Genomic DNA, 72,089 nt, shown 5'->3' with positions numbered 1-72,089 from the left:
TCGATTAGATTCCAATTTCAAGCTTTAAATCGCTTTTTGGAAATTTATACGCAAACTGGTGCGTAAACGCAGTCAGTATAACGCGACAAACATTCCGGAATAGTGACATAGGCTTAACATACCTTAAATAACCTCCACATAACTTAGAAATAAGTTTTGGATGGTTTGGTATGTTAAAATCAACTTTGTTCGATCGCAAGGACTATTTGTGTCAAACTGCGAAACTATACCGATTGGTGTAGTAACGAACACTCCGGAACTTGATCATAAGTTAAACATACCCTAAATATCCTTTACATAGCTTAGAAATAGGCTTTGAGGGGTTCGGTATGCTAAAATAAACTTTATGCTCATTTAGGAACTAAAAGCGTCAAAAAGTGCATAAGTTTGCATTTTCGCGCATAACTTACGTTCTGAATACATCCGGACATCTAAAAATTTATGTAAGCATTAAAATATATTATTTTAGTGTTTGGCATGATAAAATTCCATTCGTCGCTTAATTTGGATCGTTTTTGCGTTCGTTACGACTTCCGTCGTAATTAAGCGAATAACGCAACCGTACGACCAAACGAACTGACATCCGAGATGTTTTTGAGCGTATTTTAAGTTACCTATACTTTAACTTTATTTTAGATCCTTGAAATGGGGTTAACGGGGCTTAAAAGTGCCAAAAAATCAAGTTTTATAAGTGTAGGGACCATTTTTGAAATTTCTGGCAGATTCAATGAACCTAGTCCATTTTGAAGTGTTGATGGTTTTCACCCATGGTTTTGCAAAACCATGGGCTGGTATTCAATGAACATAGTCCACATTAGGGGCTCCCATGGTTTTAGAAAACCATGGGCACACATGTAAGGTCTAGATCAAAGCTCAGTTTTCGAGGAACGATCTTAACGGTTCTAGAAATCCTATATATACCCCATCCATTTCAGTTCAAAACCCACAATTTGAAATCTGATTTATGCTCTCTAAGTGGAAGTATATGCTTCCTACCTGAGAGAAAAATCGGAATCAAATCTTGCGGGGACCTTCTGTAAGCGTTCTTTCGTTCTTTTCATTCGTTTTAGCGTTAAAGTCAAACTGCGTTTGACTTTCTGCATTGACCAGTTTATGGTCAATGTGAAGTTCGTTTGAACTTCATAACGTGAGTGTAATCACGATGGTTATAGTCCCTAGTGACTATACCTACTGATTACCACGTTATCTAGGCTCAGTGACGAGTCGTACTTTCGGCCAAAATGCGTTTTCTCGCGTATTTTGTAACCAAACTACTCTAGGATATCAAAACCGTTTGTTTTGATATCAAAACCTATTTTCTAACTTAACTAAACATGTTCTAGCATGTTTAGCTCGTCACTTTTTAGATTAGTGCTTGTGTAGAGTCGTAAGTCAAGCGGACTAAATACCCGCTTAGACTTTCGAACACGACCCATTTGGTCGATCATTAGGATCCGACCAAACATACTTAGTGACCATAGTTGTATAGGGAATAACCTTCCGAGGTTATACCTTATGGTCAGTTAGGTTTAATTAGTCGCATGATAAGTAGTTTATATGCCTTAGGTAAATTACCAAAATACCCTTTTCATACATAATTGGTGATTAAGCGTATGTAACCTAAACTTTTGTCACGTAACTAATTATGTAACATATTTAAACATGTATAGGCATATAATACTTGTCATAGGACTAGTTAGACGCCTCAAACGCGTTTTACGCGAACGACGCGTTAAAGTTACCTTAATGGGTCACAATGGGTCGAAAGCACTTAGGTTAGGTTTCAATTTAGGATGTAGGCTTTGTTAAACCATATCACATGAGTTCCAACACTCATTTGGTTTACAAGACCTCATTCTGTCCGATCGTCCGATTTAGGCGTCTATTGTTTGACTAGTGGTTCGATTACTAGGTGCTACATGATTTCTCTGGTTTGCTTGAGTTTGCTTGAGTTCTATTGATTGAGGACACTTTGCACTTCATGTGAGTACATAGTTCCCTTATTTTACTGTTTTCAATTGTTTTGGGGTGATTCATATGTACGAAATGTTTTCAAAGTTTAAACGATGATTTCAAAAACGATTAAAATGATTTTTACTAAACTAATAACGAATTCAATAATGTGAACAAAACTTATTGGTTGTAGTTACATAACAAATGACATTCATTAGCATTGATCAAGCCAACCAGTATTAGGTTATGGTACCATAGGATCTGACAAATCCCGTTGCTTTACTACACCCATGGTTATGTGTGGGGGTTGTGGGTAGCGACTGAATCTGATGTTTGTTAACTTACCATTTGGTGGTTTGTTAATTCGAGAAGCGAGAAGCGAGGTGATCGAGTCACGAAGGTTTGAATGTTGTTAGCGAGATGACCATAAATAGTTTGTCACAAATTAAAACGAGGATGATTTAAACGATTTTAAACGAGTTAACGATTTGAAACGATTTCAACGAGTTAAACGATTTGGGTAAACGATTGTTTTTTTGGTTAGTGTTTAGATAACGGGACGGGTGTAATGTGATAAAAGCATGGTGGATACGCCGCTGGTACTTCCTATATATAAGTGTTTTCATCATATTACATATCGTGGCGTTATTTAGTTCACTTGGGTAAACGATTTTGAAACGATGTCACACAACGATGTTTTTCTAAGAGATATAAACTATACGAATTTTTAACAAGTTTTTACAAGATGTTTTACAAGTTGGTTTTCTAAAACAAATGTTTTTGGGTTAAGAAGCATGGCTACGAGATTTTATAAAACTATAATCAACTTAATTTGAGTTGGTTAACTATGTTGCCATACATTTTTCAAAACAAGGTTTGTATTTTGACTCTTGTAGTCTAATAAAGTACTGCAACATATAAACGAGCCATGATTTCGATACTCTTATAAAACCTATGTACTCGCCAGCATTTCTTTGCTGACTAAGTTTTTACATATGTTTCAGGTGTTGATGCTTGATTGATTTCTAGGATGCATGCGTCACATAGGATCTGGACGAGGCCTTAGTGACATAATAATAGTGATAGACGATGTAAAACTTGTTTATTCTATGTTAAGACAATGTAATGTTTAAATTATTCAATAAAACGAAACTATTTTGTATCCATGGTTGTGAAACAATAGCTTCTGTTACAACACTCCCCGACGTTTCTGCCACGGTTTGTTGTCCTACGTGGTCGGGGTGTGACATCACACACTCTATGATGGACAACGAATGATGGTGGTGGATGATGGTGTTGTGATTGTGATTGTGGTGGGTGAAGTGTGAGAGAGGTGGTGTGCCAAGGGATGAGTTGCAAGAGCTCCAAGCACTCCTATTTATAGGCTGAACAGAAGCTCGGGCACAGCCCCATGTCCATTGGGCACGGCCCCGTGTCCATCCTCCTCTCTTTCTTCATTAAATGCAGTTTGTCTACATTAGTTGACCACGCCCCTGTGTCCGCTGGGCACGATCCCGTGTGCAGAAGCATATCTGTACTATCAAGATTTGCCTGGATTCCGCGAATCTTATAGTTGACCACGGCCCCGTGTCCGCTGAGCACGGCCCCGTGGTGGGCGATGGAAGCTTCTATCACTTTGTCTTTTCTGCTGACACTTGGGCACGCCCCCGTGCTCATTGAGCACAGGGCGTGTTCATCCTTCTGTTCTCCTGTTATGCTTGGGAAGATGCTGTCGGGAGGCCGGGCATGCCACGTTAGTTTCTTTTCTTGTATTTTTGTTAGATTTAGCTGCCTTTTTGCTTCTTTTGTTTATTTGAGCTCATTTAATCCTGAAAATACAAAAGGAAGACAAAAGCACACTTTTTCCAACATTAGTACTAAAAAAGGGTTAGTTTTATGCCAAAATTGATGTAATTTACATGTTGCATTTTATGCACATCAAATACTCCCACACTTGAATCTTTGCTTGTCCTCAAGCAAAACTCTTTATAATGTGGCTTTTTCACTCCCAAATGGAATGGGTAGAAGAGAAGGTTTTTGGGCTTGTCATAGAGTGTCGAGATTTACAAGATTCTTTATTAAGTATTTATTTTTATTTATTGACAATCCTATTCGTCATGATTTATTAAAAATGTTTCATAAGATAAATTACTTATTAGGGCATAACATGCCTCTTTAAAATTCCATTTATATACAAGTTCACATACCTCACGGGGGATAACTCAACGCTCGGCCGAAGGTGTATTTTTAGTGAATCTCTCGAGAGCGGCATGGAACTTACTCCTACCATAAGCTTGTCAAGCAATCAATCCTCATCCTTTTTAACTATATACCTTTGTAAATATCAAGAGGACTTTTTGGGTGAAGGGTTAGGCTTGGGCTAAAGGTGGGTGGTTGGGTTAGTGGTTAGTAAAAGGGCGAAAAGCGTAAAAAGCGTCGGTTTTTGAAAGACTTTTCATTTTTGACAATTTATTTTATTTTGATGAACCATTTCTTTCAAACAAAGTTATTTTTGATAAACTTGTTTGTTTATTTGGTTTCATCATCATTTTTTTTAGTTCAAAGTCATAGGAAAAAGCGAGCTTTGTTACTAAAAGAAAGGGTTAGAATAAAAAAGGGTTTAGGTGGGTAAAAAGGGTGTTTGTTTTGGGCTAAGAAATGAAAAGGTTTAGGCTCAAAGGGGTTAACTAGGGGGATTTTGGGTAGGTGGAAAAAAAGAAAAAATAATGGTGTAGAAAGAAAAAGGGTTAGTCCTAATGCCTCCATCATTTACTTACTCGGGTTTAAGTTGGTAAGGACCGGGAATGCATTGTCGTGGCAAGTTCTAGAGTCGTAAGAACCAAGCGGCTATTCACACAAGAAACGAAAAATGAGCATTTAGTGTAAAGATATGTATTTGTATGCTCAATAAAGGCTCAAAACTCACTTTTGTGGGAATGGGTTTTTATGTGATCAAGTATATATAATCAAGTTTTAACTAAGCTTGTCATGCCATTTCATAATTTTCTTATGTTGGTTCTTTTTATCACGATGCTATCGGTTGTAAATTTGTAAAAATATAACCTTGTTAGAACTTGAAATTCCCAAATTAAACCTAGACAAGTAAAAAGAAAATGAAGATTTTTGAAAAAATTTGGGGTGATTAACGGTTCCAATAGAGTTTTGTGTAAGGCTTGTTAATTAGGACTTGCAAGATTCAAAGTTTTAGCATCCCCCCCCCCACACTTAAATTACACATTGTCCTCAATGTGTCCCAAAAATAAGTTTTTAGGTTGATTGAATGTGTAAAAGGGTGTTAAAAAGCAAACTTTTATGTTACTGGTACTCTGGACACGGCCCCGTGGTGTCCGGCACGGCCCCGTGTTCAAGTGCCAGTAACAGAAGTTTGTAAAAAGAAACAGAAGTCTGGACACAGGGGCGTGTTCAGTGAACACGGCTCGTGTCCAGTTACCTGAACTGGGCATTTTCTGCAGATTATGCAGCACGGGGCCGTGTTGGGTGGACACAGCCCATGCTGAACTTGCTGTAATGAAGAAATTTTTGTCGGATGGCCCTGTTTTCGTGCATGGGGTGCTGTTTCTCATTTCCCTTGTTATCCTTCACCATCCCGAGTGTGTTTTATTCATGACAACATCATCCAAACACTAAAACCATCATTTCATTAAAGTCATAGAGAGAATTACATAATCCTAGAAAGTTAAAAACAAAGAAGAAAAATAAAAGTTAAAAGTCCTAAACTAGATAGGTCAAGTGATACATAAAATTATCATTAGGAGTTCTACTTTTTCATTAAGAACCAAAATCCCAAAAATAGTTTTCCGGTATTGAGAAGTGTAGTAGGACTCTCGGCCGAGGGTTATTTCCTAGATGTTGTTAAAGCCATTCTTCTATCTCTCTTGGGAGGAAGAAGGCGGCTTCATTCTCCTCAACATCTTGAGGAGGAGGAGAAACACCAACCGGGACCCCTTGTAATATATCGCGAGAAGGTCCCGGGTGCATGGTGTACCACTCGGCCGGTATGATGACTTCAGGCACCACGTTCCATGCCCTTTGGGTTACTATCGGTACCAAAGGAGGAGAGGCGAGAATGTTCAACCTCTGGTGCAAGAGGTTGACCTCCCGGAGACACCCTTCCAGTCCCACCGTTAAGTGATTGATACGGTCGACCAATGCTTCTTCCACCCCCGTCATTTCATCAATAGCCTCTCTTAAGGTGTAAACATAGTTTACAAGAGAGTCTTCCACCGTTGATGACCTCCTCCCCTGTCGGTTGTTCCTTGAGTGCGATGAAGACGTTCCGCTTGTTCTGCTCGCCATTCTGGGAAAACAGACCGAAAAGAGCTCAATTTATATGAAACAGTACCTCGGACACGGCCCCGTGTCCAATTGTCTGCAGGTTTTTAAAGCAAGGAATCTTGGAGTTTTAAATTATTTTTTCAATTTGTAGGTTAATTTTAAGCATAAATAATTCAAAACAAAGTTGTATAACTTATTTTAAGCAAGATTCCTTGAATAATAACCTTACAAACATCACAATAAAGGTTGGAATCATGAAGCTCCCAAGCTTTAATGGAGGTAGTGATTGGAAATTGAAGAAGAAGATAATGAACAAAAGTGGAAAAGACAAGATGGTTATTGAGAACCTTCTTTTAGAACATACCTAGGATGGTATGAGTGAAGATCCCAGAAATCTCTGTCTTTTGGAGTGGTCCAAATGAGCAGGAATCTTGCTGCATTTATAGAAAATGACAGCACGCTGGACACGGCCCCGTGTTGGCTGGACATGGCCCCGTGTGCAGACAGAGTCCTGACACATTTTGTCCGTATTCTGATGAAATCAGAAGAGAATCTTTTTGGTGGACACGAGGGCGTGTTGACCTGGGCACGGCCCCGTGTCTGGAAGCTGTCTTATGGAGTTTGTCTATTTTCAAGGAACTTATCCTGGTCGGGCGGTTCCTTACTGGATGGAACAACCCCAAAGTGCCTAAGATATCTTAATTGCTCTAGACTAAGACAAGAACACAAGAGGTTGACAGTGAGGGTGATTCCTATGCTAAATGTAGGTGGACAAGTCCAACCCTTTCCCGGACTCTCGTTAAAGAAGGTGTATGCCGAATCGCTCAGGTCTATGTATGCACCGAACGAAGTCGATGGAGAGTCCTTCACGGCACAATCGGCACAAGGACGACTATCGATCAAGTCCTTGCTAGAGTTGGGGTTATCATCGGGATTATTAGAGTTATTTGAATGCGATCCCAACAATTCTTCTTTGATATCGTCTTGAGACGAGTCAATAAAATCCATCTCAAGTTCTTTTAACCAATTAAGAATTAGATCTTCTAGTTGAAATAGTTCATCAAGAAGCATTTCTCCTAAAATGTCCGGTTGGGTGCATTCGAGGGAGAGATAGGAATTATTTTTACTTTCGCCCCTCATAAGGATACAGGGAAACAATGGGTCTATATAGTGGGGCTTATAATTCAGAAAAAAGCAACTCAATTCTTCATGAGAGCCTCCACATATTTGACACCACGTACCATAAGAGTGCCGAAATTAAAAAGCATCAGTATCACTCATGTTTGTGTCAGAATTTACCAACCGTCGGGATATTACGGTTCTGTTTTCAGCAACTGAATCTTGGGCACGGGGGCGTGTTGAGTGGGCACGACCCCATGTTCAGCTTACTGTCTGACTTAAAACAGGATTGCCAGTTACAATGATTGGGCACGGGGCGTGTTCAGCGGGCACGGCCCGTGCTTAGTTCTGCATAAGCTGAAAAATTAAGAAAATCCTAAAAAAATAAAAAAAAATAAAAAAAAATGATTAGGCCGCTGATTCCTAACTTTCTAAAAATCCTTGTGTCCCCGGCAACGGCGCCAAAAACTTGATGCATGTCGGTGTGTATATGTTTTAGGTGTATATTTTAAGCCCTTTTAACACTTTTTAGCCAAGTTTTAAATTTATAAACACGATATTTACTAACACTAAACACACATATGGGCAAGTGCACCCATCATGGACGTAGTATAGTGTTGGTAAGATACCGAGGTCGTCTAAGGACACAAGAGCTTTTAATACCGGTTTATCCTCAACGTCTAATCAAATCAAAAAGTTAGAAAAAGATTTTTAAACTAGAAAAATGAAACTAACTAAAATGCTGAAAAGTAAAATAAAAGTAAAAACAGATATACAAGATGAATCACTTGGATCCGACTCGTGCGTAGTGTAACCTTTGATTATTTCCGCACTTTTGCACTTGTTTAAGAGATTATCTTAGTTATTGTAGTAGGCCCCTCTTTTGAAGGCGACGTTACCCTCAACCCAGTAGTTTAAGTCAGTAAGGATACAATCCTAAAGGGTCGGATTATAGAAAGATAATTAATTAAGTTATTAATGCATAATGTGGTAGGCCCCTCTTTTGAAGGCGACGTTACCCTCGGCTAAGTAGTCTGAGTCAGCAAGGATACAGTCCTAAGTAGCCGGGTTAAAGTTTTAATAGTAGTTTAACTTATGAGGGGGTCAAAGAGTTTGGACCCCCGCCATCCAATACCGTTGGGTATTGAAGGAGGTCCTACTAAATTTGACCCAGGTCCTTTGTAGGATCTATACACTTAACAATGGCAAGACTCTTACCAAACCGTTCCCTTAACCCCCGACCAGTTAGCCAACATACCTCCATATAGACCGTGGAGATATGAATAGTGAAAAACTTTTATTTTATATAGACAGTAAAATAATGCCAAGACACCACGGACAAACGATAAGAAGGAATCACCTTCCACATAAGAAACTAGTTATTAAAGTCATTAATACATAACCAATTAAAAAGTGGAAAAGATTAAAAATAAAAAGTATTACACTAAACATTTATCTTCCCCAAGTGATGTAAGAGACTTAGGCAAACATGGCCTTTGATTGTCAAGAACTCTTACGATCAATCTTGGATCCCGAGACGACTCACACACTCTATGATGGACAATGGATGATGGTGGTGGATGATGGTATTGTGATGGTGGTGGGTGGTGGGTGGTGGGTGAAGTGTGAGAGAGGTGGTGTGCCAAGGGATGAGTTGCAAGAGCTCCAAGCACTCCTATTTATAGGCTGAACAGAAGCTCGGGCACGGCCTCGTGTCCATTGGGCACGGCCCCGTGTCCATCCTCCTCTCTTTCTTCATTAAATGCAGTTTGTCTGCATTAGTTGACCACGCCCCCGTGTCCGCTGGGCACGATCCCGTGTGCAGAAGAATATCTGTACTATCAAGATTTGCCTGGATTCCGCGAATCTTATAGTTGACCACGGCCCCATGTCCGCTGAGCACGGCCCCGTGGTGGGCGATCGAAGCTTCTATCACTTTGTCTTTTCTGCTGACACTTGGGCACGCCCCCGTGCTCATTGAGCACGGGGCGTGTTCATCCTTCTGTTCTCCTGTTTTGCTTGGGAAGATGCTGTCGGGAGGCCGGGCATGCCACGTTTGTTCCTTTTCTTGTATTTTTGTTAGATTTAGCTGCCTTTTTGCTTCTTTTGTTTATTTGAGCTCATTTAATCCTGAAAATACAAAAAGAAGACAAAAGCACACTTTTCCAACATTAGTACTAAAACAGGGTTAGTTTTATGCCACAATTGATGTAATTTATATGTTGCATTTTGTGCACATCAGCTCCAAAGTGGACTGCAACTTTCTGTTTTCACTTAAACTTTGCTAAACTTAGTTAAACTTGAGTTATCTCATCTCAAACCTATGTCCTTATGCTCATAATCAATTGAATGCTTAGTTGGGCTTAAAAACAAGGTTGAGACATGTAAAATCAGTGGATAAAACCTCACAAACTTTCTTTTTTGATTAGGGTTTAACCCACAAGTAGTGTTCAAGCTTGAAGCTTGATGATTGTGTGATTATGGAACAAGCTCGGGCCATTCCACTTGAAAATCCACACACTATTTGATGTTTTTCCATAGATTAGTTGTGCTTATTCATTTCAAACTTGTAAGTTCATGACCCTCATTGAATGTTCATAACATCAAGTGTAGTGGTGAACACCAAAAGGTACCTAAATGGAAGACTTGTTCTTCCTACTTCCTACATGACTTCCATGATAAACAAAGAGGTTCTTAAATGAGGGATTCATCCTCCTACCCCACGCTTGACCTATATGACTATATGAACATTATATAATACTATTATCTTATACAAATAATCGAACCTTTGATGATGAATTAGTGTTCATATGTCAAGGTACTAGATTATATCATCTTTGACTTTGATAACTTGTCACGATTCTAATGGAACCTTGTTCCATGAAAACATTTAAACTCCCTAGAGTTTCCGAGTGTCAAGAACAAGTATCATATGCACTAGATGATTATTTTTGTGACAACTGGCACAAAACCGGTAATTTCTGTACAAATTTTATTATTGTTTAATATCTGCAATTATGACTTTATACATTAATGTTAGCGTTGCGTCAGAAAGACTAGTAAACTCACTGGCAAGACACATTGTGTCAGCAACTCTGCAGAAAGTAGTCAGACAATAGAATTGGGGCCTAGGAGTAGGTCCAACGTCTAAAATACATTAAAACCCAAGAATATATACAAGGGTTAACATATAGACTTTCTGGAAGCTAAAATACGCACTGAAAAGCACCCGGAACACACTTTAAATGCTGAATTTCATATATTTCAGCAAAATTCAGCATTGTAACATGTCAGTAACATGTAAAAATATGGAAAAATGGTCCTGAATACTTTCCTAAGTGTCGGGAATTAAAAGTGTCACAAAAGGGTACTTAAAGATCACTAAACGGAATAATTTGACACTTTAACGAACCGGTATCTAACCGAACAACTGGACATTACCCAAAACATCAAAATTATACTAGAAGCATTGTTTTAATGTTTCTGAACTAGTTATGATCCCCAAACACCATAACACCTCTTATAACATAATAACACATTAAATCCCTAATCAAGACACTTGAACCTTAACTTATTTATGTAATTAGTGATTGGAACTTACACTTTACCCCCCCCCCCTTTAAAGTGGACGCTCATGGGTGACCCCAGCAACAAAATCCTACTTGGTCCTTCTTGATTCCCTATGATCTTATAAGATCTTAAATGATATAGTGGAAGATTATGTGTGTACTATATGAGACACATTACACATTGGGTATTTCTTAAACATGGTTATTATCACCATTCCCATTCATCTTGCACACACCATCAACCTCCTTCTCTCCCCCTTGTTCTCGGCTCACCCACACCCACAACACACCATCCATTTCCATTCATCTCCCAAGCATTCTAAGGCCACTAAAAGGTGCTAGAAGGTGTCTAAGGAGGTTTGGAGCTTGTGGATCTTGAAGGACCTCTTCCATTGGCTTTTATCCAACACATTTACCATCTTCAACATCTTGTGTTCTTCCCTAGCCTTGTGCTAGTAGTAAGCTCCTTGTCACTTGTTTTTACTTCACATATAGTTGGTTAAAAGGTGAACATTGTTAATCTTAAAGAACACTAAAGAACACGATCATGATACTTTAACATAAGCTTAAAAATATAAGAATACTTGTTGAATGATGATGATTTGCTTCTTGATAATTAATGATTTGTGTTAGTGATGTTAGACATCATAAGAAACCTACTAGATTGTGATTAAACACATGATCTAGTAAGTTAAGGTGGTGATCTTGTGAAAGACCAAGATCATCATGCTTTATGCCTACATGAACTTGAATAATGAAATTTGTCTTCATATGTAAAGATGATTTAAACAAAATACAAATCTTGTAAATAAATGAGTACAAAACTAATTTTCTCAAGAAACCAAGTTTATTTATGAGATTTACAAAGTCATGGCTTCCAAGTAAACTAATCATATTTTTAGTGTTAAACAAGACTAGAAACATGTTTGTAACAAGAAAAAAACAAAAGAAATATTTTTAGAAAAATCATCTTACAAGTTGTAAATAACTAAGTCTTTCAAGAATGTGATTTAGAAACATATATATGTTTTTAAGGGTAACTCAACCTACTAAATAACATGGTAAGTTACTACAAGTTTTTACAAAAACTTTAAGTTCATGATGTAGTGTAATTTACTTGATTTTGACACTCGGTAAGTGATGAATCAGTTGATGATTGTTTGGGATGATTTTAAAAGAAAATAAACACATGTTTTGAAAACATGGGAAACCTCCATTTTTAGGGGAAACTATGTCAAAATTTCTATAAAATTTTGACACTTAGAAAAATATAAGTTTTGATGAAACTTATTCCCTAAAAATTCACCTAAAAATACTTATCAAGGTTTCCCTAATTTTTGTGTAAAATTCCAAGTTAAGAAATGATGATTTCTTCAAAATAAAAATTGATACTAAGTATGTATATTTTTGAGAAAAATATATATATTTATTAGTCACCAAATTTTGTGCTAAGTGTATGTAATATGTATTGTATGTAATAGTGTATTAGGACTTGAAAATACACTAAATACTCCCAAGGAGTAGAAATACAAAAAATACACATACAACATGCATAGACAAATACAAGAAAATATATTTCTTAACACATTACTTAACATGGACAAGTTATGAACTTAAAATGTGTTTTTGGACAAAATATATAACTCGGGTGAAAAATACAAGATACTTAGATTATTTTCTCAAAAATAAATATGGTGACTTGTCCTTGTGCGATACAAGTCTAGTGACTAACGTTAATAAAACACGTACAGGTCACGACACTAAATAAGCAAACCCGGTGAAGTTTACGGCGCAGGAAACATAAAGTTGTGAGTTCATTTCCCCACTTTTAAACTTTACATACTTTTTAAGCTTGGGGAAAATACATGTGTTATGGTATGATTGAATACAAAAACTAAGGGATGATACTTTAGATCATGTCACGAATAGGGTACCAGAAGCACCATTAATCGTGTACATACTAAGACCGTAGAACAAAAGGTTAGATCTAATGGGTTTCAGGCAGCCACACTCTTGGTGATAACTAGTACCAAGCAGTGCTTTTGTGTCTCAATCTTGAATCGACTACTAAAAATGCCTATGGTTTGGATTGCTTCCTATGTCGTGTCACATGTTAATGGCCTTGCAAACCATTAGCGATCTCGATTTCCTTATATTTACAGAAATACTTGATTTATATAAATTACATACCATGTTTTCATACAAGTATACAAACGTTCAATACAAAAACTGCATGAATTCACACCAACATTATGTTGACGATTTTCCAAAACTCACATGTATTTCAGGTAACTAAAGTGGATGTGCGCGCGGTCTTACTCTTGCCCTTGGATGTTGTTTATGTTTATCTTTGAATAATGTTGTAAACTTTTCAGACAACGTTTTATGCTGTGATGTAAACTCCAAACTTAACCTATGTTTTCAGTTACGTAATATTATTGGTATTTGAAGTTATTTTTACGAGCATGTAGTATGTTTACCATTCGTATGCAATGAGAACCTTTCAAGAGCACACCTCGTGCTTCCGCCTTAGAAAGGGGTGTGACAATTTTCATATGTATTTTCATTGTATTTAAATTCCGAATCTTTAATCTTCCATTAACTCCCAAAACTCACACACCTACGTTTCTTCGTGTAGAAGGACAAGGTGCTCCATACTAATCAACCAAACAACTCTCGTGGGATTATCAAGTAAGAAAGCTTGCAAAACCGTGAGTATACTTGAACCCCCTTTTTGTTTACCACCTTTTGGGGTGTAACATGTTAAACTATAAACTTACACTTAAACTTTATTCTTAAATGCACAAACATTCCTTATACATGCATGCATACTTGTTACTTGATACTTTAAACTTGTGGTTATACGTCTTGTGTTAGACATATCATTAACTTCGTACGAGCCTATCCTTGACATATATAGCGCTATAGGATTAATGCACCACCCGTAGACTTGAGGTTATGTCATGAGCTTATTGCATTTCATCATTAGTTTGATATGTTAGACACATGCCGATTTTAATGTTTATCTTGTATCATTAGCTTGCCATGAGGAATCGTTTAAACTTATCTTTTTATGCTATGTATGTATCAAACTTGTATACTCACCTTTGCTTTTACATTGAACTTTATTTTAAACATGTTACAGGCTGAGGATGACGATGCTATGAAATGAAGTAGCGTTGATGCTTAGTTACACATATAGACGCTTTAAGTTTAATATGTTGTATCAATTTTGTTTATGTTGTTATGTATTTTCATTGAACTTGTTGTTATTTGAATTTCCTTGGAATGTTGACAAAGTCGATTTATGAAATGAAAATGGTTGATTTAAATATTGTCACAAATAATGTTATGAAGTCTCTTGCAATCTCGTTTTCGTCTCACTCCGATGTTTCCGCCATCGGTTAGGGTGTGACAGATTGGTATCAGAGCCATAACTATAGGGAATTAGGTAGAATTGCCATTCGACCTAGTCTATGGTAGGGACCATGTTTTTGACCATTCTTGATTCATGCTTAAAATGTTATGCTTCCTACCTTGCTACTTCTCTTTATTTTGGTCTAAATACTTCAATTATGTCTTTCCTAAGACATTTTACACAATACACTTGAAGAAACTCTTTATACAAAAGAGACGAGTTTACCAAAATAGGCGTGAAACCCACAATTTGGTGAACGACTCTCATCCCATTTATACTTTATTTTTGCACGAAATTACGCTATTAAGTTAGGAGTGAAATCCACATCTTAATGGTAAATTTCCAGTTCAAACTCTAGTGGACCCTCGTCAAAGTGTCGAAATTATATTTTGACCCGACGAGTACCAACCACATTAGGGTACGAAATCATCAAGTTAGGGGTGAAACCCGCATCTTGTCGATTAAGTCCCATTCCTCGATTTTCATTCACGCCAAAGTTTCGATTGTTTCGATTGATTAGAGACGTGTAGTAACTGGAAGGGTAAGATACCGTTAATCGCTTCTAGACGAGAGTATCTTACCTATAGGCCAAAGCACGTTTCTATAATTTGAAAGGACTTTCGATTCACTTTGGAATAGTCGACGTTTCTCTACCTGAAACCATCCTATGTTTTATTAGCCTCTGTTTTTTGTGATTCATTTTATATGTGATTTTTATACTTGTTACCTCGTCCATTTCAAAACCGTTACACCATTCGCACGTCTCGCTCAGTCAAAAACAATAATAATTCTCGAGAACAAACTAAATTTATACTCTTTTACGCATTCATACGTGTTTATACTTGTTTAATACTTGTCGAATACATGCAAATTATGTGAATTATACGTGATACGTGAACACTTACACGCTTATACATGCGGAAATCTTGTTTTAAAATTTATGATCAAGTCTCATCCTTTCCTTTCTTTCGACCTTCTAGATGACTTCTTCAAGCTCAACCGAAAAGCCCAAGTCCAAGAAAGGTCCCCGCTCAGGCTCCATCTCCAAAAAGGAACTCGTAGGCATCATTGCTGAACAAATGACCGATCAAATGGCTTGAGTTATACCCGACATCGTGAGCCACATTCAAACCAACTCCGATTCGCCTCATGGTTCTGTGGACTCCAAGGTGGAGAAACCAAAGACAACCTTTCTCTTCAAGCAATTCATGGCTTGTAAACCATTGGAATTTACTGGGAAGGATGGTGCTACCGCACTACTCACTTGGTTTGACACTATGGAGATCACTTTTCGTCAGAGTGGTTATCCCGACGACTTGCGCACCCAAAATGCTACAGGGGTGTTCCGATCAAGAGCTCTTGATTGGTGGACCTCTGAACGAAGCACAAGAGGTGAGGACGCCGCCCACGCATTACCATGGGCTGAATTGAAAAAGACTATGAAAGAAGAGTTTCGTCTGCCGCATGAACTTAGGAAGTTAGAGCATGAATTTTGGCACCTTAAACAAGTGGATGATGATAACGATGGTTTAACCCTCCGTTTCAAGCAGCTTAGTATTCTTTGTCCTAGTCAGGTTGATACTCCTGAAAAAACCATCAACAAATACATCCAATGTTTACCTGATTCCTTCATGAACCTCGTAGAGGCTGCTTGCCCAGCTACTATCGAGGAAACCTTTCGTTTGTCTGCCCATCTAAATAGTAACCATGTCATGCGCAGAAATGCCGCGAAAGCCTCACTTAAAAACGCGCACCAAGCCACTGTTGAACCCATAGTTGAACCCTCGTCATCCATGTGACACCTGTGTCACTATGACCATCCAACAAATACCAAACCAAAGAAATATTGTGTTTCATACTTGGGATTTGTATAAATATGTGTATCATTTGCACATATCAATTCTTGTTCAATTTCGAGCTGTAAATCGCTTTCTGGAAAGTTATAGGCAAACTGATGCGTAAACGTAATCAGTTTAACGCGACAAACACTCTGGAATAGTGACATAGGCTTAACATTCCTTAAATAACCTTTACATAACTTAGAAATAAGTTTTAAAGGGTTTGGTATGGCAAAAACAAGATTATTCGCTTACAGGGACTATTTATGTCAAACTGCAAAAGTATGCCGTTTCGTATGGAAACGTACAGTCCGGAACTTGATCATAAGCTAAACGTACCATAAATAACCTAAACATACCTTAGAAATAAGCTTTGAGTGGTTCGGTGTGCGAAAATACACTTGTTTGATCATGTAGGGACTAAAAGTGTCAAAAACGGCGTAAGTTTGCATTTACGCGCATATCTTACGTTTTGACCACACCTGGACATCCAAAATTTTTGTAGACACTAAAATATTTTTATTTTAGTGATCGGAATGCAAAAGTACCATTCGTCGCTTAATTTGGTTCGTTTTCGCGTCCGTTCGAGTTTCGTCGTAAATAACCGAACAACGTGACCGTACGACCAAACGAACCGACATCCGTGATATTTCCGAGCATATTGCAGGTCCCCTACACTTTGACGGCCTTGTAGAGCCTTGAAAATGGCTTAACGGAGGTTAAATACATCAAATACGCAAGTTTGGGTGTGCAGGGACTGTTTCTGACAATTTTTGAATGTTTCAGCCTGGTTCTCGCGTCGCGCGACCATCCTCTGGTCTTACTGTCGCGGCACGCGACCATGTGATCTGGGCAGAAACTTGTTTTTCAGCAAAACTGCTGAAATCCTTGGTTTTTGTTGATTGTTTTGGGACCTTAATGACCAAGTTAAGCCTTCTCCAAGCAATATTAGCTGCCACTAAACACATGTATGGCTGAGATTCATTTCTTGTTGGCCAAACAAACACTTGTAATGATCCTGTTCATCATCTACAAGTACAAATAGCCAAGCATTTTCATTTGTTTCCTCACCCTTGATCTGATTTTCTCTAAGTTGAGGTTAAAAACTTCATACCTGAGAATTTTTAGATCAAGTTCTCCATAGCTTGGACCCTTTGTAAGCTTCTTTCGTGCTTTTATCGCTTTTCTAGCGTGAAAGTCAAACAGTGTTTGACTTTCAGCTTTGACCAGTCAATGGTCAACGCAAAGTTCGTTTGAACTTTGCAACGTGATTGTAATCACGATGGTTATAATCCTTAGCGATTATACCTACTGATTACAACGTTAACTAGGTGTAGTGACAAGTCAAAGTTTCGGTCAAAATGCGTTTTAGCACGCGTTTTGCAACGGAACTACTTTTAGGTATCAAAACACTTTGTTTTGATACCAAATCAGTTATCTAAGTTATTTAAACATGTTTAGACATGTTTAACTCGTCACTACTAGTTTAGTGTTTGTTTAGGGTCGTAAGTTAAGCGGTCTAAACAACCGCTTAGACTTTCGAACCCGACCCGTTTCGTCGATCATTAGGATCCGACCAAGCATGATTAGTGATCATAGTTGCATAGGGAATAACCTCTGAGGCTATACCTTATGATCACGTAGGATTGGTTAGTTATTTGTTAAGTAGCTTGTATGCCCATAGGAAATGACCAAAACGCCCTTTTGAAGCATAAATCCATAGTTTGCATATGTGATCAACTTTTTGACATATAATCTGATTTAGTAACATGTTTAGGCATTGTTGGGCATGTAAGACTTGACATAGCACATAGTTAACCATCCGGCCATAGTTTTACGCAAACAACGCGTTATAGTAGCTTATACTACCATAATGGGTCGAAACAGGTCGAAAGCACTTAGGTAGACTTCCAAATCAGAATGTTAGGTCTATTAAATCATGCCATATGAGTTCCAATACTCATTTGATTTATAGAACTTCATTCTATCATATCTCCCGATTTGGGATCCGATTATTTAACATAGTGATTCCATACTAGGTGCCACTTGATTCCTTGATTTCCCGAGCTTCGTTAGGACACTTAATCAAGAATACTTGCAATCTTAAGTGAGTACATAGTCCCCTCTTTTACTGCTTTCAAATATTTTGGGGTGAAACATGTGTGCTAAATTGTTATTTTCATGATTTCAAAGTATAAATTGATTATACATGCTAGTACTTATCTTTTGATAAACTGAATGATTATCTATGGCTTAAACACTAATTGTAGGATCGTTATTGACGATCAAATGAGTCAATCAGAGCTAAACACCACTGTTTATGCAGCGAAAATACACAAACAGCTTGAATCAAAGTAGAATGGAGTAGAAACAGAATGTAGATTACTTTAAACACGTTTTCTCATTAATACTTCTCAGAAAAATTCGGCAGCAGTTCGGCTACACATTTGACATTCAGTTACAAATGAGAAAAACAAACTACTATTTATAGGGGGCTGATTCCGCTCCTAATGACATTTTGTCATTTCGGGCGGAATCAAGGCTTTGTGATTTCGCTCCAAATGACACAATGTCATTAGGAGCGGAATCAGGACTTTAAAACACAAAACTTACAAAACAGCCCCTATACAATACATAAATAACATATATGACCCCTAGACCCTATACAAGCTTGACTAAGACTAAGACGTAGGCTTTAGACACTCGTGCACCAACAAACTCCCCCTTGGATACAGCCGGAGTCTTTAGTCTTATCTTCGGGTCTTCAGAGTGACTTGAACGTTTCTTCCCTTGACTTAGGCTTCCTCCTAAGCAAATTCCTCACTCTGTCATTCTCTTATCCTCTTCGGCCTGTTGCTTCATCCATTTACCTATGTTTGCTTCCAGCTTTTTGCGTTCACGCTCAGCTTTCTTTCTTTCCTTTTCTTCAAGCTTCCACCATTTCGAGTTCCATTTATTTTCAGAATTAATGCCTTTCTGAAAACAAATAGATACAACTTGTTGAAACTGCATAGCTTGCTCACGATCTTCAGACTGAAAATGGATCTTGTTGATGAATAGACATTCAATATCCTTGGCCGAGCAATTTACTAACCACATCGGGTCATAAACATGTATAACTCTTATCTCACTACCAGCTCGATAAGTGATAATAGCCTCAGTTGAGATGCAACTATATACCCAGCCCAAAAAGCCTTTATAGAACTCATGCTCCATCTTTGGCACTGGTATATTTTTCATCGTCTTCGGCTTTTTAACGTTAAGAATAGTTTCTTCAACCCCTGTTACCGGATCTACCTTCCGCACTCTCTTTGGGTAATGCGGCTTCCAGTGTCGAAAATCTTTCAACGATTCAAACTTTATGTACCCCCACATTGCAACATCATTTTTCCGTACTGGATACCCTAAAGTTCTTACTTTTGACAGCTCCTCAACATCCCACCATGGTAATGACATTATATCATATAGACGTTCAAAGTACTGCACTCCAAACTCCCTTCTGATCGCATAGGCACTAACATGAGGCAGGAAACCCCAGCTAATGATGTCACCAAGTGAAATGCTTCGATCCATCTAATAGAACTTCAACGGCCTTTTGAATTTTCTCTCGTGACTGTCTTTAAACCACTTCTGCCATTCTTCTTTTTACATATCCTTCGGAGTACCATCGAAATTTTTGTCTTTTAAGATTTCAGCTACTTTCCTTCTTAACTCATCTCTATTTTCTTCAGTAAAGAACCCCATCAGCGTAGGATACTGAGAAGTATCTTCACTTACACTCTCATCATCTGTGCAATCATCAACCTCAACCCTGTCGTACATATCAGCATCCTCTACATACTTATACTCGTATTCAGGTTGGTGGTTGATGTCGAATGCATTTAATTCTTCCTCAAAATCAAATTTGAAGTCAGGATCCACCATACGTGTCATTTCTTTAATCTCTTCCAATGAATACGTATGTCGGTGTTCACCTTCCTCCTTATCAGTCTCTATTCTCAGAATTAACTTTTCAACATGCTTTACATTCTGATTATCACCAGACTCCCCCTTTCCTTCAGCTCCGCCTGACTCTTCATTCACAGAGTCATTCAGAAAATCATCAACAGTTCTTTCATTGGAAGCTTCAGTTACTTTAATTCCCATACCACCTTGAGCATCGTCATCGTCGTTATCAGAACCATGACTGCTAGCCGAAAAAACTTTTTCATCATCGTCATCATCCTCTTCTTCCCCTCTTCATCATCATCCTCCTCATCATCTTCTTCATCATCATCAGCAGCAAGATCTTCCATTGTTACAGGTTCTTCGAAGATTGCTGATACAGAAGATATAGGAACTGGATTCTCAATGACTATAGAAGGAACAATTGATCTCTCAACAGCTGCCACACTGCTTTCAGCACCCTTACCCTTATCTTTCATCTGTTCGTCAATCTCAGCTTGGCGTTTTGCTCTAAGCTCTTCAACTTGAATCTCTTCGAATCTTTGTTCAATTGACGTTCCAAGCATATTTTCAACAACTTTATTCAACATATAAAACTCATGCTCTTTCAGAGCCTTCGCAGCCTCAAGCTCTTTGTTTTTCATCTCAAAATACTTGTTCTGCTCATCTCTGCGAGCCTTCTCTTCTTCCAACTCTGCCACTCGCACTTTCAGAAAGTCAATCTCAGTCTGATCTGTATCAATCTTCTTCAGTAAAGCTTTGTTATCAGACTCTAATCGCTTCACACGCATTTCGAGAATCTTTTCTCTATCAGCTACCTTCTTACTTTCAGCTGCAACTACTTTGTTTTCATTCATCACATCATCCATCTTCTTTTCTAACTTCTTTACTTGTTCATCGTTTGCAAAGCCAAAATCTCCAATATCTTCAAGATTATCTGGAGGAATATGAAGACCTTTGAGACCAGAAGAACCAGGAGTTAGTTGAATTTGAGTGAGTGGTGGTGTTTGAAATATTTCTTGAGAAGTGAATAAGGTTTGTTGTTGTGGTGGTGAAAGATGTAGTGGTGATGGTTGTCTGGGTGGTGTAGGTTGTTTTGGAGGTGAAGGTTGTTGTGGAGGTGTTGGTTGTCGTGGAGGTGTTTGATGTGGTGGTGATTGTATTGGTGTAGGTTCAGGTGGTGGTGTTGATGGTTTACTGGGTTCTTTGGCTGTCTTCTTCTTCAAAAATAATCTTGGGCTTTGTAATCTTTGTAGTAACTTTCATTATTTTTGGAGATACAATTATTTTCTTTGCACCTGCTTTCTTTTTGCCGCTTGAAGGTGATTGTGATTCAGAAACATGCTCAGGAGATGGAATGTATGCAGCATCATCTTTCTCCTGTCTCTTCCTCTTCCTTAATTGTTTCTCTTTCTCTGTAGCTTCTTGAATTCTTCTTAGACGTTCAGTCTCATCTATTTCTTCATCAGAAGAACTCGAAGAACTTGTTGTACTTTTATTGACATCATCACCTTCAACATCATCAATAACCTTCTCTTTCTCAGCTTCCACATTTGCTGCTTGCTCAGACACTAAATCATCAACATTCAACATAACTTGATCAATATCAGCATACAGATCTTCTTCCGCAGTATCCACCGGCTCTTAACCTCTGGCTCATCAATCAATAACGTCTTAGCCACTTTCTTTTGTTTCTTCTTTGGCTGCGATGAAGACCCCTTACCCTCCTGTGATTTAGGGGTAACCTTCTTGCCTCTCCTCCTCGTTTCTTTGACAAACCAGTCATTTCGGGTGGTTTTGAACTCCTCAAGAGTCTTAAGCTCATCAACGTAAGCTGCTTCCTTCATTTCTTCTTCATTTCTCCAGTTTTGATGATTAACTGGATCAGGATCAACGTAGTTTACATCTTTGATATATCCGAAGAATTCTGCTACTACCTTTGGTTCAGGGTGGTTTGGGTGATATCTAGCAAGCTACTTTAGAGAATCGTTGCTCATGTGTGATTGAACTAACAAATCATTCTTCAAATCACGTTCAATCTCTGGATATGCATGATCGATCAGCATCTGTACAAATCTTGGATAAGTCCAAGTTCGACTCTTTGTAGTAATATTCTCGGCCATATAATGAAAGACAATATGCGAGAAATTATATTTCTTGTTCAGAACTAACGCAATGACCTTGTTCATCTGATAATCGCGCATTGTATCGTACCCTCCCTTAGTATGACTAAGTGACATCAATATACAATGAATAATAAACTTGTAGGGTTTCTAGAATTTTGACTTCAAATAATTTCCAACATTCAATGCACCCACATATCCCATCCTGAGCATACAACCCTTGACCGTTCGTTCTGGAAATTTTGTTTGCGAATCTGCATCGTCTGGAAAATTCATAACCTCACGAATGAGCGCCTCAGTAACAACAATTTCCTTCTTTTCATTATGCACCTTCACAATTGAATGAATTGCTTTGTTTGCTTCATCATACTTTGAATGCTTCCAGAATCGTTTAATATGTGACTTGTACAATGGACGTTGATCAGTCAAAGCCTTTTGAATTGGTACTCGACCCATGAACTCCAGAATACTGCTAAACTTAGCCAATTCAGTATTTTTCTTCACATCCAAGTCACAACAGCTGTTGTGAAGTGGATCAAAAATAACGTTTGAACCCTGCAAATCAACACAGTACAACATGAATCAAACACTTAGAAAAATTTCAACACAAAAACACCTACAAGCGAAATCAACTAAGTGTTTAGAAGCGGAATCACATTGACACACTTAGAAGCGAAATCACAAAAACTGATTTTAGAAGCAAAATCAAAAATTACTCTAGGAGCAGAATCAGATTTTTCACTTAGAAGCGAAATCATCAGAACATCACAATCTCATCATCTGGAGCGGAATCATAATATCCGCTTTGGGGCGGAATCAACATTCAAAGTTAATTATAAGCGGAATCACAATTAACCTCTCAACCCTCATCAGATCATAAAATTGAACATGTTATACTCTTAATCTGTTAATTCTGACCAAAAGGGTATGTTTTGATTTCATTTACATCAACAAATACACCCTAGATCTAAGTATGTAGCAATAGTTCATCGATAACTTGTGATCCACTCAGATCAAGAACAATCAACACACAAGTTTATGATCTACACACTAAATCGACAACAATGATATGAAATCTTATTCAATTTTAACAGTTTAAAACCCTAAAACTGTGTTTTGTTCATGACAGATGCCGACAGGCATGAAAACACGTAAATCTAGTAAAAATCTGGTCTCAAACTACCTTGCCCATGTTGAATAGTTATGATTGCCAACTATTAACAACAAATCTAAAGAAAAACGGGCAGCAATTCGTTTAGAACACGATGTTTTGGAGGTTTCGCTCGTAGTCGCTGGAGAGAGAGATAAGTGACGTTGGAGCGGAATCAGATGGCCTTTTATAGGCTGTCTGATTCCGCTCGAAATGGCCCAATGTGACTCTCGAGCGAAATCAGCTTTGAAGCTACGAGCGGAATCAGCTTTCAAAGCAGCTAGGAGTGGAATCAGCCAATTGTTGTGAAACTTGTATTTTCGAGCGAAATCAGAAAATTATTTTCAAAAATTTTAACATTTTAACATTTTCTGATTGATCACCGACACACCCAGTTAACCAAGTCCAAGTTAATGACCTTGGTCAACTGTTTGACCTACCAAGTCCAAATTAATGACCTTGGTTGTAGGTCCCCTTGATGTGTATGGATCTTCACAGAATTGTCTTTCCAATCAAGAGTGCGGAATCCTCTTGATCAGAATATAGCAGAATGAGTAGAAACAGAAATCACTTTCAATCCAGGTTTTCTATTGATTAATCAAACAAGAATTACAATCAATTAAAACCCTAACAACTATCAAATTCGTCGTCCCCTTGATGTGTATGGATCTTCACAGAATTGTCTTTCCAATCAAGAGTGCAGAATCTTCTTGATCAGAATATAGCAGAATGAGTAGAAACAGAAATCACTTTCAATCCGGGTTTTCTATTGATTATCAATCAAACAAGAATTACAATCAATTAAAACCTTAACCACTATCAAATTCGTCCAAGACCTATGCCTCTCACGAATTCTCTCTCAAACAACTGTTTTGGCTGATTAACCTAAATCCTAAAGCCTAACCTTGTTTATATAACACAAGGGTTACAACTTGGGCTAGGTTTAACCTCATGGACTGCGAATTGGACAAGCCCAATTCGCCCCCATACACCCAATTCGTTGGGTTTGGTTAGCCCAAACATTACAACTAGCTATTACAAAGCTAAACCCGCTAACTGTTTATCGTTTAACTAATTACAAGATATCCAAAGACCAAATCTAAGCTGTTGTCACAAATATGCACCAACAAACTCCCCCTTGACAATAGCTTCATAAAAACTTTGTCTTCAGTCTTCTTGCACTCTTCATGTAGTCTTGCACTGTCTTTGGTGTTTAGATAGCTTCAGCTTCAATAGCTTCTGTCAGCAACAGATGACTCCCCCTAAGTTGATGCATCCAATCACCAAATCTTCAACACGTTAGCACTTGAGTAAACTCCAGTTCAGCATTTGCAAAGCAATCTTCAATCTCTTCAATTTTGTCTGCAATATAGAAAGGAGGTTCTACCATGCATCCAATCAAACTCTCATCTTCTCAGCAACAAACTGCTTCAATCTGTATACTATAAAACAAACATCTCGAGAAACCATAAGAATTTTTCAACACAGTTAAATAAATTATTATTATTCAAGAGATAGTTAAACTGTATCACAGATTAAGCAATTTCAACTTTTCACCAACACGCAACACTTTTTGTTCAACACACAAGAACCTGCCTGATTTAAAATTTTGAACTCACTTTCTAACACCATCTCCCCCTATCGGTAACAATTCCTCCAAGAATAATAGTTTTCCGTACGTTAAGAATTTTAACAGAAAAAGACACTATTTTTGGATTTTTATATTTTCTGAAAGCAAGTAAATACAAAAGCAATAAACACTCTATTTTTGTGAGAATCACTGGTAAGAAGATCATATCAGCACAATCAAACTGTTTCACACAATTAGATAATTCTTTATGTAATGTTTTAGTGAAAAGCAGGTCAAGACGATTACCAGTATGTTTGTCCACTTAAACAAAATGCATGAACATTTCAAGTACCATTACCGTATGATACGTTAAGGTAGTTTTATTATACTGAAATACTAGTGTGTCCCACTTCAGGATATACCCCCGCGATCAAGGTATGCACAAAGATTCATCATAGTAGGTGAGTATACTAAATTCATCCGTTTTATTTTTCAACGATAGATAATTGGTGAACAGGTCAGTTCTTCCGTACAGCAGAGAGACCAAAATATCTTATCGAGGGCTAAGACAGATACCATTTTTTGGTACGATTTATGCTTTTTGCAGTTTTTGAATGACACTCTATGAGAGCTTCTTCATTTTCAAGGTTTTGGCATTTTTAGCTCTTTTAAGATATCCTGGGTGTGTCTAGGTCAGCATGTATCTGGATGCAGCAGAAGGACACCCCTGATATCCCCGGATGATATAACAGTATAAAGACCCAAAACCTCAGATTTTGGCAATCTATCAAAGCAAGATTTAAGATCATTAAACCATACACCACTGATGTGTTCCCCACTCATATTCAGTTCATTTATGTTTATATCACATTGGTAAGTTGATTATTTCATGCTTTTTGCCTACTAGTACATCATATGATGAAGCTGCTATCACACTTAAGCTATTTAGGTTCAATTTCAGTGTGACAGTCTAACTTGCTGATGTACTATCATTTCTCCTTTTTCACACAGTGATAACTCATTTTTTATTTTCTATTTTTTTATGTTTTTGATTTTTCAATTTTTTTGTATTTTTTATTTTTAAGAAAAGCAGTAAACTATTTACAAAATTCTTAATGAAAAACCAGTTATTCAGGAATCCTCATCCCATTGAGTTCGACTAAATGTTCAAAGCGAGCCCTGTCAAATGCTTTAGTATAAAGATCTGCCAGGTTATCTTCTGTGTCGACTCGATGTAGTTCAATTAATCTCTTTTCAGCACAATCCCGTATAAAATGATGACGTATGTCAATATGTTTTGTGCGACTGTGTTTCACGGGATTATTAGTTATAGAAATTGTGGCATTATTGTCTATCATAATAGGAGTACGAGTGAAATCCAAACCGTAATCGCGCATCTGCTGTTGAATCCAGAGAACCTGAGAGTAGCAACTTCCCGCAGCAATATATTCAGCTTCACACGTAGAGGTAGACACACAAGATTGCTTCTTGCATTGCCAAGAGACAATCCTGCCTCCTAAGAACTGACAACCACCTGTTGTAGACTTTTTGTTCGACTTGCATCCTCCAAATTCTGAATCAGTGTAAGCAACAAAATTCAGATCACTTTCAGCTGGATACCACAACCCAAGTTTAGGTTTCCCTTTAAGTAACGAAGAATACGCTTCACTGCTTTCATGTGTGACTCTTTTGGATTAGCCTGACATCTGGCACACAAGCATACTGCAAAGATGATTTCGGGTCTTGAAGCAGTCAAGTACATTAGAGAACCAATCATTGCCCTGTATTGAGTTGGATCAACGTCTTCAGTACTTTCATGATCTGGGCCAAGATTGTGATTTTCACAAATGGGTGTGTTGAAAGTAGAGCAATCATTCATTTTGAACCGACTCAAAATGTCATACACATACTTTGTTTGATAAATAAACATCCCATCCTCCTTCTGTTCAACTTGTAATCCCAGAAAGTAAGACAACTCACCCATAGCACTCATTTCGAACTTGCTCTTCATCACCTTCTCGAACTCTTTACACATGTTTTCATCTGATGACCCGAAGATGATGTCATCCACGTACACCTGTACCAGCAGAAAATCTTCCTTCTTCCTCTTGATGAACAGTGTACTATCAATCTGACCTCTTTCAAAACCATTCTTGATCAGATGTGTAGACAGTGTCTCGTACCATGCCCTGGGAGCTTGATGTAATCCATACAAAGCCTTATCAAGTTGGTACACCCGATCTGATCAACGAACCCATCTGGTTGTGAGACATACACCACCTCTTGGACTTTCCCGTAAAGAAATGCACTCTTCACATCTAGTTGGTAAACTTTAAAGCCCTTGAATGTTGCGAAAGCTAGAAACAAACAAATTGCCTCCAACCTTGCCACTGGTGCAAACACTTCATTGTAATCTATCCCTTCTTGCTGATTGAAACCTTTGACAACCAATCGAGCCTTGTTTCGCGTGACAATACCTCTTTCATCCTTCTTGCACCTAAATACCCATTTAGTGCCTATCTCTCTTTCACCTTTAGGAAGGTCCACTAACTCCCAAACCTTCAACTTAGCAAACTGGGCCAATTCCTCTTGCATAGCTTCAACCCATGAATTGTCTTTAAGAGCCATATGAATGTTCTTCGGCTCCTCTTGGGAAATAAAACAACTATACAAGCACTCGTTCACAATCCCAGTTTTCTCAATCGAAACAAATAACCCTGTATTTGTTGCTATGCTTCGCCTTGTCTGAACACCTGCAGTAGGATCTCCAAGTATCATGTCAACTGGATGATCTCTATTTGCTCGTGTAGTAGCAACGGTATCCACTTCTAAATTATCACCCAGGTTTGATCCAACCTCCCCCTGAATATTCTGATTTGCAAACGGATTAATGAAATCCTCCCCCTGATTGGGTTCAGGTTCACTATCGCTTGAATCAGTATTAGCAGTACCTTGGGAAGTTTCCGGAGCATCTGTCATATCAACATTCGATCTAGGCATGAACTCGCCTTCATCGTCTTCACCAATCACTGTTTGAATCAGCTGAGACTCACCTGCATTGGAAAACTCAGGAATATTAAATGATTTAAAAACACTTTCATAATCATATAATATAGCAGGTCCACTCATTGATTGTTGAGGTTTGTATGAAGTAATTTCAACATTAAACACAACCTCAATTTTACCAGTTTTTAGATTAAAAACCCTTTTATTCGGTGCGCCAGGTACGTAACCTAGAAAGTAGCCTTCGTCAGCCACGTCAGCGAATTTTTGTTTATCTTTATTTCACACAATGGTGCAGGGTAATCCAAATGGTTCAAAGCATTCTAAGTTTGGTTTCTTGTTAAACATCAACTCATGACAAGTTTTGTTAAAACGTTTAACAGTTAAAACTTTGTTTAGGACGTAGCAAGCTGTATTCACAGCTTCTCCCCAGAAAAGAACTGGTAGCTTAGAATCTGAAAGCATTGTCCTAGCGGCTTCAATCAACGTCCTGTTTTTCCTCTCAGCGACTCCATTCTGTTGAGGCATATAAGGAGCAGAATATTGATGTTCAATTCCCTTGTGAAGACAATAGAGATCCAGAATACGATTCTTGAACTCCGTGCCATTATCACTCCTTATCCTCTTGATCTTTGCATCATGGACGTTTTCCAATTTTGTAAAAAGATCTATCAACATCTCTGCTGTCTCATCTTTTGTACCTAAAAAGAAAACCCACGAATAACGAGAGTAATCATCAGTGACAACTAAACAATAGTACTTTCCACCTATGCTCCTCACGTTCACTGGACCGAATAAATCCATGTGAAGTAAATCGTAAGGGGCATCTATGGAATTTACTGTTTTAGACTTGTGAGGTTTTTTGTGTTGTTTTCCCTTTTGACATGGCAGACATTTGTCATCCACTTGAAACTTCTGCATTAGAACCCCTTTCACTAGCTCATGTTTAACAAGGTAATTCATTTTTCGATTGTGAATATGGGCCATGCGTCTGTGCCACAACATCGATTCAGCTTCAGATGCTTTTGATAGTAAACAAGCCACCATCGTAGTTGGATCCTTAGCACCCATGTCCGTGACATAAGTGTCATTTCTCCTTGGCGCTCGCATCACTATCCAATCGTCCGGAATCTTCAAACCTGGTTTCAACACTAATGCTTCATTCTTGGTAAAATGGACCGAGTGACCCTTGTCACAGACTTGTGACACGCTCATCAGATTGTGTTTAAGCTGCTCAACATAATTCACTTTGTCCAGTGTGATCTTCCCATTGGTCACTTTTCCTCGTCCAGTAATTCTACCACCTTTAGCACCCGCAAAATTCACATGTCCACCATCATAATCTTCAAACTCAGTCAACAATCTCGCATCCCCCGTCATGTGCCTGGAGCAGCCACTATCAACATACCACAAGTTGATAATCCTCCTTAGCAGCTCCTGCACACACCAACCAAGAAATTAGTTAGATTGGGGGACCCAAGCCTTAATGGTATTGGGTCGTCCAAATTTACCAACTACTGGAACATCCATCCAATATCCATTACTCCTAACTGGAGTCTTGGATCTCAGACCTGTTGATGGAATTTGATTTTGATTTCCACCAGGTCTTTGGTCCTGAGGGTTCCTATATGTGTTTGGACTATTTGACCTTTGAAAATTTTGATTCCAAGAAGCTTGATTGTTATAATTTCTAAAGCCATTGTTATAAAAAGTTCGACCACCATTATTTTGGTATCGATTTTGATATTGACCTTGACTTCTGAAATTATTAGAACTACAATTGTTATTCTTGGTGAACTGCTTCTAGGTATCTCATGTCTGCCAGGTGGAGATCTAGGCTGAAATATTGGTTGATTTCTTTGAAAACGAGGAACTTGTGGAGTTCCTTTTTCAGCCTTATCTACACCAACAACAACATTCTCTGGTTGCTAAGGCGTTGACTTCTTTGGAGAGTTGGACTCTCTCTCCTTTTTATCACCACTCTTCTCTGGTGACTTCTCTCTCTTCCTCTCACTCACTTGTGCTTCACTCTTTTTGTTAGGACAGCAGCTTGCTACATGTCCTTTGGTGTGACACTTGAAGCACGATCTCTTTTTCGAAGACTTCTTATCTAAAGCCTTTGAACTAGATTCAGGTTGTGATGATGATGCCTTAGAAGAATTTGGTTCAGTTTGCTTAGTTTTAGAATTTTCTTTGTTCTTGTTTTTAGCAAACTCTACATTAGATTCATTTTCAATAACAGCTGTTTCGTTTTTCATGTCACTTCCTTGAACAAAATTAATCTGTTTAACAACAGTTGGATTCTTATTCTTAGGATGTGAAGTTTTCTTTTTCAAAACAGGTTTGCTGTTATTATTCTTCTTAGCATCATCACATGCAGACTCATCACCTTAACTTGCTGTGGAACTACTTGGTGTTGTTGAAATAAATTTGGTTAGCTCATCTTCATCAGGTAGGAATGAATAATCATGACTAAGAGGAGGTGGGACTTCATTATAGCCTTTGAATCCCAAACTACTCTTGTCATTACTCTTCTTTAACCCACCCATCATGTGTTTCATAACAAAAGTAGAATCCCTGAATTGTCCTAACTTCTTTTCAAGTTCAACAATTTTGAGTTGTGCATCTGACAACTCTTTGCATTTTTCAGAAATCTCTTTTGTTTTCTCAGCCATCATTTCATGAGCTAAGTCTATGACTTGAAGTTTTTCATTTAATTTGCAGGTTATAGCTTCAATTTCACTTTCATAACCTTTTATTTTCTTCAAGTATAGAGATTCGTTTCTTTTAGCGAAAAAAATTGATTCTTTAATGTTAGACATTTCGCTTACCAAACTTTGGTTTTGTGTGGACAACCTGTCAACCTCACCCTGTAGTTCACGGCATTTTAAACACACAGAATTAGACTTTACCTCTCCTGTTTGTTTGTCAAGATTTGCCATTAGAGTCGCAAGCTGAGCTTCCATTCTCTTGTATTTAGCATCTTTTTCTTCAGCTTCCCTTTCATGTTCGGACTTTTGCTTTTCATCTTCAGCACCTGGTACCTGATCAACCTTCTTTTCTTCTTTAGCTTTACTCTCTATCTTCACCTCAGCATCCACTGTCACTTCAGCATCTCCCACAGCAGCTTCAACATCTTCAACTAGCACTATCTCAGCCATGAATGCCTGAGTGGCATTTTCATTATCTTCAAGATGAATACTCCAATAACAAGAACCTTCTCGTGCTATAGAGATCAAAGCCTTTGAGCTAGAGTTGTTTGATGCATTCCTGTTGTTTGAACTCTGACTCGAATTATCTTGCTTTTGTTTCTGACATTCCCTAGCAAAATGCCAATAACTTTGACAGTTAAAGCACCTCACTTTGGTCTTGTCGAACCCAACAGACCTTCCCACAAACTTCCTTCCTGTTCTGTTCATGAATCTCTTCACTCGCCTAGAAATCATGGCCATTTGCCATTGCAAATCCATCTCTTCAAGATCATCAGGGTCAATCTGATCATAATATTCATCTAAAGTAGCAGGATCAGATATCTTCCCCTGGATGTAGTTTTCATAAGAAGCAACAAACGAAGCAAGTAGAGCCAGATGCTCTTCAGCAGACTTCACACTCATAGGCATTGACTTTGTATTACCACTATGCTTAGAAACTGATGTTCTCTTGGCTCCTGTTGATCCTCCTGAAGCAGCTACAAAACAAACATCACCATCCTCATTCACTGTGACCTGCTCATTTTCACAAGATAGAAACGCAGTAGCAGAGTCGCTAGAAGCGTTGTGAGATGAAGAAGATGTAAGCCCATTGTAAACCCCTGGATCTTGAACCTGATCATATCCAGTGTCTTTCTTCTTCATACTGAGCTCATAAGCTCTCAGCTTGCCAATGACTTCTTCAAGCTCTTTTGTCTCATAATCAGCTTCTCCCTTGATCATGAGAGAGTAGATATCCCACTTGGTAGGTAAGGCATCGAGCAGCTTATCATTCTTCTCTATGTCAGTATAGCAATCGATCTCATAATTTTCCATTTCTGACATCAAATGGTAGTAGCGAGTGATGATGTCTTCAAGTGACTCATGTTTCATGTTCTTAAACACAGCAAACTGCTTCTTCAGTAGATCAATCTTGTTCTTCTTGTTGATGCATTTATTGTCTATCGCCTTCGTCAATTCGAGTCGTAGTGAAAAGCCGGAAGAAATCAAGTGCATAATGTCATATTTAGTTAGAAATGGCAAGGTGGCAAACTTGTAATTAATGAGAACTTTCATTAAGTTGCCTTGACCATATAAATAGGAGGTTATGTCATGATTTTAGTAAGACTTTAGAAAAGATTTTTGGAAAAGTTAGTAGAAGACTTCTAGAGAGAGAATGTCTAGAGAGAGAAAGTGGTGTAATCGTGATTCTTGTACCGTTCAAGTCGTATTTCTCAATGGAATCACGTTAGTAGTACGTTATTGTGTGTTCGGTCACGCACGTTCACAGATTCTGCACGTGAAACGTTCGTTACGCAATCGAACGGCGTAAAAACCGGTCCTACAATTGGTATCAGAGCTAGGAGCTCGATTGCACGATCAAACACATCGTTTTCGTACCAGATTTCAGCGATTTCAGAGCCGATTCAGATCTGATTTCATCGATTTCTTCATCTTCTACTCATTTCTTACGTTTTTTACTGAAAAACGTCAAATTGAACGGGTTTTCTTGGTCCGTTTCGTCTGATTTTTGGATATGTTGTGCGTATAGACCTGATCTACAACCCTACCAAGTTTCAGCTCGAAACTCCAAGTCGTTTAGGAGTAATCGCGGTTTTTCGGTCCGAATTCGCGTCATACGATACGATCAGACATGGTCCGCTCATTTGGTAATACAGGTTCGCTTATTCGAACAATTCAGGTCCGCTCGTAGAAATTGAACAGGTTCGCTTATTGGGTAACAGAAACAGGTCCGCTCAAACGTCAATGTTTGGTTCGCTTATTTGACATTTAGGTTGTCGGCGTCTGAATATGAAGTCCTTTGTTTCACCGACCCACTAATTGTGCAGCCTTAAAGCACCGTCATTTTAATTGTTGTTGTGCACGTGAAACAAATTAAACAAAGGTTCAATCAAAGTGTATTGCACGTGAAAGATGGCAGGTGTATTGCATGTGAAGCTCATAAATTGAATTCTGTGATCATTAAAGGGGTGGGCAGCTTTATCAGTGAAGTGTTGTCAGCTGAAATATAGTTGAAAGAGGCCCCTTTACATCGCCCCATTATAATATAAGGGTCCAATCAAAGGCTTTGTTACAACCGCCCCAAGCACCGCCCCATTCACATCTGTTGGTTACCGTCCCACTAATATCACTGCCCCTTGTTTAAACTCGGCCCAATCCCAGCCCGTGTTCCACCGCCCCACTAAGGTTGTTGTTGTTACCTGATTGCACCGACCCATTATATACTCACGGCCCAATCAATAAATTTGTGCCGCCCACTATATAAAAGATCCAATAAAGTGAAAAGAAAATTGTGTTTATCGGCCCAAGGTTCAATAGTGTCAGCTATTTTTGGACGTGAAGTCACAAGTTTAAAGTTGTCATATAAAGTTTTGTCAGTTTTGTGATCATATAAAGTGGTCAGTTTTGTGGATTAATACGGCCCAAATCACCAACAAGTTTAAAAAAAAAAGTGTGCATTCATTGGAACGTTTTCACGAATCTTCAACAACGAGTCTTAGATTGGGTTCATCAACACACTGTTACTTAGTCAATTTGTTTTGATTTGATCGTTTACTTGTGTGTTTGCAGGTAATCCAAGGTGATTTGTCAAGAATAAGATCCTCACTCGATTTGTTGTTGCTTAATCTTTGATATTCAATCGAATAGTCTTTTGTTTGTCCGAATTTCATTATTGATTGAAAAATCGTCATTGTGAATCTTTTGATACCGGAGATGAATTCTGAAATGTATATTGCACTGAATAAGTTCAATAATTTTTCAGGTATCGATGGAGAACCGATTGAAGAATTGATCAAAAGATATGTCGAGTTGTATTGGGAGATGGTGAGATTGAAGATAAACAAGACCAATGAGGAATTGGTTAACAAGTTAGCAAATGTGTTACCGAGCAATGGGTGGAAAACGTATTTGTCAGATTTGAGGAAGATATAGTGAATTTGAGTTTGTTTATCGAGAAGATTAAAGAGCGAGAACATGAACTTCAAAAGAATAGTAATGTAGAAATTGATGAAGCAAAATTCAAATCTGAGGAAAATGTTCGAGAGGAAGAGGAGCAGGTTAAAGAGATTTCAGCTATCAAGGTGGAAACGAAAACTGAAGTTGTAAAAATGATCGAGAAGTGCTCAACTTGTGAAAATCTAAAATCTGAAAATGCCAAACTCTTGAGGGATTTAGAGAGTTTGACATTAGAAAACAAAATTCTTAAAAATTCAGAAAATGGTTTGAAAATTCAAATAAAAAATTCAGAAATTGAAAAAGTAAAAATGGAAAAAGATTTTCAAAGTCGAATAAAGATTCTTGAAGATGGGAGGAATGTGTTTAGTAAGAATAACATAGAAAATCAAAAAATGATAAATTCTCATCTTCAGAAGATTATTCAACTTGAAAAGGAAAGAGAGCAAGCTCGAAAGAAAATCAGTGAGCTTGAAAATAAATTGAAAGGTTTTGTGACTTCTTCAACTTATGTGAATATTCCATGTACAAAACCGATCAATGCAATTCCAATAAGTGACTGTGTCACAAACTTTGACAATGTCAAAGTTGAAGATTGTGATGAGAAATCTGATGATGAAAATACAAAAATTGAAAAACAAAAATTGTTTTTAGAATTAGAAGAAAAATTCAAAAATACTGTTTTGCAATCTACTGAAATAGGCGAATGCTCAAAGCAAAAACCTGTTAAGAAGATTGTTGAACAAAAACAAATTGTTAAAACTTTGAAAAATGTTCAAAAAGAAAATAAAAGCTCATCAGATCGATCATCCAATCGCAATCAAAAAGTACAAAAATTGAAAAACGAAAACTCAAAAATTGTTGGTAATAAGTGGTGCAGGTTTGACCACAGTTCTCAAAAGACAAATCCAACAATCAAGAAGAGGAAAGAGTTTCACCAAGCCAAACAGTGCTTTGATCTGAGCGTTTGGTATGAAAATGGTGATTGGTACGATAACAGAGTGTGTTACAATTGCGGCTATCAAGGACACATTGCTGTTAACTGCCAGAGACAGAGATTTGAGACGAGGAGATGTTATAATTGTCAAATCAAATGACACATTGCCAAGGATTGCCCAAGAAGATCAAATGAAAGATTGAGGGGTAATTCTCAGAAATTGGCAAAGAAACCAGTCACTGTCAAGCCCAAGAAACTGAAAGTTTCAGAACAGAATGTCAAAGAACAGAAGGTCCAAGAACCTAAAGTTCAAGAAAAGAAAGTGAAGCTTTCTCAAGGGCAAAAAGACAAACTGAGAAAGAAGAGGAAGAAGGCCAGAGAATATCTAGAGAAGATTTTGTCCTCGGGTTCACCCGGCAGATCGAATAAGAGTGCTGATGAATCGATTCACTCGACAACAAAGTCAAGTAAACCGAATTCGTCAGATGCAAATCTGAGGACAAAAGAGGAGATAAAGAAGAAGGTAACGTTTTGTGGCGATGAATCTGTTTCTTCGAAAACAAAGGAGCCACATGTCGGCGATGAATCTGGCTCGTCAAAGTCAGACAAGCCACATTCAGGCAATGATTCTGGTTCGTCAAAACCAGAAGAGCCGGTTGTTGAGATAAAATCTGAGAATTCAGGTTTAACAATGGATGATACAAACTTTCCACCATTGCTGAACAAGAATTCAAAATCACCCAAGGACAGTCAGGCTTGGGTGAAACTTTTCAAATAGAAAAACCTGACTCGCCGGAGTTCCCAGGTTGGTAAGCGTGGAACATGAATCGGCATATTTCTTGAGAAATTTCACTCTGGTGATTTTTCGTCTTTTAAAAGATAAATCAGGGACATTAAGTTGTACTTGATTCATCTTTCCTACAAGTGGTAATTTGAAAAACAAAATGATGAAACCCCGAGTTTACGAAATGTCACACAAAACTAATTTTCCAGAAAAACCATTTTGATTAAAACAAACTTAAGTGTTTTGAAATCATAATGGGAAAATAGTTTGTTGTGAGGGGGAGTTCTGATTGTTTATGCCAAGTGGATGAAGAATTGAAGTGATTCTCATCAAGTTGTCAAGTTTGTACAGTTTGTTTCAAATTTTCCTAGAAAATCAAAATTGAAATATATTTTGATTTTAGGGGGAGAAAAATTTTAAAAAAAAATTAGAAAATTTGAAAAAGTCAAAAACATTGAAAAAGTCAAAAATGAGTTTTGTTGTAAAAAAAGAGGAAATGATAGTACATCAGTGGACTATCACAGCACGCTAAAGAAATGTAATGTCAAATGTAATAAACGGTCTCACTGATGATGTGACGATAGGTTTTTGTACATTTAGTAGATTTATTCGGGATATAAACCTAAAATTTCAAACTTGTGAAATTCGTGGGGAACACTACTTGGATACATAGGTAACCCCTGAAATCTCGTATGAAAGGTCTCGTATTCTGATATACTAGGTGTTTATACTCTATGATGTCTAGGGTATTATTCTGGGACTTCTGCTGAACGGTAGTTCTGACCTAGTCCTTGGCTAATACTTTCCGCAAAATGCTTGAAACATAGCATAAAGCCCTCAGCTGATTAGACAATAAAATTGATAATCATCTGTTGTAGCTGAAAAGATCCTCTAAAGGGGACACACTGCTAAGTCGAAGCTGATATCTCTCTGCTGAACGGAAGTTCTGACCTGAGATCCCTCAGTTCTCGCATTTAACCCCTAATTTATGTACAGATATCATTGTAGTATTCTTGCCTGTAAGACTGAATATTGGGATTCTGGATACGGGAGTATATTCAAGAGGTGGGACACATGAATCGAACTAAGTTCATAAAACACTTAAATAGTATCCTGAATAGATTGAAAATTGTATGAAAATTTAAGAGGACAACTATATCGTCAATCAACGTGAATCGTTTAGAACTTAAAATGTTTAAAAGCTTAACGGTGCGTGTGATGTGTCTAAAAAAACTGATATGATCCTCTTACACAAACTCACAAAAATATGTTTGTACATATTTCATTTCTGCATTTAAATTTTTGCTATTGCATTTATGTTTCATAAAATCCAAAAAGATTTTTGACAACTGATGGTGAAAAGCTGACATTCAAAATCTCAAAGGCTAAACTTGATGAACAGACAGTTTGGTTAATTGGTTTGAAATGTTTAAGATGATACATTAATTTGAATCAGAAATTGGAATGTTTCAAATGTGTGATCAATTGTAAATTTGTAAATGAATCTCAAATGTTTAGTTGATTCATTAAGTTGAATCACAACTTTATTGGTTTGTAATAGAGAGGTTGAGATGTTCAGGTTTCTTAATCTGTTGATACGGAAAGCCAGGCGTCAATCCCAAAAGCACGGAAGCTTGACGAAAGGGGGAGCCTGAAGAGTCTGAAAAAGAAATCAACGGAAGCTGAAGACAGATCCACCGGGATTCTGTTCGAGCTAGAGTAGTTGAAGACTCTCACTAAAGATTCCGTCAACATTCAAGGGGGAGTTTGTTAGTGTAGTTGTCTGTCGACTACATCTTCGTTCGAGTTTTAGAGAGAGAGAAAGACAAGTCGCTACGAGTTTCACTACGAGATTGACTACGGCAATATCCAAGGGGGAGATTGTTGATGCATTTATTGTCTATCGCCTTCATCAATTCGAGTCGTAGTGAAAAGCCGGAAGAAATCAAGTGCATAATGTCATATTTAGTTAGAAATGGCAAGGTGGCAAACTTGTAATTAATGAGAACTTTCATTAAGTTGCCTTGACCATATAAATAGGAGGTTATGTCATGATTTTAGTAAGACTTTAGAAAAGATTTTTGGAAAAGTTAGTAGAAGACTTCTAGAGAGAGAAAGTCTAGAGAGAGAAAGTGGTGTAATCATGATTCTTGTACCGTTCAAGTCGTATTTCTCAATGGAATCACGTTAGTAGTACGTTATTGTGTGTTCGGTCACGCACGTTCACGGATTCCGCACGTGAAACGTTCGTTACGCAATCGAACGGCGTAAAAACCGGTCCTACACTTCTTAACATCTGCATTGCCTGCGTATCGCTTATCTAATGCATCCCACATATCTTTTGAATTTGTGTACTTCTTGAAAGTATGCTTGATGCTATCAGGTAACGACATCTTTATTGCAGCCAAGGCTCTCTTTTCAGCCTCATACATCTTTTTGTCATTATCTTGCATGTTCACATAGGCTGTTCTACGTGGTTTGCCCTCAAAGTCATGTGTTGGGTTTGTGTACCCATCTTCAATACATATCCACATGCGAGTATCCTGATATTCAGTGATGGATTGAAAACGATCCTTCCATGTCAGATAATTTTCCACCTTCATCATCTTAGGCGGTTTGTTGGTAGTGCCAACCTCATGCTCCATTCTCAACAGCTCATTCAAACTAGACATGTTCGACATTTTTAACGTAACAGACTGGTAAAACCGTACAAAATTTTTCCGAAAACAGTGGTTACCAAATTACACCGTTAGAATCGTCTCGAAATGTAACACCTCGAAAATTTCGTCCAATAATGTATTGACACGTGTCATAAGGTTCCGGTATGTAAAAACAGACTTTAGAGGGACTAAAGTTGACAAACGGTGAAAACTATGGAACGTAAGGGTCCAAAGTGTCAACAATGGATAAATAGACTCTATAATAACCCTACATAATGTTTATAACCTTAAACGGATGGTTCATGGATCATACGACGCGGAAATTGCACAAAAGTGAGGAATTACAAACTATAGGGGCCAAAAGTGTCAACATGTTGAATTTATACCTCTGAGTGAACTTTTGGCAGACCCGAAGCTTTATAATGCTAAAATATACTCACTAGAATATGTGGTAAAAATTTCGTGAAGTTTCGTTAACGTATGAGAAAGTTATGGCCAAAACCGTACTTGAGGGGCTAAAAGCGTCAACGTCGAATTTCATGGCTTTTCGGTTGAGCGCAAAGTTATCCGAGGACATTACCATGTTGGTAAATGTCCCAAGGTTCTTAAAAACTAAGTTTGGGGGTTTACGAGTCAAAATAAGCAGCCGAAACATCGCGTGCAAGACCAGGGACCAAAGCTGCCAAGTTTGAAACATTTTTGGGCCTGCAGACCCCAGGCGACCCGCCTGGGAATCCTTAGGCGGGCCGCGTGAACCCCCCAGCATCAGAAATTCGCGAATTTTGCATATTTGGTCTGAAATTGAGGTGTGTAACAGCTGGTAGCACCTCCCTTTGCACCAATGAAAACCCTTGCATGCCTAGGACTATAGTAACCTATCCTCAAACCTCTGAATCCCTCTTTAAATCAGATCAAAGCTCCATTCCTTGGCATTTGCATTGTGATCAAGAACTCTTTCAACTCTCAAGAACTCTCAAGACTTCCTGGAGCATTTCTAGACATCAAGGCCGATTCTTAGTGTTAGCTAAGCATCAATAGGACCTTTGTAAGCTTCTAATTCAGTCTCTAATTCGTTCTAGCATTGATTAATTGCTAAAAGTCAAACCGTTGTTCTTGAACTTTGACTTTCTGATTAAACGAGTTTTACTCAGTCACTTCTCAAATTGAAACCACACATATGTTGGTATTCATGTGGGAAACAAACCCTCAAAAGGGTATTCTCTGATTCCCACTTTATGCATGCTAATTGTCGAGTCAAAGGCGTTCTTAAAAAAGTCAACAGAAGTGGTTTTTGCAAAAATAAGCTTAAATGGTAATGTAGAGGACATGCAATCTGTTTGATCATCATAAATAACTTATAATATATGTAAGAATGTGTTTTATCATAATCAACTCGACAATCTTGAGTATAAATACGAATCGGAACCGAAAGTCTTATAAAAAGATTTTTTTTCGTAGACTATCGATTCGGATCCGTACATGCATGTTTGAGACCTGCATTGGAGAGTACTTTGAACCATTTTTATTTTGGTAAAACTCTCTGGAATTTTTATATCTCGAGTCTATTCTTAGCCGATTCATTTGCATGTTCCGATTTATGCTTAAAGTTGACTATTTTGCCCTTTTTGATATAAACGTGATTTTTTGGAAAAGTGAAAGAGTAGAAATCTTTATTTCTAATATATAAACTTGCACCGAAAATTTGAGACCCGTTGGTGGTCCAGATTTTGAATTATGGCCGATAGCGTAAAACTATATCTTAAAGTTACATAAACGGTGCATTTCGCATATGACCCATTTCAGGCCACGTTTTGATACAAAACTTTTTACCCACTGATGTTATATAATATTTTGGGATTTCTGATGATTTTTATTTGATCTTTGGCTGAACGGATCATACGTCGCTAAGTCGATTCGGTGAATGCCGGTTTTGACCGTTTAAGCCATAAAATGGGTTTTATACATTCTTTTGACCTCAAACCTTTTTCTACTGATCTTATTTGTTAAATAAATTATTTTGAGCGTTCTGGAAATATAAAAATCTCAACTTTCTTTTGAAAACCCGGAAACGGCTCTAAATCGCATTTTTAGCGTTTTTAGCGCATTGTAAGCGTCATACTCATTTTAAACATATAAGACTCATACCTACTGATGTATTTGGTATATTTTCATATAATAACAGTAAGTATAAATGTTTGAACTCAGATTTCCAGTTTTGGCATTTTTAGCCCTTGTGAAATTACTAAAATACCCCTACGGTGCATAGATTGATTTTAAATGTTAAGTTTGGTATATGGGTCATACCCTACTGTTATAACATGTTAAATGAAGTATATTTACTGTATAATTCAGACCCGTAACTCAGGTTTCCGAATTGACTCTTTTATAATCTTTTAAATGACCAAAATGCCCTTCTAAGGCATAAATTGAGTTTAAAATTATTCGGGGCATAATAGAACATAACTTACTGATATTATATCACATTTAAAGCATATTATCTCAGGGAACTTGCATATGACCCTGTTGCCTACCCGTAACGCTCTTTTAGCGCTCGGTTCGGTTTATGTAACTAGTTTGCATAAATTGACCGAATCGTGCCAAACGTTATCATTTTTGTCTCAAAATCCAGAATGTATTTAGTATACCCATATTATACAAGTATTCAAACTTGCCGGGCCTAAATCACATTCTATCCGGTCTTTCGCTTAATCGTGCGCTTGTACCGTATCGCCCTTAAAACTAACCGGTCAAAGCTTAGGCTTAATTAAAGACCCGTTAGTATTCTAATTGGTTATTTATACCATCGTTCCAGACTAGAGCTTTCCGGTAAATTGTACCTACGCTTACTTAGGAATACGGCTGAGTTATTATTCTTGCTATTTAAGACAGGAGCTAGCTCAGGTAAATACTTTTAACTTATTTTCCCTTATACGGGCTTGGGATACGGTATTATAAAAATACCGCTTGGTCGGGTGTAGAAACTGTTTAATCGGAGATGATTAAATTGCATAATCCCGTTTTAATCTGTGTTGATTGATAACAAATAACATTGGGGGTTAATGACCGTGTCCTGGATATCCTTGGCTCATTTTAAAAAGTGAATGGCCACGACGTAAGCACAAGGTGTAGGCAGAACACCTCCTGTTGCATATGTATAACGTATACTCACTCGTAAGGGTATCTTCTTGTGAGATTATATTTGTGGTATGTCGATTAATCTTGTCCGGCTTGTATTGTATAATCACCGGCCCTAAATGTTGGACAACCATGTAATTCGGATACAAGATTTTTATTAATAAAATTGTCCCGAGTATAAAGATTAATTTTGCCTCTGTGCATTTTAATCAATGTTTCAAGATATTTTGTGCCGTTTGCACTCGAATCACTTTTCAAACTCTTTTTTTTCCAAAATGAGTCAGTTAATTGTATTTACCAGTGTAAACTGACGTATTTTCCAAAAAGGTTAAGTGACAGGTATTATGCGTAATTGGCTGGGAGCTCAGGGCGTCACTAAGGAATCTTGCAAGTTCTAGATGCCTAAAGTCTATTGAACAGTTCTCTTTTATTGATCCGCCTGTGGATCCTTTACCTTCCGTTGTAATACGTTGACATTACTTATATTCGGAATGTAATATATCTATCTTTTGCTTCCGCTGTGCATTTATATATTGTGTTGTTTGTCTATGATGATGCCAACTACGTCACTATACCCCATACCGGGCCCACCGGTGACACGTGGAAATTCGGGGTGTGACAGGTTGGTATCAGAGCCAACATTGAGTGAATTAAACACTATCCTAATGTGTTTAATCTCAGTGACACAATTGCACATACTTGAGTCTAGACTTAACATAGGAATACTTCCAATCCTAATCTGGAAAATTCTACTTCCAAATTTTTATTGGGTACGTCGCCAAACGAAGAAGCCGTAATAGGAGTTCTCCACACCGGAGCCCGAGATGCTGAGTCTCGTACCGCGGCTAAAATGGAACGAACATACAAGGAGAAAGCATTCAAAAATAAGATGAAGAAGAAACTCCTTTTACTGAAAATCGTTTTCCTTATTAGTCCTTATAAGGACATAATTATCTTTTAATGCCTACGGGCCAAACTTATTTAAAACATCCATTAGTGATGTAGTGCCTACGGGCCAAACTTATTAAACATCCAATAGTGATGTAGCGCCTACAGGCCATACTAATTGTCATATAAGACAAAAGGCAGTGGTGGTCTATGACTCCCTGTCAAGAAAAGGTAATGAACTTTGATTCACACCTAAATGCCTCGATCCCAGACGATCATGGCTTATAAATTAAACTTGTCCACGTGACTAAGCCTTTTGTGCTATTACTAAATGCCTCGATCCCAGACGATCATGGCTTATAAATTAAACTTGTCCACGTGACTAAGCCTTTTGTGCTATTACTAAATGCCTCGATCCCAGACGATCATGGCTTATAAATTAAACTTGTCCACGTGACTAAGCCTTTTGTGCTATTACTAAATGCCTCGATCCCAGACGATCATGGCTTATAAATTAAACTTGTCTACGCGACTAGGCCATTTGTGCTATTATTAACTTATAAATTAGGATTTATGATAAAATCCTGAGTAAAATAAATATCCTTCCTTCCCTGCCAGTAGGCATTTTTAAAAAGAATCTTAAAGGTGAAATCTAGCCTACGCGGCCAAGATGGTGAAACCTACCCAGGGGATTCAGATCCTTGTTAACGCCTAAGAACGTGTTAGCACTCCTGACAAATGTGATTCGATAAATCACAACAATCAAACTTATATTGGATTCTTCCAATTTTCTTATCTAGCCTAGTGATTTAGAAATCATGGCTTGTGTCATCCTATAAGATGATCACATTATAAACATCCGATAGTGATGAAGTGCCTCCGGGCTAAACTGGTTGTCCGATAAGACAACGACAGTGGTGGTCTTGACCTCCTGTCTAAAAGTGTTGGACCAGGTCCAAGCATAATAGTCGGTAGGATCCATACGATCTCGACTAATAACATCTGAGAAGATGATCATATTATAACCATCCCTCAGAAGGGGAACGCCCACGGGCTATGCCTATTATCCTAAAGGACAAAAGACAGTTGAAGTCTACAACTCTCTGTCAAGAGAAGGTAATGAACGTGATTCGAACCTTAAATGCCTCGATTCTCTGAAATCATGGCTTACCAAAATTTAGAACTGTCCTTGTGACTAGGCCTTATGCGCCACTTTAATATCCTTAATGTTTTATAAATAGGATAAATTATAATGGAAAATACTAATTAAATATAACTAACAAGTTAACCAATATGGTTTATATTACCATGGTTGATAAATCGTCAAAGATGATGATTCCATAATAATCTCTGAATAAATCATTGTTAATAATTATGTAGCAATCAAGCTACATGGCTGGATTAGATGAAGTTAACAGTCGTTTGAAGGAGAGCAATGATACTACCGGAATTAATGTAACTGGAGCAGAACTGCAGGCAATAATAGATTATGCTGTTACTCGAGCTCTTGATCGACAGAATGATGAATCAAATGATACCCACTCCAAGACTCTATCTATGGCTCGTAGTGAGCCCCCTCCTGAAACACATGAGTCAAGGGAGGACGATGTCCATAACTTGTCAAATCAAAGGAGTATTCCGTCTAGACAAGTTGTGTTTCATCAAGAGGCACCAGTTAAGACCTGTTCATATAAATATTTTGTCTCCTGCAAGCCCAGAGACTTTACAGGAGAGAATGGGGCCATCGATTGCATGACATGGCTCGATGAGATGGACGCTGTTGTTGACATCAGCGGTTGTGCGGAGCAAGATGTTGTGAAGTTTGTTTCACAATCATTTAAAGGAGAAGCGTTGGCATGGTGGAGATCATTGCTCCAAGCCACGGGGAAAGTTATACTCTACAACTTATCTTGGGGTCAATTTGTTGCTTTAGTCAAGGAAAACTATTGCCCTCAGCATGAAGTAGAAAAGATAGAATCAGACTTCTTGACTTTGGTCATGGAAAATTTGAATTGTCCGGCATATGTGACAAGTTTCAACACTATGTCCCGCCTAGTTCCTTATCTAGTCACCCCTGAACCTAAACGCATAGCGCGTTTCATTGGAGGCCTAGCACCAGAGATAAAAGGGAATGTTAAAGCATCTAGGCCAACCACATATAGGTCCGCGGTGGACTTATCCTTATCTCTCACCTTAGATGCAATCAGAATTAAGTCTGTTAAGGCTTCTGGCAAGAGAAGAAGAGAAAGAGAGGAGGAAAACTCTCATCAAACTAACAAGAAGAAGAAGGGAAGCTCGGAGCGTGGGAAAGATTCCGAGTTTAGGAAGAACTCGAGTCAGTCTGATAACAGACCCAAATGCAATAACTGCAAAAAGCAGCATTTTGGAAAATGTACAATAGACCCACGCGCTAAATTGTGTGGAATTTGCAAGACCAAGGGCCACAAAACCTTAGATTGCAAGGGGTTAAAGAACGCCACATGCTACAACTGTAACGAGGAAGGGCACATCAAAACCAACTGCCCAAAGCTTATAAAGAAGCCTGAGAGGCCAGGAAAACAAATGCATGAGTCTTCCGGATGAATGCCAGGAAGGATAACTATATAGCAGGTACTTTTCCTTATCAAGCAGTTTATGCAGAAATTTAATTGATACTGACACATGTGATTCAATAATGAACGATCACTGTTGAAAACTGTCGTCTCCGTCTTAGTAGGACTTCGGTCATTTTATACGAAGTAGAAATTGGCCGATGATACTTTAGAAAATGCTCCAACAAACCTTAGATGGATATTTTATATCTAAATAGGAATCACTCTTTTCTGATATTCCTAGGGCAAGCTTTCAAGCTACCTAAATTCTTTAATATAATAAAGACAGATATGACGTTTTGATTCTCTGTCAGAAAAGTAATGGACTAGGTCCAAATCTTTAATGCCATTGATGGTCTTTTGCGACCTAGGCTAAGTAGTATTAATATATTTTAAATAACGTTCATTAATAATGTTAGTGCTATAATAGCCTGTATAGGTGATTGACACCATGGTTAGTATATATTAAGGCCATCAGAGTAAAAAATAGCAGTTGTTGGATTTCAACTAAGAAATTGTTTTATTGGTATTAGGAACCAATATCGAGTATGGCAAACTCGGGTAAGATAACAGTCAATCGCGCCATTGATGACGCGACGCAGGCTAATGATGCTGAAATTGTAAACCTTAGAATTTCCAAAGATGTTCTTCAAAATATGATAGACGCAGCCGTTGGAAAGGCTGTGAAGAAGGCTGTGAAAAAGTTAAAGGAGCCCCATGCTGCTCAGTCCAAGTTTTATCTAGGACCACATTTCCTTACTCTTAAGGAGGATTTCGTTCATGCCTCGGATGCAAAGGATGAACTAAAAAGGAAAAGGGAGGTAGGTAACTCCCAGAGTTCTAAGAAAAAGAACAAACAAAAGTCCGACCAGAAACCAGTATGTGAGACCTGCAAGAAGCGCCATTATGGGAAATGCAGGTTCGAACCAAGATCCAAATCACAGCCCAGGGCTTGTGGGATCTGCAAGTCTAAGGGACATAAAGCATTGGACTGTAAGGGCATGAAGAATGCAGTTTGTTTTGGCTGTAATGAGAAAGGCCACATCAAGACTACGTGCCCTAAATATGTCAAAGGAAATGTGGCGGAGGAAGTAAAGCCAAAAATTGAAAGCGCTTAAGATGCCTAAGCTGGCCATAAATAATGACATCAGGTACAATTCCTTGTCGTTTTATCAGTAATTTAAATGCTAAGAGTTTTATTTTGGTTCGGATACCAGTAAATCCTTCGTAAACTATAAGTATATCAAATTTTTAAAACTCTTCATAAGGACTATATATATATATATATATTAAGTGTAAGGTAAAACTTACAAGTAGAAAATTTACCAGGACTATTTTCCATTCCTGTAAGAAATCGGTAAGTCGCAAAAATGGTAGAATCGGCCGTCCCCGGAATCGAATCTAGGTCTAGGCCGCACCCTTTCGCGCGCATAGCCAACCGAGCTAGGCGCCTAGTTTGTGAAAACTTCCATTTCGATTAAATATAAGCACAGGTATAATAATAAACCTTCATAAACCATAAGCCTAGTAAACTTTTATATTAGCCACAAGGTATAAATTACCAAGGAAACCTTAGTAACCGATTCTTCTAGTATCGGCAAGGGATCCTTCCGAAAGATCTAAGAGAACTCTTTCTTCGCATAGAATACGACAACATATGTTATTTTTATTATTATTTTTCCTCTTTTTCTTCTCATTGTTTTATATCGCCTGCGAATGCCAAACTATGTTTGATAAAAGTGCCATATGGGGATTTGCGTATCCTAGTGTGTCCCATAGATTGCTTCCATGCCTGATCAGTATGGAGGTTTAATGCATGGGATCCCCGAAGATATCCCAATAGTCATATTGTACTAAAGTCGACTAGTAGTATTCAAAGAAGATATCCTATATAAAAATGTCCTTATAAGTATCTCTACTTAGGGCATCTTTGCAATGGTAAAGGGAATGTGTCATTTATCTGACACCGACAGCGATAGATGAGCCAAAGCCTGAGAGTACGGAAATCTCTGACACCTTTATGTGTTATAATTAGCTTCCTTATAAGAATTACCATGTTCACCTCTTGAGAGGCAAGTAGAGTTAAGATCTATATCCCATTTCGGGTTATTCTATTATGAAACCTTCAAGGTAGCTAGTACCATCATTGGAAGAATCGAAACCCCGATTAAGTAAGTTTTAAAATAAAGGATTCATATAGCCTAACTCGATATCCTGAAGAAATCGGTATTGTTAACTAAGAAAGAAGGTTCATTCTGCTTATGCATTGAATACCACAACCCAAATTAGGCAACAATTAAGAATTTCCATCAGCTGCCCAGGATCGTCGATTGTTCGACTAACTGAGAGAATTAACTATCCCTTAAGATTAGTTTTAAGTAATGGTTGGAATAACCATTTCACATTTAGATAAGCATTTCTATAATAGTTGATGTATAAGTATCAAGGCTACTCCTTTGGGGACCTTGCTTAGATGGAATGTTGATTATCTATTGTTAAATAGAAGGGTGGTAAGTCCAATCATCCGGTCTGATAGTTGCCTTGGAAACAACGAATAAGATTAGGCAAATCCATGATCATCTGTAAGATTGCCGGTTTTGGCAGAAAAATCAAAGAGTTGTGAAAATAGCAACCCTCCTAAGTCCTTGTTAAGAAATAAGGTTCATCAAAGACATCACTCTGGAAGGGTGTGCCAAATTAATAAGTATCAGGCTAGTTAAACTCTGATTATATATAAAAATCATTCGAAGGAATCGAATGTATCATAGATCATATAACTTATGAGCTAAAAGCCTATTTAAGGAGCTTGGTGGAACTCGCAATGTATTACACCCTAAGGATTAAGGGATATGTTTCGCCAATAAGCCAAGAAGCACTATCACATAACGGTTGGAAGACTTGTGATATAATGATAAACCCGTATCGAATGCGGATTCAAGACGTAGAAATTTTCACTTCGAAGTAGGTGATAAAGTGTTGCTTAAAGTATCGCCCTGGAAGGGGGTGATGCGATTTGGTAAGAAAGGCAAGCTAAGCCCGAAATACAAAGGACCTTTCGAGATTGTCGAACGTGTCGGGTCAGTTGCTTACAAGTTAAACTTGCCTGAAGAACTTAGCGCTATTCATAATGTGTTCCACACCTGTAATTTGAAGAAGTGTTTCGCGGACGAATCACTAGTTATACCGCATACAGATATACACATAGACGAGAGTTTGAAGTTCGTGGAAAAGCCATTGTCGATTGAGGATTGACAGGTGAAGAAGCTTCGAAGGAAGCATGTACCTATTGTTAAGGTCAAACGGGATGCCCGTAGAGGTCCTAAATATACGTGGGAAGTGGAATCCACGATGAAGGAAAAATATCCTCATTTGTTTCAGTAAATCTCGAGGTCGAGATTTCTTTTAAGGGGGTGAGGATGTAACACCTCGAAAAATTTCGTCCAATAATGTATTGACACGTGTCATAAGGTTCCGGTATGTAAAAACAGACTTTAGAGGGACTAAAGTTGAAAAACGGTGAAAACTATGGAACGTAAGGGTCCAAAGTGTCAACAATGGATAAATAGACTCTATAATAACCCTACATAATGTTTATAACCTTAAACAGATGGTTCATGGATCATACGACGCGGAAATTGCACAAAAGTGAGGAATTACAAACTATAGGGGCCAAAAGTGTCAACATGTTGAATTTATACCTCTGAGTGAACTTTTGGCAGACCCGAAGCTTTATAATGCTAAAATATACTCACTAGAATATGTGGTAAAAATTTCGTGAAGTTTCGTTAACGTATGAGAAAGTTATGGCCAAAACCGTACTTGAGGGGCTAAAAGCGTCAACGTCGAATTTCATGGCTTTTCGGTTGAGCGCAAAGTTATCCGAGGACATTACCATGTTGGTAAATGTCCCAAGGTTCTTAAAAACCAAGTTTGGGGGTTTACGAGTCAAAATAAGCAGCCGAAACATCGCGTGCAAGACCAGGGACCAAAGCTGCCAAGTTTGAAACATTTTTGGGCCTGCAGACCCCAGGCGACCCGCCTGGGAATCCTTAGGCGGGCCGCGTGAACCCCCCAGCATCAGAAATTCGCGAATTTTGCATATTTGGTCCGAAATTGAGGTGTGTAACAGCTGGTAGCACCTCCCTTTGCACCAATGAAAACCCTTGCATGCCTAGGACTATAGTAACCTATCCTCAAACCTCTGAATCCCTCTTTAAATCAGATCAAAGCTCCATTCCTTGGCATTTGCATTGTGATCAAGAACTCTTTCAACTCTCAAGAACTCTCAAGACTTCCTGGAGCATTTCTAGACATCAAGGCCGATTCTTAGTGTTAGCTAAGCATCAATAGGACCTTTGTAAGCTTCTAATTCAGTCTCTAATTCGTTCTAGCATTGATTAATTGCTAAAAGTCAAACCGTTGTTCTTGAACTTTGACTTTCTGATTAAACGAGTTTTACTCAGTCACTTCTCAAATTGAAACCACACATATGTTGGTATTCATGTGGGAAACAAACCCTCAAAAGGGTATTCTCTGATTCCCACTTTATGCATGCTAATTGTCGAGTCAAAGGCGTTCTTAAAAAGTCAACAGAAGTGGTTTTTGCAAAAATAAGCTTAAATGGTAATGTAGAGGACATGCAATCTGTTTGATCATCATAAATAACTTATAATATATGTAAGAATGTGTTTTATCATAATCAACTCGACAATCTTGAGTATAAATACGAATCGGAACCGAAAGTCTTATAAAAAGATTTTTTTTCGTAGACTATCGATTCGGATCCGTACATGCATGTTTGAGACCTGCATTGGAGAGTACTTTGAACCATTTTTATTTTGGTAAAACTCTCTGGAATTTTTATATCTCGAGTCTATTCTTAGCCGATTCATTTGCATGTTCCGATTTATGCTTAAAGTTGACTATTTTGCCCTTTTTGATATAAACGTGATTTTTTGGAAAAGTGAAAGAGTAGAAATCTTTATTTCTAATATATAAACTTGCACCGAAAATTTGAGACCCGTTGGTGGTCCAGATTTTGAATTATGGCCGATAGCGTAAAACTATATCTTAAAGTTACATAAACGGTGCATTTCGCATATGACCCATTTCAGGCAACGTTTTGATACAAAACTTTTTACCCACTGATGTTATATAATATTTTGGGATTTCTGATGATTTTTATTTGATCTTTGGCTGAACGGATCATACGTCGCTAAGTCGATTCGGTGAATGCCGGTTTTGACCGTTTAAGCCATAAAATGGGTTTTATACATTCTTTTGACCTCAAACCTTTTTCTACTGATCTTATTTGTTAAATAAATTATTTTGAGCGTTCTGGAAATATAAAAATCTCAGCTTTCTTTTGAAAACCCGGAAACGGCTCTAAATCGCATTTTTAGCGTTTTTAGCGCATTGTAAGCGTTATACTCATTTTAAACATATAAGACTCATACCTACTGATGTATTTGGTATATTTTCATATAATAACAGTAAGTATAAATGTTTGAACTCAGATTTCCAGTTTTGGCATTTTTAGCCCTTGTGAAATTACTAAAATACCCCTACGGTGCATAGATTGATTTTAAATGTTAAGTTTGGTATATGGGTGATACCCTACTGTTATAACATGTTAAATGAAGTATATTTACTGTATAATTCAGACCCGTAACTCAGATTTCCGAATTGACTCTTTTATAATCTTTTAAATGACCAAAATGCCCTTCTAAGGCATAAATTGAGTTTAAAATTATTCGGGGCATAATAGAACATAACTTACTGATATTATATCACATTTAAAGCATATTATCTCAGGGAACTTGCATATGACCCTGTTGCCTACCCGTAACGCTCTTTTAGCGCTCGGTTCGGTTTATGTAACTAGTTTGCATAAATTGACCGAATCGTGCCAAACGTTATCATTTTTGTCTCAAAATCCAGAATGTATTTAGTATACCCATATTATACAAGTATTCAAACTTGCCGGGCCTAAATCACATTCTATCCGGTCTTTCGCTTAATCGTGCGCTTGTACCGTATCGCCCTTAAAACTAACCGGTCAAAGCTTAGGCTTAATTAAAGACCCGTTAGTATTCTAATTGGTTATTTATACCATCGTTCCAGACTAGAGCTTTCCGGTAAATTGTACCTACGCTTACTTAGGAATACGGCTGAGTTATTATTCTTGCTATTTAAGACAGGAGCTAGCTCAGGTAAATACTTTTAACTTATTTTCCCTTATACGGGCTTGGGATACGGTATTATAAAAATACCGCTTGGTCGGGTGTAGAAACTGTTTAATCGGAGATGATTAAATTGCATAATCCCGTTTTAATCTGTGTTGATTGATAACAAATAACATTGGGGGTTAATGACCGTGTCCTGGATATCCTTGGCTCATTTTAGAAAGTGAATGGCCACGACGTAAGCACAAGGTGTAGGCAGAACACCTCCTGTTGCATATGTATAACGTATACTCACTCGTAAGGGTATCTTCTTGTGAGATTATATTTGTGGTGTGTCGATTAATCTTGTCCGGCTTGTATTGTATAATCACCGGCCCTAAATGTTGGACAACCATGTAATTCGGATACAAGATTTTTATTAATAAAATTGTTCCAAGTATAAAGATTAATTTTGCATCTGTGCATTTTAATCAATGTGTCAAGATATTTTGTGCCGTTTGCACTCGAATCACTTTTCAAACTCTTTTTTTTCCAAAATGAGTCAGTTAATTGTATTTACCAGTGTAAACTGACGTATTTTCCAAAAAGGTTAAGTGACAGGTACTATGCGTAATTGGCTGGGAGCTCAGGGCGTCACTAAGGAATCTTGCAAGTTCTAGATGCCTAAAGTCTATTGAACAGTTCTCTTTTATTGATCCGCCTGTGGATCCTTTACCTTCCGTTGTAATACGTTGACATTACTTATATTCGGAATGTAATATATCTATCTTTTGCTTCCGCTGTGCATTTATATATTGTGTTGTTTGTCTATGATGATGCCAACTACGTCACTATACCCCATACCGGGCCCACCGGTGACACGTGGAAATTCGGGGTGTGACACGAAAAGACGAATCCAATGATATATAATGTCAAAAACCGAATTTGGGATTTTTTTTGTGCTAAAAATCCCACGAATTCAACGGTGCAGACGGTTTCTTCAAATGAGTTACGGTTAGTTATGCTGAAATTTTGTCGACGCTTGCCAACTGAAATTCCACCACTTTTAAATTTGCTGGTTTTGTTAATTTCGCTGGTCTGATACTTAATTATGCTGGTCTATTTCGCTGAAAGGTTAAATTTGCTGACAAGTTCGCTGATCAATTTCGCGTTTACGTCGACTGGTAAATTCGTCGAAAATCGTAATAATTTCGCTGTGGAAAATTATACGATTACCAAAGTCGCCTTTGGATTTAAGATCGCCGGGTTAAACAATTTCGCTGGTCACTGAGATATCAAGCCACAAATTCGCTGGACTGTTAAATTCGCTGAACCAGTAAATCAGGAAACTTAATCTGATCAAAATTCTGAAGATTTTTCTGATTCTCCAACACAAATCTGCAAAATCAAAACAAGCAAATCAGCTCAATATTTTCGAAAAATATGAAGAACTTATGAAAAATCACCAAGAACACGAAGAACAGTCTTCGAATCTTCAAGTCTTTCACCCAAAATTCTTCACACAATCAACCAAAAACTTTCTCCAAAACCTGCAAAACACCAAACAAACAAACCAGAATATCAAAACAGCCAACACAATTCGAAAAATTATATCAGACCAAGAAAAATTTCGAAACCCTAATTTCAGGTTTCAAAATTTTCGAAAATTTCTTCCTGTTTTGGCAGCCACAATTATGAACCGAGCCTTCAAGAGCCTAATGCTCTGATACCAATTGTAGGTCCCCTTGATGTGTATGGATCTTCAAAGAATTTTCTTTCCAATCAAGAGTGCGGAATCCTCTTGATCGGAATATAGCAGAATGAGTAGAAACAGAAATCACTTTCAATCCGGGTTTTCTATTGATTATCAATCAAACAAGAATTACAATCAATTAAAACCCTAACCACTATCAAATTCATCCAAGACCTATGCCTCTCACGAATTCTCTCTCAAACAACTGTTTTGGCTGATTAACCTAAACCCTAAAGCCTAACCTTGTTTATATAACACAAGGGTTACAACTTGTGCTAGGTTTAACCTCATGGACTGCGAATTGAACAAGCCCAATTCGCCTCCATACACCCAATTCGTTGGGTTTGGTTAGCCCAAACATTACAACTAGCTATTACAAAGCTAAACCCGCTAACTGTTTATTGTTTAACTAATTACAAGATATCCAAAGACCAAATCTAAGCTGTTGTCACAAATATGCACCAACATTGGTTGACCAATTTATGAAGTACTCTGATTTTTTAAGTCTGAAAACAGTTCAAATTAATGAACTTTCGAACTTTTTGCACTTTCAAACTTCAAACATGTACCAATCACAGTTTAGCATCTCCTGCTTACCCAACCCTCATCAAACAGACATGATCTGCAAAAAGCTTTGATCGTCTGATTCCCAACATCAGCTGTCGAAAAATAAGATGAAAAATAAAATCTTTTTGGATTTTTAACAGGATAAACTGAAATATGTACACACAATCTTTTTGTGAGCGTGTTAGGGGATCATATCAGCATTTGACAAGACACAAGCACCGTTAAGCTATTATTTCATACCAAGCCTTAAAATATTCGCGTCAACTACTGATATACTGATCCTCTTGAATTTTCACAGAACTTTCAATTTGTCTGGGATACGGAATTAATGTTTTAAGACTTAAACCTCTACATGTGTCCCACCTCAGTATATACTCCCATATCTAGATCCCAATATTCAGTCTTACAGGTGAGTATACCTAGATGATATCTATAATGGGGTGAAATGCGAGGGCCGTGAGAGCTCAGGTCGATACTTCCGTATACGCAGAGAGATGACGGCTTCGACTTTTCGGTGGGTCCCCTTTGGGGATCTTCTTTACAACAGAACATGATTATCATTTTGCAATGTTTAATCATTTTTTATGCTGAGGGGAGGCTTTACAAGTAAAGCATATGCGTAAAGTATTATCCGGGGACTAGGTCAGTATTTCCATACAGCAGAAGTCCCGGGATAATACCCCAGATATCACTAAGCATAAAGACCTAGTATCTCAGAATAAGGGACCTTTCAAACGAGATTTCGGGGGTTACCCATATATCCTAGAGGTGTTCCCCACGTAAACGCAAGTAAATTTTAGATTTATATCCCAAACTGATCTACTGATTTTGCAAAAACCTATCGGCACATCTTTAGCGAGACTGCTTAATTGCATTTTAAACGTTACATTTCTTTAGCGTACTGTGTCCGTCTAGCTGATGTACTATCATTTCCCCTATTTTACACAAACTCTTTTTCAAGTTTTCTAATGTTTTTGGATTTTTGTATTTTATCATGTTTTTGTATTTTTCTTCGAATTTCTTCCCCTAAAACGAAAAACATATTTTTGTGTTTTTGTTTTTATCGAAAAGCAGAAAACAAACTGTACAGAAAGTTGACAACACGACTTGGTTCACATTTGATCGCCGCCCTCCTCGGCTTCACATTCTACAACCCTCCCAGAACTCAGATTTTTTAACCCATTCAATTTTAGAAGATAGTAAAATCTCTTTTTGTCAAAGGGTTTTGTATAAAAATCAGCTTTCTGATCATCGGTGTGTATGTGCTCAATCCGGATTAACTTCTTCTCGTGGCAATCACGGATGAAGTGGTGACGGATTTTGATATGTTTCGTTTTAGAATGGTGAACCGGGTTTTTAGTGATGTTTATAGCTGCTTTGTTGTCCACATAAATCGGAGTATCCAAGAATTGCAAACCGAAGTCGCGCATTTGCTGTTGGATCCATAGGATCTGTGAGCAACAGCTGGAGGCTGAAACGTATTCAGCCTCACACGTAGAAAGCGCCACTGCGGTTTGTTTCTTGCACTGCCAGGTAACGAGTCGAGTTCCAAAGAACTGACACCCAGCAGTGGTGGACTTAGCATTCTGCTTGCAGCTTCCAAAATCAGAATCAGTGAAACCTGATAAGTAGAAGTCACCCAAGCGAGGATACCACAAGTCGATGCTTGGGCAGCCTTTCAAATACCGTAAGATATGTTTTACAATCGTCAGATGTGACTGCTTCGGGCTCGACTGATATCTGGCGCAGAGACATGTCGGGTACATGATGTCCGGATAGGAAGCAGTGAGATACATCAGAGATCCAATGATTGACCGGTACAGTGTCTCGTCCACTTTCACTCCACTTTCATCTAGACAAATCCCGTGATTCTGTGCAAGGGGGGTTGCTGCAGGACTGCATTCAGTCATGTCGAACTTGTCAAGCACGTCCTTCATGTATTTCGTTTGGTGAATGAAGATTCCGTCGGGCATCTGCTCCACCTGCAACCTGAGGAAGAACTTTATCTCCCCCATCGAACTCATCTCAAACTTTTTCTTCATCACTTTCTCAAAATCTTTACACAGATCGTCGTTGGTGGAACCGAAAATGATATCGTCAACATAAATCTGCACGATCAACAAATGGCCTGCCACTTCCTTTGTGAACAACGTGCTATCTACTGTCCCTCTGATGAACCCGTTGGCCAACAGATATTGGGAAAGCGTCTCGTACCAGGCTCTCGGGGCCTGGTGTAGTCCGTAAAGCGCTTTGTCCAGCAGATAGACCTTGTTTTTCTGCAGTGGATCAGTGAACCCCGGCGGTTGCCCCACATACACCTCTTCTTTGATTTTTCCGTAAAGGAAGGCAGATTTGACGTCCATCTGGTACACTTTAAAATCTTTCCATGACGCGAAAGCCAGAAAGATCCGAATCGCCTCGAGTCTAGCAATAGGCACGTAAACTTCGTCATAGTCGATGCCTTCTTGCTGACTAAAGCCTTGTACCACTAATCGTGCTTTGTTTCTCACCACGACTCCTCTGTCATCCCTTTTGCACTTGAAAACCCACTTTGTTTTAATCATCTTTTGATTCTGTGGCAGATCAACAAGTCTCCAAACACCCAGTTTTTCAAACTGTAGTAGCTCCTCCTGCATCGCATTCACCCAACTATCTTCAGTCAACGCCTCTTTGTAAGTTCTGGGCTCGATCTGTGAAGTAAATCACTTTCATGAGAATTCTTCTTGCAAATGAGCAACAGAAGAATAGAAACATGTAAGAGCTCGATTGATTTGGTCTCGGGTTTTGACACCACTTTGCAGGTCACCAATTATTTGCTCTGACGGATGGTAAGACAATGTCCGAGGCATAACGGTGTCAGGCACATTCACTTCCGATTGCAAGTTCGATATGTCAAGATCAACGGTTTGATCCTCAGCTTCCTGCGAAATAACATTTGGTTCCTCGTCAAAGGTCGGAGTAGATTCCTCCTCTGAGTCGTCAGAGTTATCAAATGTTGGAGCTGGTTCCTCTGGTGGTTCGTGAGCTGTTTCAGTTGGTCCTAATTCATCACTGTGAGTACCCTCGGTGGGTGGAGGAACCACTAGCGGTCTAGACACTTGCTCCTCTGACATATATTGCTGGTACTGGTACAAAAGTGCTAGTTCCTCATCACTCGGCTGGACTGGTAGTTGAAACGACTCCCAGAGCTTGTCATAATCGAACAGGAATCTTTGTCCGGGAAGTTGTGGAGATGGAGTATGCTTCTGACAATCCACATGCTGAACTTGAATCACTTTCCCCAGGCACGGTACGAACACCCTCTTCAATGGGCTTGCGTAACCTACAAGATTCGGCTTGTATCGGTGCAGCAACTCAAAGCATGTCTTTTTGTACTTTTTGACGGTGAGTACGCAATTCAAAGTATAACAGGCTGCTGATACTGCTTCGCTATAGAAGAAGATCGGTACTTTGGAATCGGCTAACATTGTGCGAGCTGTCTCTATTAGGGTCCGATTCTACAGCAACGCCGTTCTGTTGTGGAGTGTACGGTGCACTGAATTCATGAAGAATTCCCTTCTCATTGCAAAACTCGTACATTTTGTTGTTTTTGAATTCCGTTCCGTTGTCACTACGAATTCTCCGGATCGGCAGCTTATACACCATTGCCATCTTCTTGAATAACACCATCAACGACTCAAAAGTTTGATCTTTTCTTTCTAAGCACACAACCCACGAGAATCTTGTAAAGTCATCAGTCACCACCAAGTAGTACAAATCTCCACTGATGCTCTTTACATTGACAGGCCCGAAGAGATCCATGTGTAATCTCTCAAGAGGTAACCTGATCGAATTAAGTATCTTCGGTGGGTGTGACTTCCGAGTCTGCTTCCTTTTTTTACAAGCTATACAATCATCATTCACATGAAAATTCTTTAAGTTCACACCTTCTACCAAATCATTGTGTACTAAAAAATTCATTTTACGAACATGAATGTGGCCCATCTTACGATGCCACATTATTGACTCCTTTTATGTTGCTTTGGATTTTGACACAAAACATTGTTTTTGATGAGTTGTTGGTGTTGCAACGCTCATATCAAGAATATAAAGGTCGTTCTCCCGTGGAGCGCACAACAACACCATCTCATCAGGGATTTTAAACCTCGGTTTTAAAACCACACACTCTGTTTTTGTGAAATGTACACTGAAAGACTTATCACATATTTGCGAAATGCTAAGTAAATTGTTTTCCAACTCTACGATATAGTTCACTTTCTCGAATGAGATGACACCATTCGTCAATGTTCCCTGTCCAACAATTCTGCCGCCTTGATTTCCAACGAATCCCACATAACTTCCATTTATTGATTTGACGTCGTAAAGAAGAGCTAACATCCCGGTCATATGTCTCGATGCACCACTATCCATGATCTACTTTGAAATGATAGACCTGGGCAGCCCCTGCAAACATCAAGAGAACTTATTCAAACAATGACGCCCATGATTTCTTAACCTCAGAAACACTGCCAAACACTACATCACACTTTTCATCAGTTTTAGGAAAGTTAAATGTGACATTTGGAACATCATCTTTCATAACTGGTTTTACTTTGTTGTTAATCGGGGGACACTCAGCAAGAAATTTATCAAGTTCATTTTCAAACTCGACAACAAAATCTTTTAAAACCTTTGTTTCATTTTTTAAAGCATTTTCCATCTTTTTGACCTCGACAGATGGTTTCGACTTCGCAACCCATGATTGGTTCTCAAAAATTTTTGTTTTAGGATAAATTTTTGAAGTCTTGCGAGACTTGGAAGATTCGCCAACCTCGAAGGTCGATTTTGGCTTATCCTCGGACTTCAAAGATTCTCCTCTTTTTAAGATGCGAATCGGAGAAACCATTGGTTTTTTACCTTTTGTATCAACCGGTGATTTTGGTCGAGGTTTTTGAACAACTGGTTTTACGAAAACAGGTTTCTCAAACAATTTCTTGCACTGTTTAGCCATGTGCCCGATTTCATTACAGCGATAAGAGACTCTTTTGTCATACTCGACAAAAGTTGATTTGAGTGTCTCCTCTTTCAACTTTTTCGTTGCATTGAAATCGTCCACGGCCTTTTGACTAAAAATGTAGTCCTTTTCATCATCTACACTCGGTCCAGCAACAAAAATATCATGCATTTTCTCTTTTGGCTTAACCACCTGCTTAGCCGTCTTCTTCTCAAACCCGATCCCTTTGTTTTTAAAATTGTTTTTCTTGTTATTACCCTTACCTTCCCAATCATTCTTTCCCGAACTGGTAGGATGTGATGAAACAAAAGATTTTTTAGGTTTTGAAAAGAATTCTTTGTTGTTAACCTCATCAATGTTCATTTCAACCAACTTGAAAACTGTCTCAACATTTTCAATCTTCACATTCTGAAGAGGATACTCGAAATCGGAATAAAGTTTGTCTGTTCCAATCATAGTGTATACCACCATAATCGGATCATCATTCGCACTCTTGTCCGATTTCGGTATGAACCGATCCAAGAAATTACCCTCATCTTCAGACTCACTAACAGCTTTCTCAGATTGAGATTTCTCAGAGTTATCACTCTCTTCATCTAACACCTGATCAACAACGGTTTTGATGACCTGTGATTCGTTGTCGGTGTCGGATGCAGAGAATGTAACATCAATGCTTTCAGGCAAATCATCTTCAAATGATCTTAACTTGAGATTCAAAGCAGCTTCCACCCCATCTGGATATTTTTGCGTATAATGATTCCACATTGGGGGTGGAACGCTCTTAAAGACTGGTGCAGCATGTGGCTGCTGTGGGACAATCTGTTCAAGAACATAAGATGAAGCCACATAACTCATCGATTTTTTATCAATTCGATCATTTTCGATTTTAGCTAATTCAAGCTCTTTCTTTAGTGAAGCGATCGTGTCTAGATGAAAATTAACCTCAACTTGTTTATCAAACAGTGTTGCTTTAACCAATTTTGTTGCTTTGTCGTTTTCAACACTCTCTTTTTGGATCATTTTAATTGACCTGGCAAGAGTGTCATAAGCCTCTTTGACTTGTCCAAGGTCAAATTTTAGCATATCTGCATGATGTTTCAATTCCTGATACTTAGTGTCTTTCTCAAGACACTCCATGCACGGTTGTAAACACTGTTGGCATGGTGTTTCAGGGATTGAAACGACTTTCTCAACAACCTGTTCATCACAAACAATTTTCACATCTTGTTTATCGACATTTTTCAACTCAGACTCAGACACTTTGACTTCGTGAACTCCAGATTTCTGATCTGACTCCTGTTTGACTGACACGGTACTGACAGACTCTGACTTCTCAAGTTCTGTGTCTACCTCTTTTAGCTTTCCCATGAGAGCTTTGTCAGCAATATCTTTCAATGTCTCTCCAGTCAGCTCTTTTGTCACGTCTATCATTTCCTCGACAACTTCTTTCTTTTCTTCGTATCTTGGACACGATCCAGTCGTCGGTTCTTCGAAATAACCTGCAAAAGATTCAAACACTTTAGGAGGCATTATCGATTTCATAGAACTTGCCAATACCTCCTGTTCTGACTGGTAATAGTAAACTTCTGCAGCGATTTCTTCAATATCGACCACATTCTCAACAGGAACCTCTTCAACAACCATTTCTGGCTCAGTCACCATCTCTGGTACCTCAACTATTTCTGCCATCGTGGCCTGCCCATCACTTCCCGGAATGTATTTATCCCAGGTAAAACCTTCGGCTACTTTTTCATCATCTTGATTCACGATAAGAGCCTTCTCCGGTTTATTCTCTATTTGCGGTCTCTGAACAGCAGGTTGTTGGTTAGGTCGATGATAGATCGCCTGCCTGTAATAATCGTTTGTGAACGGGTTCTGATGGTTGTTCACTTCACGGTTTGGGCATTCTCTCTTGAAATGGCCACGTTCCTTACACTTGAAACAGGTAACCTTTGATTTGTCGAACCCTAGCTTTTGATCAGGGCCTGAGAGACTGTTCCTGCCTGTGATCTCCATAAAGCGTTGTGCCCTTCTAACCAAACTTGCCATGCACCATTTTATATCAATCAATTCAAGCTCCTCGGGGTCGATCTGGTCGTAATCCTCTTTGTCATATCCGGATTACCGATCTTGCCCGCCACTAAACCTTCATACGCTTCTAAAACGAAAGCCAGTAAAGCAATATGTTGTTTCGCGGCTGTTTCAGTAATTTCATTTCCGTTCTTAATATTTACCGCCATGTTGTATTGCAGCCCAGAAACGTAAGCCTGATTGTTGGAACTTGTAGAGCTTTGAGGTGAAGACTGCTCTGGAGCTTTGAACTTTGGCTCATAGTTCGCAAACGGTGAAGACTTGTTTGATTGTGGAGTGTTTGTAGAAGCACTTGAATTTGTATCAGCACTAAAACCCGTCTGTATCTTCGGACTTTGATTTGTTGCAATAGGAGTGCTTCCTTTGTAGTAAAAAGATACGTCTTGCTGCACATTTGCTGAATTCATCTTCCTTATCTTCAACAACTCCAATTCATGAGCTTCTATCTTTTCAATGAATGCGCTGACATTCAAATTCACAAAATCCGAGTTGTTTTTCAACATCATTAAGTACGTGCCCCATTCATCATAAGGTAATGCGTCGGACAACTTGTCGATCCATTCCTCGTCTGTCTTTGTAATCTCCAATCTTTTCATCTCTACCACAAGATGGCAATAACGTTCAATCAACTACTTCGTCGTTTCACCCTTCATCCCAGTAAAGATGTCGAACTCTTTCTTGATTAGGGCTTTCTTTCTTTTGATCATAGAAACGCTGCCTTGGAACTTCAACTTTAATGTTTGCCACATCGATTGTGAGTCCTCATCATGTTGTAATAGCACAAGAATATCTTCTTTTATGGCCTGTTGGAGAATACTGACCATCTTCTTCTTCGCCTTAAAATCATTCTGTTCAGTCTCAGTCAAACTTCCAATGCTAATCTGTAATCCCAATCCATCAACAGGTGGAACATATTTTTTCTCTATTTTCATCCAACACTCAAAATGGTTGGCTTGTACCCAATTCTTGAATAGACCCAACCATCCGGCATACTCGTCCAAGTTCATAAGCTTTGGCGGTTTCTGCATTGTTCCTAGTTCATTCTCCATGTTGACATTTTGAACAATGCTTGCCGGATTTTGTGTTGCCGTCATGCCGCTACCCGCAAAAAGATTGTAAAAATCTTGATTTTCCATTTTAGGTGACAAATTCTGAAAAATTTTTAACTTTTTGACAAACAGGTTACTTTTACTGAAAAATTTTCTACACAGACTGAATTCCCAACACGATATCACGAACGAAACGGACTTAAACCCTCAAACCATGATTTTGAAACTAAACAGGTTTTAGGAGCGGAATCACAGTTTAAACTTTCAAGCGAAATCAGAATTATGAATTTGGAGCGGAATCAAAAGATTCTCTCGAGCGAAATCAACAAACAGACTGATTCGAGCGGAATCAGCATGAATCCTCGAGCGGAATCAGATGTGTCCTCGAGCGAAATCACAGATTCAGACTAACACCTTGATTTCGCTCCAAACGTTTCGAACGGAATTAAAAACTTATCAAGTGAAAACCTGATTTCGCTCAGAATTACGAGCGGAATCAACCAAATGCACTTTCGAGCGGAATTAGGTCTCGAGCCATTTTTAACCACTTTTAAGCTGTATTTTAATCTGAAACTCTCAAGGATTTGTTAATTGTCAGTTTTATACAATATGTCCAAAGTTCAGTCCATTCTGTCTGTGGCAATGTCCAGAAACTCAAAAAATGTAGTAAAAAAGCTTTGATTCTGGTATTCTAGCTCATAACTGGCTCAGATACCAATTGTAGGATCGTTATTGACGATCAAATGAGTCAATCAGAGCTAAACACCACTGTTTATGCAGCGGAAATACACAAACAGCTTGAATCAAAGTAGAATGGAGTAGAAACAGAATGTGGATTACTTTAAACACGTTTTCTCATTAATACTTCTCAGAAAAATTCGGCAGCAGTTTGGCTACACATTTGACATTCAGTTACAAATGAGAAAACACAAACTACTATTTATAGGGGGCTGATTCCGCTCCTAATGACATTGTGTCATTTCGGGCGTTATCAAGACTTTGTGATTTCGCTCCAAATGACACAATGTCATTAGGAGCGGAATCAGGACTTTAAAACACAAAACTTACAAAACAGCCCCTATACAATACATAATTAACATATATAACCCCTAAACCCTATACAAGCTTGACTAAGACTAAGACGTCGGCTTTAGACACTCGTGCACCAACACTAATTTTTCAAAGATTATAAAACAAATTGTTGGATTGTACTTATGTTATACATTTACCAAACCGATTGGTAGTACGATATAGCGCTATAGGACTAGACACCCCATTCCTGTTGTATGGAATGTCAGAAACCAAATTTTAACCAAATAGAAATTGCCGTTGTGGTATTTCTATAGTCTCCAAGGTGTAGTTTGATACACTAAGGTTTGAATGAATACTACTTTGTTATTTACCAAAGCATAGTTGATATGCTATTATCAAAACCGAAGCATAGTTGATATGCTATTATCAAAACCAAAGCATAGTTGATATGCTATTATCAAAACCAAAGCATAGTTGATATGCTATTATCAAAACCAAAGTATAGTTGATATGCTATTTTCAAAACCAAAACATAGTTGATATGTTATTCAAAACCAAGACATAGTTGATATGTTAATCTCAAAACCAAAGCATGGTTGACATGCTATCTTGCAAAACCAAAGTATATTTGTGATATACTACCAATTCTATTATTTTAGTAACAAAAGTATATTTTTGATATACTATACGTTTAACTGATTCCAAACCAAAGTATATTTTATATACTACAAACCTTTTATCAAAACAATGCATGTTTAGAAGCAAAACTTTTACAAGGATTCATGGCTATTTTTTTTAAAACATAAAACCTTTTTCTTATGTTAACTAAAGCCCTGAATCTAAATCAACAAAACCTATGTTACTCACAAGCATTTTTATGCTGACGTACCTATTTTCATATATGTTTCAGGTGCTGCTATGTGATGATTGTTGATGCATGCTGTACATAGGATGGACTCGTGCCTTAGTGACTTTAAAACTCGAAAGACAATATTTGTATTTATCTGATTTGTAATAAAACAATAAGTTCAATAATTCAATAAAACAAAACTATTTGATCCATGGTTATGAAACAATGATTCTGTTACGACACTCCCCGACGTTTCCGCCACGATTTGTTGTTGTACGTGGTTGGGATGTGACAGAAAAGTTGGTATCAGAGCCAATGGTTATAGGGAATTAGGTTATTAGTAATGCTCTAACCTAGACTATAACCTTCCTAGGACCCTAACACAAGTTATCTTGTGTTTAGTCTTAAAACAATACACTTCACATATCCTTAGGTGATTAACAAAAACAAAACAAAACACAATTCATTCTCTCGAGTCAAAATTTTATTTTCAAAACATCACAAGAAGTCATCTATCCTTAGATGATTTGTTTTTAGGCCTTTAAGCCTTTGGTGTTTTCAAAATCTCGTCAAAGTTTGGTTCTAAATAATGTGAACACGTGCAAACTGGAAGGGTGAATGCCTGTACCCTGAGTTTTCTGTCTAAGGCTAAAGTGTTCGTTCAAATCCGCAGTATTGGACCAGTCACTCTTACCTGGGAACTCTTGGGGTGAGTGTTCACTTATAGGCGAGCATATCTTCAGTGATACATTATATTGACCCATTTACTTTGATTAGTCACTGCATGTCGTTTGTTTGTTCGAGGAAACAAACGAATGATCGCCTTCCTTGTGTTTTGTCGATGTTTTCAATACCTCTTTTGTTTTTCCAATTGTCAACCTCACACGTTTCTCATGTTCCCTTGTTCCTTTTAGACAATGCCTCCTCGACGAGATGCACAACCTCTAACCAATGAAGAAGTCGCAGCCCTTGTCTCTCAGCAAATGGCTGCACTGCTTCCGAACATAGTAACCCAGATCCATCAGATATACAACAACAATAACAACAACAATGCTTAGTGTAGTTTCAAAACCTTCAATTCTTCTAAACCTTTGAAGTTTTTTGGGTCTCAAGGAGCAACCGCGCTCCTGCAATGGTTCGAAAGTTTGGAAAGCACATTCAGACATGTGCAATGTCCGAATGAGCGCAAGGTTGAGTTTGCATCCAGTGCATTTGAGAAGCGTGCTCTTACATGGTGGAACAGTGTGATGCGTGATAGGGGTGTCGATGTGGCAATGGCACAAACCTGGGAAGAGCTTCGGGCTCTAATGATGAAGGAATTCTATCCTCGTCATGAGCTCAGGGCTTTGGACAGGGAATTTGACGATCTTGAACAAGACAGCGGTGAACATTGAGCCTACACTGATCGTTATGAGGAGTTAAGTCTGTTATGTCCTACCATGGTTACGCCTTTGGAAAAGGCAATTGAAAAGTACATCGATGGCCTTCCTGACCCAGTTCAGGACATTGTTACTGGTAGTAACCCTACCACAGTTAGACAGACTATTGAGTTATCTGCTACCCCGACTGAATCTCAGATCAGGAAGGGTAAACTTTTCCGAAAAGGCGACCAGAAACTATCTAACAAGTCGGCACAAGAAAAACCAAAGGACAAACAGACCGAGTCCTCTAAGAAGTCGAAGAAGCGTAAGGCTTCACAAAACTTCGCAGTAGTTGCTTAGAATGATCAGGTTGCACCAAATCAGCCAGCACAACCTCATGCTAAGAAAAACTATATTGGTACTGCACCCTTGTGAAACAAATGCAACCATCATCAAGTGAATCAGACACCGTGTAGGATCGTTTTCGGACTCGAACGAGTCGATCAGAAGAGTTTTACTCAGTTTGAATGGCGGAAACAGATAAACTGAGTTCAATTCAGCAAGAATACACTTAAAACTGTCGATTTGATTGATTAGAATGACTTTTACAGCGTGACGACACTTCGGCATAGGGGTGTTCAAAAAACTCGTGGCTCGCAGCTCGTTCGAAACTCGCTCGAAAAAAGTTCGAAGAAAGCTCGGCTCGATTTTGGCTTGGTTTTTAACGAGCCAGCTCGGCTCGGCTCGGTTTTTAAATGAGCCGAGCTCGAGCTTGGTCTGGCTCGGCTCGTGAGCTCGCGAGCTGGCTCGATAAGGTTTACATCATTTTTTTTGTCCCACATCGCTTAGAAAACAAAAACTAAGGGAATATTTCCCCTATAAAAGAAGGTAAAGACAATGTACAAAGTGAATTAACTATTTATATTTGCATATTGAGCCATATGGTAAAATTAAATGGCAATTATGGCTCTTAGTCTATAAAGAAATTCATTTTTAAGGGCTTTTTAATTAGAAAATTGTGCGGTTATTTGTTAGTTCGAACTAGATCGAACCGAGCTGAGCTAGCTCGAATTCTAATCGAGTAGAGCTCGAGCCTCAAATCTCAGCTCGATTTGAAATTCGAGCTCGAGCCGAGCCAGCTCGAATCGAGTTCGAGCCGAGCTCGAGCTGGGTCTAGCTCGGCTCGACTCGGCTCGTTTACAGCCCTACTTCGGCAGCACTTCGTTGCAAACCGAAACAACTCGCTACTGATTTCACTTGGAACACCCCTATATATAGGGGTTCTGATTCCGCTTAAACATGAACATTCATTTCAAGCGGAATTAACATGTTACTTCAAGCGAAATCATCAACCTATCTCTTGAGCGGAATTAGAATGAAATGTGATTTCGCTTGAAATGTCCTAATGACATTTTCAAGCGGAATCTCCACTAATTCACTTTCTCGTTTTTCGTGCCCTGATCTAACTAGCTCAATACAAGACTCGATACAAGACGAAGACGACAGACGGATGCACAACAAACTCCCCCTCGGATGTTGACGGAGTCTTCAGTGTCGAGTCTTCGCATCTTCAGTCTTTATCAGCCTTTGGGCTTCTCTTTGAAGTATTTGACACTGTAAGTATTCTCAATCTCTATCTTCTCTTTACATCATCATCAACAAACTCTTTCCCTCGGATGTTGACTTCTTCTCTATTCATTTGCACCAACATACACTCCCCCTCGAGAGTTGAATCTTTAAATTCATCAGTAGCAACAATCTCAGTATCAGAACCTGGCTCTTTGTCATACAGACTCCCTCTCTCAATCAGCTGAGATCGTAGTCTGGTTTTCACAGGTTCAAGATCGTTGCCTGGCTCAAATCTGCACATTCTCAACCACAAAACATAAGTTTTATGATATTTAAACTTTACACTCTCAGACACCACTTGTAAATATCACAAAATGATTTATCTTTTAGATTCTGATGAACCACTTGCAGGAGTATCATTTTCAAAGCTTCTTATGACCACTTGTAAGATAGATTTTAAACTCTTATTACTCAAACTCTCTGTTGGACCGTGTTCCGACCCTAAACAGTCAGTTAAGAACGTTCATCTTCACGTACGAAGGCGGAATCAACGTAAATGAAGTTACACAGCTATTCCTCTTTAATTTCTTCTCTTTTATTGCTTTCTGATTACAATTTGACAAAGTTTCGTTCCACGAGCAATTCCTTAGATCCGCTCCAACGTACAACTGATCAGGTATTTATAGTGTGAGTAGGTTCGCTTATACGGACTGACATAAAAACGGACCTACCAGGTTGACACAAGAGCGAACCTACCTGAATGACACATAAGCGAACCTGTTTGAAACCCTATGAGCGGACCTCTTTCTAAACAATGTTCACATAAGCGAACCTAACTACATATAACCTAATTTTGACATACTAGATCCTATGCTGACCTATCTTGACCAAAGACTTGATGTAGACGAAGTCAACAGACATTCTGTGCACTAACAGACTCCCCCTTGGATGTTGACGTAGTCTTCAGCTCCTGAGTCTTCCGTCTTGGTCTTTTCTCCAACTCTCTGTCTTCACATCATAAGCATTCTTCACAGGTTTTAGTATCATTACCTAACTCTAACTTTCATCTCCCCTTCAACTGTTGATCCAGACTCCCCCTTTCACAAACTCCCCTTCTCGATATGCTAGAATCTGAGATATCTTGTTCAAGCTTTAAAAATTAGCTTCCGTTGGGAATAATGAAGTTCAAAACCTGTTTAATCTGCACATTCTCTACCTCAACATAAGTTTCACAAATTTATAACAATTGAATTCAGTAAACTTACTGGTAGACAACATTTTCAACAAACATATTAGTTACATCAAGTTCAAATGAATGACCTTGATTAACTAAACACACAATCTTTCAAACCATTTATATATGACATTCAAAGTTTTCAACATATTCTCCCAATCCTGTTCATCATGTTTAGCACTCGAATTTTGAATATTCTCCCAATCCTGTTCATCAATTACCAAAGTGAAATTTCTCAAGAAGTGTGCCGATTCATGTTCCACTCTTACCAACCTAGGAACTCCGGCAAGTCAGGATTTTTGATTTGAAAAGATCCACCCAAGCCTGACCAGCCTTGGGTTTGACAATTTTCACCTCAACAACTGGCTCTTCTGGTTTCGACATACCAGAATCATTGCCTGAATGTGGCTTGTCTGACTTTGATGAGTCAGATTCATCGCCTAAAGGTGGCTTGTCTGACTTTGACATGTCAGATTCATTGCCGACCATTTTCTTCTTCTTCTTTTCTTCTTTCGTCCTCAGATTTGTATCTGATGAATTCGTCTTGCTTGACTTTGCAATCGAGGGAGTCGATTCATCAGAACTCTTATTCTTAGCAACGGATGAACCCGAGGACAAAATCCTCTCGAGATATTCTCTTGCCTTCTTCCTTTTCTTCCTCAGTTTGTCTTTCTGCCCTTGTGAAAGCTTTACTTTCTTTTCTTGAACTTTTGGTTCTTGAACTTTCTGTTCTTTGGGCTTGACATTGACTGATTTCTTTGCCATTTTCTGAGATTCAGCCCTCGATCTTTCCTTTGATCGCATTGGGCAATCTCTTGCAATATGGCCTCTGATTTGACATTCATAACACCTTCTCGTTTCAAATCTCTGGCTTTGGCAGTTAACAGCAATGTGTCCTTGATAGCCACAAGAGTAACACACTCTGTTATCATACCTCTTCTCTCTTTCATATCGTACACCATTTTCATACCACACACTTAGATCATAGCATTGAGTTGCCTTGTGGTAATTACCATTTCTCTGAAAAGCTGGATTTGACTTTGAAGCACTGTGGTCAAACCTGCACCACTTATTACCAACTATTTTTGAGTTTTGATTTTTAAATTTTTGTGATTTTTTATTGTGATTGGATGATTGATCTGATGAGCTTTTATTTTCTTTTTGAAAATTTTCCGATTTTTTTATCTTTTTGTTTCTGTTCCATATTCTTCTTTACAGGTTTTGGCGTTGAGCATTCACCTTTCTCAGTAGAATGTAAAACAGTATTTTTAAACATTTCATTTAATTTCAAAAATGTTTTTCTTTTTTCTTCTTTTTCTTTTTCATCATCGGATTTGTCATCACAATCTTCAATTTTGACGTTGTCAAAATTTGTGACATTGTCACTTATTGGAACAGAATTGATCGGTTTTGGACAGGGAAAATTCAAAGTATCTGATGCAGTCACAAAACCTTTCAATTTCTTTTCAAGTTCATCAATCTTGTTTCTTGAATTCTCAGCTTCTTTTTTAAGCTGAGAGATTCTTTCAAGATAGAACTTGATAGAATTTTCGTTTTCAATTTTAAGATTTTCAAGAACAAATTTTTCATTTTCCAAAACTTTTAACTGTTCTTGAAATCTTGTTTCATTTTCTTTCAGATTTTTGTTTTCCAGTTTTATCCAGAAATCTTCATCTTCTGAAGATTTTCTTTTGCTTTCAAAAACTTTTTCATTCTCTTTCAAAATTTTGTTTTCTGATGACAAACTGTTCACATTAGTAAGCAGTTTGACATTTTCAGACTTCAAACTCTCACAAATTTCATGTATTTTAAGAATCTGTTTACTGTCAGATTCTTTCTCATCCTTTAAGCTTTTGATTTCCACTGTTAAACTTTCTACATTCTTCAGAAGTTTGACATTGTCTGTTTCTGATTTTTCGCATTTCGAGCATTTTCCATTCATCTTTCCACCTTCAGCTTCTTTCTTTGTTTCCATCTTGTATGCACCTGCACAAAAAATTTTAACAAAATCAAGAGGATTCGAATTTTCATCAATATAACAACCCCTCTTAATATCGTATCTCATATCATTTTTTGCTGCAAGACACACATTGATTCGTTTTCTCACTTCAATGATTACATTCAAATCTATCTTTCCTGGTTCTTCTTTTATTTCATCCAATAATTTCCTTTTATCTGCATCTTCATAAAGCCTTTGATTTGTAAATTGTATTGATGAAACTACTTAAATCAAAACGTGATAAACTAGAATCGCGTTTCAGTTCATTGACAAATTTATCCCATTTCAAAGGTAAAGCATCAACAAATTTTGAAATTCTTTCATCTCTTGAATGATATATTTTATGTTTTTCTAACTTGATGATTAGCTTATAAAACCTTTCTTTCAACATCTCCACCGATTCATTCTTCATACAAAAGAAATTTTCGAATCTTTTAACATAAACATCCTTATCATATCTCATCTCATACCAAGATTCCTTAGTCCAGTTATTTAAACTTTCAAGATTCTTGTTTTCTTGTTCATCAAACATTTTTGCCAAGTTTTGTACAATCAAACAAGATCACTTAAAAGAAACTATCAGTGTCCGAATAAGTGGAACTAAAAGTGTTCAAATAAGCGGAGCAGATTATGTCTGGATAAGCGGACCAGATTATGTCCGGATAAGCGAACCAGGATATGATCAAATAAGCGGACCTACAATGTCCATTCGAGCGGATCTACAAGGTTCGTTCGAGCGGATCTATTTTGTTTGAATAAGCGAAAGTCAATTGTCCGGATAAGCGGAACTACACAGTTCAAATAAGTGGAACTAGGCCATTTCGAGCGAACCTCATGAGCGAAAGTGTCATAAAAGCGAACCTAATGGTTAATTTCGAGCTAATCTAGCAATGTCCGTAAAAGCGGACCTACGTTTTTACCCAATTTTAACCATTTTTAAGCCGAGTTTTAACCTGAAACTTTCTAGGATTTGTTATTACAGTGTTTCGCACGTTATGCTCAAAAATCAGACCATTTCAACCGTAGGAACCACTTCAAATCGAAAAAGTATGAGAGAAAGTGAGTAGAAATCAAAGAATTCGGTAGAATCAAGCTGTAGTAGTATGAACTCCTCGTCCTGAGCTCTGATACCACTTGTTGGATCGTGTTTGACCCTAAACATTCAGTTGAGAGCGTTTATCTTCACGTACGAAGGTGGAATCAACGTAAATGAAGTTACACAGCTATTCCTCTTTAATTTCTTCTCTTTTATTGCTTTCTGATTACAATTTGACAAAGTTTCGTTCCACGAGCAATTCCTTAGATCCGCTGCAACGTACAACTGATCAGGTATTTATAGTGTGAGTAGGTTCGCTTATACGGACTGACATAAAAGCGGACCTACCAGGTTGACACAAGAGCAAACCTACCTGAATGACACATAAGCGAACCTGTTTGAAACCCTATGAGCGGACCTCTTTCTAAAAAATGTTCACATAAGCGAACCTAACTACATATAACCTAATTTTGACATACTAGATCCTATGTTGACCTATCTTGACCAAAGACTTGATGTAGACGAAGTCAACAGACATTCTGTGCACTAACACTCTCCTTCACAAAATGTCATCATGTTTAGCACTTTCAATTTTGAAAATCAGCTCTCTAACACCAGTTGTCGAAAATCTTTTTGTATTTTTCAAAATTTTATGCTAAAACACACTAAAATCTTTTTGGATTTTATGAAAATAACAACTGACACCACATGTAGGAATAAAAATATGCAGAAATGAAATCTATACAGACAATATTTTTGTGAATTTGTGTAAGAGGATCATATCAGTTTCTGAGACAAATCACCAACATTGTTAGGCTTCATTTCATTTTAAGTTTTAAACAATTCAGCTAGATTGTCAGTATATTGATCCACTTAAATTTTCACACAAAGTTCAATTGTTTCGAGATACGATATTAATGTCTTAGATACTTAAACTTATTCGTGTGTCCCACTACTTGAATATACTCCCGTATCCAGATCCTAATATTCAGTCTTACAGGTGAGTCTACCTAGATGATATTTGTAAGGGGTTAAATGCGAAACCGTGAGAGCTCAGGTCAGAACTTCCGTTCAGCAGAGAGATGACGGTTCGACTTTTGGTGTATCCCCTTTAGAGGATCTTTTCTTCAACGGCACATGATTAGCATTTTTCAATGTTTCATCATTTTTTATGCTGAGGGCGGCGCTATATTTCAAGCATTTGCAGAAAGTATTATACGGGGACTAGGTCAGAATTTCCATTCAGCA

The 72,089-nt window shown here is 38.1% G+C and overlaps 1 protein-coding gene across 1 annotated transcript; it reads right to left on the bottom strand.

Moving 5' to 3' along the window:
- Positions 1-19,838: 19,838 nt before the first annotated feature.
- LOC110883107 lies at positions 19,839-61,307 on the bottom strand. Its single transcript, XM_035979887.1, has 11 exons — positions 60,746-61,307; positions 60,367-60,623; positions 59,818-60,315; positions 59,384-59,724; positions 59,151-59,293; positions 30,897-31,171; positions 22,477-22,816; positions 21,754-22,017; positions 21,437-21,709; positions 20,495-21,093; positions 19,839-20,417 (listed from the first exon to the last, which is right to left on the bottom strand). The coding sequence occupies exons 1-11, from the start codon at positions 61,305-61,307 to the stop codon at positions 19,839-19,841; spliced, it is 4,131 nt and encodes a 1,376-aa protein (XP_035835780.1).
- Positions 61,308-72,089: the final 10,782 nt, after the last annotated feature.

The sequence above is a fragment of the Helianthus annuus genome, chromosome 11 (assembly GCF_002127325.2).
Source record: "Helianthus annuus cultivar XRQ/B chromosome 11, HanXRQr2.0-SUNRISE, whole genome shotgun sequence".
Taxonomy (NCBI): Eukaryota; Viridiplantae; Streptophyta; class Magnoliopsida; order Asterales; family Asteraceae; genus Helianthus; species Helianthus annuus.
The sequence above is the reverse complement of the archived record's forward strand: the minus strand, read 5'-3'. Positions and strand labels throughout refer to the sequence as shown.

Excerpts from the sequence above, each read along its gene's own strand:
- LOC110883107 (XM_035979887.1), bottom strand. The coding sequence starts at position 61,307 with ATGAAAAGATTGGAGATTACAAAGACAGACGAGGAATGGATCGACAAG. Across the intron at positions 21,710-21,753 it reads GATACTGCGGAAGAAGATCT|TGTCTGAGCAAGCAGCAAAT; the intron begins GTATGCTGATAT and ends TTGATGATTTAG. Across the intron at positions 20,418-20,494 it reads CAGCAATCTTCGAAGAACCT|GATGATGACGATGATGAAAA; the intron begins GTAACAATGGAA and ends GGGGAAGAAGAG.